Source organism: Glycine max, chromosome 14, assembly GCF_000004515.6.
Source record: "Glycine max cultivar Williams 82 chromosome 14, Glycine_max_v4.0, whole genome shotgun sequence".
In the NCBI taxonomy this organism is placed as follows: Eukaryota; Viridiplantae; Streptophyta; class Magnoliopsida; order Fabales; family Fabaceae; genus Glycine; species Glycine max.
This window is the reverse complement of record NC_038250.2, coordinates 42655751-42727839: the sequence shown is the minus strand read 5'-3', so window position 1 is coordinate 42727839 and position 72089 is coordinate 42655751. Positions and strand designations below refer to the sequence as shown.

Below are 72089 nucleotides of genomic sequence, written 5' to 3'. Positions count from 1 at the left end.
GCATGACTACAATTGTTGGCTACAATTATGTCATTTGATGCTATATATTGTTCAGATTTCATTTGATGCTATTATTTAATTTGCATGGTCTGATATAATTTATAGGTACCAGAGATCAATGTAAAAAAAATGCATCAATAAAACGAAATAAATAAAAAAAAAAATTATACATACAAAGACGGTTCCCGAAAACGTCGTAAAATTACAACATAATGTAGAACTACAAAGTCGGTTCCAAAAACCGTCATAAATTGGCATAACATACAAAGACGTTTCCCCTAAAACGTCTTCGTACGCAGTCTTGACATACCATCTAAGACGGTCACAAAGACCGTCGTAAATGGGCATAACAACAAAGACGGTCATCAAAACCGTCTTAAAAATGTAGACGATGCGCACCTACTAAGACGGGCATCACAACCGTCTTTATAACCCAAAATTATCTGTGCACTTTAAGACAGTTATCGAAGAAACGTTGTAATATTTCGCGTATTCTAAGACGGTTATATATAACCGTCGTAGTATTGAAACCTTACAACGACGGTCCCATAACCGTCGTAAAATAGCTTACACGTTTTACGACGTTGGCATTAACGACGGTTGAAAACCGTCGTGACATGGGCATAAGAACCGACTTAAAATCCAATTTTTCTAGTAGTGATGAATTGTTCTGCCTTTAAAATGTATACTTTGGAAGGTTTCGTTCAGCCTTTAAAATTTTTGAATAACTAACTTCATATATATATATATATATATATATATATATATTTGAGTAACAAAATATTTTATATAAATACCAAAATTTAAATATACACTCCAAATAAATTAAAATATATGCAAACACAATTTTAATTTTAAATAAATAACAAAATATATATATTTGAATAACAAAATATTTTATATAAATACTAAAATTTAAATATACACTCCAAATAAATTAAATATATACAAACACAAATTCAAATAAATAACAAAATATATATATATTTGAATAAAAAATTATTTTATATAAATACTAAAATTTAAATATACACTCCAAATTTATTAAAATATATGCAAACACAATTTTAGATAAATAACAAAATATATATATTTGAATAACAAAATATTTTATATAAATACTAAAATTTAAATATACACTCCAAATAAATTAAAATATTTGAAAACAAAAATTAAAATAAATAACAAAATATATATATTTGAATAACAAAATATATTATACAAATAACAACATTTAAATATTTTTTCCAAATAATTTAAAATACATACATAAATTTAAATTAATAACTTAAAATAACTAAACAAAGTAATATGAAATACCAACTAAAACTATAAGATAGCATATGTATAACACAAATAACCGCCAAAAACCTAAATCAAATACTAATAATATACCAACTAAAATTAACATAATATATATATATATATATATATATATATATATATATATATATATATATAACACAAATATTAACATACAAATCTAAAAAACCTAAACAAAATAATATTAACAATTCAACTTAAACTAAGTAGCATATATACTTAAAAAACATAAACTAAATAATCCTAACATACCAATTATAAGGTAACATATATATATAATCCAAATAATATTAATATTTGAAGTATGAAAGTTAAAAAATAACTGACCAGGAAAGGAGGAAAGCAAGAAGAAAGGAGTTAAAAAACCACCAAAAGGGAAGGACTAAGCAAGAAAGGCGACGGACGAAGCAAGGAAGGCAGAAGGGGAGCAAAGGTTTTCTCTGATCATGCATGTCCAAGGTTCTTTATAGAGCTGCAAACCAACTTGCCAGGAGGAGTGGCGATATGCCCTGTGAAAAGCAAATCGCCAGCATGACTTAAGGGTAATGTAATGCTCTAGTGCCAACTCTTGAATTGAATTATCTGTAACAAGTTCAGTACCCAATACAATGTTGAACAAGTAGTCATATAGTTTTCCTGTCAATAGGAGATTATTGGTCTCGAGTTAGATAAATTGCATGGTATAAACTATTCTTTGGTACTAGTAGATAGGAAAGAGCAAACAAACCTTGCCAATATGTAGTGCAGGGAATGAAACCCAAACAAATACAAGAAGGCCAAACTCCTTCCAATATACATTTTCAATAATAGTCACCTGCAAAATACACATTAGTTAGATATGAAAATCACCTCACATCCATAAGAACTCACTAACTTTTTATTTAGATAATCTACATATGACTGCACATGCTAAATTTATAGTTATCAAATTTTTAAATAAAAATTATATTTTATTTTTATGTATTATTGAAAAATCATCATAAATATAGTTTTTAAAATTGTTATCATATATAAAAATCAATAACCTTACTAACTAGACTGTATATAATAATCATTAAATGAGAGTAAAAAATGTTTACAAGTATATTTAAATTACAAGTATTGTCATAGAAAAGATGGGTGCTAATTAGAGCACTTTCACCTTATTGAATGATATCATTCAAAAATTAAATAATGACACTTCATAAGGAAATGTTTTTAAATGTGATTAATATAATTAAATGATGTCAATCAATTTTTTTAATTAGCACAAAAGTTATTTTGCTTATATGTGACGTTGAAGGGAGTGTGGTTTAAGTGATAATTTTAGGGGCGTTAGTTGAGGTAATAAAAAAGACCTATAGTTAAGAAAATAAAATGAGGGACTTCACAATAAGTATAAAAAATAAATCTAACAAGTTAAAATGACTTATTATAATAGATCATATTTAGTAATTAACTATGCAACATCTATGAGGTGGTTCATCCTATCCTAACCTACTTCTTAAAGAAAATGTTGAAAACACAATTTTTTAATTTCAATTTTAAGTTTGTCTCTCAAAATGTTTTTTAAAAAATGTTATCCAATAAAACTAAACATGCTTTCACTATTATTTTCTATTTTCATTGAAAATAAGAATAGTAAATGAAAATACCACTTACGCTTATTTTCTTATAATTTGCTATTGTCCAATCATATTTTATTAAAGTTGTACTTTATGTGTAAACACCACGTAAAAGGTTAGATAATCATTTTATATCAGTTTTTTTGTCTACTAATAGTTTTAATTTATCATCTTTAAAATTTAATATGGGATGCACATGAGATGCATTTAAAATTATAGAGTTGGGACAAGATCAAATTTGATCCGGGGTTATGCAACTTAAAAAAAATCATATTCTCCTGTAAGAATATTTGATACATCGAAATTACATGCTACAAGCAAATTTAAACTTAAACTTGTTGAAAAGTCTTCACAATTTAAGGGTAAAAATGGGTATATGGATTAAAGTCCATGGGTTGCCCATTTAATCCGTAGCATGTAGGAGCCTAAAGCAATTGTTTGATTCATTTATGTTTTTGGATTTTTAAACCCGGTCTATTTAACTAGTGGTTTAAACTGACTTACCCACCTACTAAAGGGCCTACACACTAACCTTTTAGTCACGTTTTTTTAAAAAGAAAAATAATTCACACCTTGAAGTAATTTAGGAATTTTTTAAACCATATTTCACTATTTTGGAGTTAAGGATGACCATTCACAATAGAAGTTGTGTCCAACATTCATAATTGATGGCACTACATATGCAAGTTTCTAGTAGTTTAAACTATACCAAAATCGAAGTTTAGCAGCAGTTTTTTTTAACTTATTGGCGGTTTTAATTGCCACTAAATGGACCTCCAGCGGTTACAAAACCGACGTTGAAACTTCCGCCCCAAATCCATACAAGAGATACATATAAACCGACGTTGAAACTTCTGCCCCAAATCCATACAAGAGATACATATAGCATAGATAATCCATTCATATTAAAACATATGAAGAACATCAACTCACCCTTCTTCACCCACACATACTTGCTTGAGTGTGACTCATGCACATGCCTCATAGCTATCCTAGCTAACCTCAGGAGGCAAAATACACAATTTAACATCAAATGTATAATGCACACAAATAACAATCACAAAGGTAATTTTCCAACCTCGTAGCTTAGCAGAGATTCTACTCTATACCTTTTAACCGACATCAGACCCTTCCATTCTGCAAACTGATTAACATGATCCAACTCGAATAACACCATAAATTAACAATGTTTATGAGATCCTAAACAAAGATAGTCATCTCATTCACCAAATGCTTCACCATCCTGTGAATAAAGCAAAATGCAACATTAGAATTTGAAGAAAACTAAAACTAAAACGACGATCAAATATAAATTTCAAAATTAAACATGTTGTAGTATAAGATAAAACACAAAATCCCATTTTTTTAAATTACTATTGAAATAGCTAAGTGAAGAAGCAGAAGGTGAAAATGAACTTGAGTCCTGAGCAATTCGAGAATTGAGGGGAATCTCATGAGAAATATTAATCAAAACTTGAGTCCTGAACACAAAAGAACAATGTTTGGACGGCGAACCGCGACGAGGGTTAGTCTGAAACCTTTTGATGAGCAGTCCTCATCAGAAGTAGGTCTTTGGATTAAAAATGACTAAATTGTTTTATACATTGGGTACATCATAATTTCATGATTAAGAATATGAATCAATTCAAGTCATGGCGGTTGTATATCATCTAATCGACATAGTCTTTTCCATGTACTACAAATTAGTCTTCTCCTTAATAAGACCATTAGTTAGGAGTACATAATTGGTTCAACATAATGTCTTCATTCAAGACAAAACCTGTTAACATTACTCTAACACAAATATGCATGCAAACATAAAGAACATGTAATTAGAAACATATCATAATTGAGCTTAGAGTGTCACTAAAATGCATAAGATAAATTACACTTAATGATCATCAATAACAATAATGCACATACTTTCAACATGTTCTATAATGTCTTAGGCGGTAATCCCTTGTTCAAAAGGCCAACTATCATAAGGTTTGTGCTAATATGTTCTATTGACACTCTTTGTTTTTGAACTTCTTCCTTCACAACAAAGTACTTCAATTCCACATGCTTAGCACCCTTAAAGTACTTGTCGTTCTTACAAAATACTACTGCAGAGTTATCACAATACATTTTCAGTGGCCTAGCAATACTGTCGACAATTCCAAGCCCTGAAATAAAGTTTTGCAACCAATTAGACTGAATTGTAACCTCAAAACATACTACAAATTCAGCTTTCAGATGCAACAACAACTGATGCATACAAAATTGCTTCCATTTGTTTTCATTCCATATCATTTCTAGGACATTGTGCGGGGCTAAATTTGTCTCCTTTCTAAATTAGAACAGCTGATGTTAAACACCTCTCCATTTTGAATTTCTCTAGTACTTTATTGATATATGATTTTTAAGGTAAGCCTAACAATCCTTGTGATCTATTACGAAATATTTCTATCCCTACCACATAGCTTACCTCACCCATATCTTTCACTTTAAAGTTTCTAGAGAGAAATTTCTTAGTCTTATGAAGAAGACCAAGATCGTTAGTTGCAAGCAAGATATCATCAACATACATAATTGGAAACATAACCTTACTCCCACTGACCTTCAGATACATACACTGATTAATAGTATTTTCCTTAAATCTAAAGGAAACAATGGTATCACTAAACCTCAAATACCATTGGTGGGAAGCTTGCTTTAAGACTGTATATTGATTTCTTTAGTTTTCACACCATGTGTTCCTTTCCTTCAACTGAAAACCCCATTGGTTGGTCCATATAAACATTCTCTTCTAAATCTTTATTAAGAAAGACAGTTTTCACATCCATCTGATGTAGCCCTAAGTCATAATGGGCCACTAATGTCATGATAATCCTGAAAGAATCCTTTCGTTTATAATCAATGTCATCTTTCTGAGTAAATCCCTTAGCAACAAGTCTAGCCTTGTAACATTCAAGGTTGCCATGAGAGTCATGTTTAGTCTTGAAGACCCACTTACAACCAACTCTCTTACAACCCTTTGGTAATTGTACAAGGTCCCCAACATCATTATGTTCCATGGAATTTATCTCTTCTTTCATGTCATTTAACCACTTCTCAGAATTATCACAACTTATAGCTTGTGAAAATGAAATTGGATAATTATTATTAATGCTTAAGTTTGTTTTTGTTTCATGTAGGTATGCCACATAGTCAATCGAAATAGCTAGTCTCCTTTCTCTTTGAGGCCTCATTAATGCTACTTCATACGGTTCTTCCACAATAGGTTCATTATGTATTATGGGCTCATTATTGTGTTGTGCTTCTTCATTATTGTTTGTAACAATAACTAAAGGAGCAATCACGTTACTGCTAGAGGCATAAGCTAAAAGGACTTGTACTCTAACTTCTTTAATTTCCACTTCTCGTGGAACTGTACTCCCACTTATTTCATCATTTTCAATGAACCTTACATTTCCAGTTTCGACAATTCTCATACTATGATTAGGACAATAAAACATATACCCCTTTGACTTTTCTGGATAACCAATGAAATATTCACTGATTGTTCTTGCATCCAATTTTCTTTCTTGCGGATTATAAATCCTTATTTCCGCTTGGCAATCCCAAACATGTTAGTGCCTTATACTAGGTGTCCTATTCATCCACAATTCAAAAGGTGTCTTTGGAATTGCCTTACTAGGAACCCTGTTCAACAAATACATGGTAGTTTTTCAAGGCATACATCCACAAAGATACATGTAAAGTTGAATTGATTGACATACTCCTATTCATATCCATTAAAGTTCTATTACGCCTTTTTGATACACCATTTTGTTGTGGTGTACCAAGCATTGTGTATTGCGCACAAATGTCACGTTTCTGAAGAAGCTTAGCAAATGGACCTGTGTGTTGCCCAGTTTCATCATATGTTTCGTAATACTCACCATCTCTATCAGATCTAATAATTTTCACCTTTCTGTCTAATTATCTTTCTACTTCATTCAAGTAAATTTCTAAGGCATTCACTGCCTGAGATTTCTCATGCAGTAAGTAGACATAATCGTAACGTTAATAATCATCAATAAAGATGATAAAGTATCTTTCCCTTCCAAAAGAACTAACATCAAAAGGTTCACAAATATCAGTATGCACAGCTTCAAGAAGCTGAGTGCTTCTTGTAGCTCATTTCTTTGTATGTTTTGTTTGTTTTCTCTTAATACAATTCATACAAATATTTAGATCCATAAAATCTAGATTAGGAAGAATTTCATTCTTTATTAATCTTTTCATCCTTTCTCTAGAAATATGACCTAAATGTTTATGCCATAAGAAAACAGATCGTTCATTCACTAAATTACGTTTAGTGTCAACATTATGATGTAGAGTTAAAATAGTTTCAGCATACAAGCCATCTAATTTCAATTTATATAAACCATCACAAAGAACACCAGTACCAATGAGATGATTATGCTTAAATAAACTGAAACATTCATTACCAAAATTAAAAGAGTATCTAGTAACATCAAGTTTAGATAATGAAACTAAATTCCTAGATAAACTAGGTACACAAAGAGTTTCCATTAAATCTAAACGATGTCCAGTGTCGAGTTTTAAACAATAGGTTTCGATTGCTTCCACCGGAGCTTTCACTCTATTCCCCATGAAGATGAACTTCTCATTTGGGCTTATGGTTTGGATTGTAAAGAATCCATGCATCGTATTAGAAACATGAGTCATAAATCCAGAATTAATCCATCATGTATTATGAGGAACTTCAGTTAAGTTTGATTCAAAACATACATGAGCATTAAGCTCATCTTTCTTTTCGAACCAAGACTTACACTTTAGGCAATCCTTCTGAAAATGTCCTGATTTCCTACAAAATTGACAAATTTTGCCCTTTGATACCTTCTTCACTACTAAAAAAATATAGTTTAGCGACTGAAATTTGCGACCGAAACTACTCAGTCGCTGTCAGTGACCGAAATAGCGACTCGAGTAATTTCATTGCTAATTGCGACAGAATTTGCGGTCGAAATTATAGTTAGTAGCTAAGTTGCGCTAGCGACCGTATTGGCGACCGAATAGAAACGTCACTGAGTACCTCGGTCACTGCTTCGGTCGTTATGTAGACATAAATTCAAAGGCGCTTTAGCGACGAAATTAGCAACCGATTAGGACTTGCGGTTAGCCCCTGAATATGTTTCGGTCACTATGTTATGCTGATAGCGACCGAGTATTTGTCGGTCACTATTATACAAAATTATTTTGAAGTTAGCCACCGAATTTGCGACCGAGTTTATTTATTTTTCTAGAAAAATTAAGATGTCAAATTTTTAATTTATCATAAATCATAATAATATGTAATATTTTTAAATACTTTTATACTTGAAAATTATTGAAATTAATATATTAGTAATATTTTTAAATTAACAAATCAATATTTTCATTATTTTGTAAATCATAATAATTATATATTATTTTTAGTTATACTTTGATGATTAACAATAAAATTAAAAGAACAATATTTACATTATTTGATTAAGATAAATTAATCATGGTTATCATTAGTATTTTTATTTGTGTTTTATACAAAACAATTTTTTATTTTATAAAATTATTTAAAAATTATAATTAATATATACCCTTTATATTGTGAAAATATGTCATAATCAAATTTTGTGAAATTAAGAATTTTAAAATGCTAGAAAGTTGACCAACACGTTCTTAACAAATAAGAACTTTAAAAAGTTTGAAGAAGGACTAGAACTATAGTCTTTGAAGGACGAAACACACTTATTTACACTACACCCAACGACTCATTTGAATCTTTGATACAAAATATAGTATTAATATAAGTTTTTACACTACACCGAACTACTCATTTGAATATTTGGTATAAAATATAGTATTAATATAAGTTTTAGGAGAAAATAGTTCAAAATTCAAAGTTTATTTTTTAAAATTATTATATTTTTAGTCTTATATATTATCATTTAAAATATAATATATAATAAAGCTTATATAAGTATATACATTCTATTTTATGTGAAAAATAAAATTTTATCTTATATATTATATTTTAAAGATAATATATAAGATTATAATAATATAATAAATTAAAAAAATAAACTTTGAATTTTGAACTATTTTGACATAAAACTTATATTAATACTATATTTTGCATCAAATATTCAAATGGCCACATGGTTGTAATGATTAAAGAATGTGTCATTCACTCCAAGGACCATGGTTCTAGTCCTTTCAAGCATTTTTTAAACTTCTTATTCTTTAAGAAAATATTGGTCAAATTTCTAGTGTAATCAATGTTAAAAATTTAACATGTAAGTCAACAGTTTCCAAGGGTTTCACCTTTTAAATTCCATCAACATTTCATTGCACAGTGCATGCTATACCTTCCTCTCTTCTATTTTGGGGCTCTTACACAGTAAGTTATTTCATCTTTTTTTGCTTATTCTATTTTGGGGTTCTTGCACAAATCTAAGCTTTTATATATTATATTATAGTTTATTGTATTTTGGAGTTCGCTGCAAGTTGCAAAACCAGCACAATAGGTACTAGTTTCTGGTTTCCCAAAAATGCAGTAGAGCTAACGAAAGAGGTACTAGTTTCCCAAAAATGCAAGTTGCAAATCTAAGTTTTTTTTTTCAACAAGTTATTGCTACCCGTACTTATTATGATCAATTTTATTTTAAGAGTACATTTATCATCACAGTAACTAATAAAAATGTATATTATCTTTAACTACTGTCTAATAACATTTTATTTATATAAATACATTTTATTTTTATATAAATATATTTTACTATGAAGAAAAAAAAGGATATTTTATTTAGTTGGATTACCTTTCATAACTGATGAGAGTTACAAAAAACTTAATTGTATGTATTATATTGATGGCACATTTTACTATCTATAACGATGCTCTAACGTTGGATTTGGCTGCTGGCACAAATCATTCTGTATGAATTGTGTGTATCTCATTATGCCGTGGGATTTTGGGTTTTGAGTTCCCTGCTTTTTCCAACACTTTTGCTCCGATTTGGTTATAATTAGAACAAATTATGCTAACTAACTTGTATAGATGAGGAATTTGGAAGGAATATTGTTGCTTTATGTTCAAATATGTTTTTTTTTTCTGATGGAATTTCTTTGCTCTGAATTTTGCGTTGCCAAACCTAGGTTTGTTGAACTTCAATTTCTTTTTTGTTGGTTGTGTGTTTTGAGTTCTTTGTAGTAGGGATAAGTGATTGAAATTGCATAAAGTGTGTTTCTTTGGATTTGCTATTTCATTTTTTGATCTCAGTAGAATTGAAACGAGTCTTGGTTCAATATATGCACTGGCGTAGGAGTAAGAGTTAGTATTTATGAATATTCATTGTGAATTTTTAAATTTATATTCATATTTTTTTAAAATCCTTATAATATTTAAATGGATGTATATCAGATATAACCAAATCTATATCCAATTAAATAGATTAGATGTTAAATCTAAATTGTTTTTTTAAAAATAAATATAAATTTAAGATGCAATCCACGTATCTCTTAGGCTACATAAAAGAAAACATCATCATTCTTATAAATTCTATTCAATTGGAAATCTCACACTCCACCCATGACTTCACCTTCTTGTCACCCTTTCAACTTCATCTTATTCCAAATCCCAGAGTAAAAAATATCAAATCATGTAATCAATTCCCTTATAACGACTTTAGTCACAGTATAATGTAGAAAAAAAAAAACAAAAACCTGCTATTTGGTCCATTCCATATGAGATACACAAAATTCATTCGGTGACTGACTCTTATGTTATGCACATGATTCACTTTGTAAATTTTTTGAGTGACAAGTTTTGTAATCTGATTTTTGCTTAATTAGTTTATATAAAGATTTTTGTTTACAGAGGAAACAAGATACAATTTATTGTGCTTTTGATCTTTGGAATTTTACCGGAAGTTCACTGCAAATGTTAAAGGTTTGTTTTTTTAATTTAGTCATTACTAGTGAAAATTTAAAGGTTAGTAGCCGGGTCTTACATTTATTGGTATAATTTTTATTTAATGAAAACTAAACAACTAGTAATGTGTGTGTGTTATCAGCACATCATATTATTAATATTGATCTATAATATCTTTATTAATAATTTAGTTTTCATTATATAAAGAAGACTATAGCAACTAACAATAATAAAGTCGATAAGCTAGAGACACACACCACACACATCTCCATAAATATGGCAACCATAAATTTCTAAAGCTTTCATAACCCCACACCAAAATAGAAGTATGGTTGAGCATGTCGACAAGACAAGCATGGTGGGGATGTGTTTTATCCTTGCAGCCCCTTTATTGATTACCTTTCAGAAAGTTAATTGAGTTTGGGTCATGTTCAAATTGATTACACCAAAATGGGCCTCGTAGTAATAATAGCTGTAAGAAAAAAAAATAAAAGTTGTAAATAGAGAATATGCTTTTACTTTTATTTATTCCAGTGAGTGAATGAAAATAAGTAGAATAATTAATAATAATATCTGAGGCGTAGGATTTCTCAGTATATATTTGGGGCTCTTACATAGTAGTGGTAATTAATTAGGTGTTGTTTTTTTGAACTTTGAACAATTTTAGTGTAGGATGGTTTGATGTGTACAAGGGATTGCAAACAGTCGAGGAAATAGCACAATAGAGGAACTAGCTATAGTGGCCGACACATCTCATTGGACCCCTCTCTTGGTTTGTCTTTTTTGTTCATGTTTAAATTGTTGCAGTGTATGTTATAATATTGATACAATAAATTACTTAATTAAATATATTTAAATTTAAGTTAAAAATAATTCATTAGATAATTTAAAATTAATCATTCTTTTCTATTTTATATTTTTTTATGCTCACAATTAAATGCAAGTAATTACTTTATTTGAACTAAGCTCTGAACAATAGTTTGATTTAATTCATAAAATTTGATTTAAAAATACTTTTCTTTGGGTACATAATAAAGAGAGTAAACCACAAACTGTAGAAGTGAGATTCATGATGATGAACCAAGCAATTTTGATGATGCCAAAAGCCCAAGTAATTGATTCAAGACTTCAAGATCAAGCATCAAGAATCCAATCCAAGATTCAAGATTCAAGAGAAGAAATCAAGAAGTAACAAGTCAATACTTCATATAGGATAAGTATTAAAAGATTTTTTTCAAAAACCAAATAGCACAGTTTTGTTTTACAAAAGAATTTTCTCAAATTTTCCAAGTTACTAGAGTGATTACTCTCTGGTAATCGATTACCAGTTGGTAGTAACCGATTACTAGTGACCAGTTTGGTTTTCAAAATGTTTTCAAATGGTTTACAACGTTCCAAAATGATTTTCAAATAGTGTAATCGATTACACTATATTAATAATCGATTACAAGTGAATCTGAACGTTGGAGTTCAAATCCAATTGTGAAGAGTCACAACTTTTCATAAAATGAATTGTGTAATCGATTACACCTTTGTGGTAATCGATTACCAGTGAATAGTTTTGAAGAAAAAGTTAAGAGTTATAACTCTTAACATGATTTTCTCTAAAGTCACAACTCTTCCAATGGTTTCTTTGACCAGACATGAAGAGTCTATAAAAGCATGACTTTGGCACACATTCAAAATATATATGATATTCTTCCAAACAATTCTTTTTCACAATCTTTCTCTAACCATTGCCCATTGCTTTTTCTTTGCCAAAAAGCTTTCTAAACTTTGTTTCAAAACTTTATTTTTCTGCTAGTGGAAATTCTGCAGAAAACAAAAGTGTGCTATCTTTTCATCCCTTCTCCCTTTTGCCAAAAGATTCAAAGGACTAACTGCCTGAGAATTCTTTTGATTCTTCCCTTTCCCTTAAACAAAAGATTTCAAAGGACAAACCTTCTGAGATATCTTTTGTTTCCCCTTACAAAGATTCAAGGGACTAACTGCCTAAGAATTCTTTGTCTTAACACATTGGAGCGTACATCTACTTGGGTTGTGATACTGAGAACAAGAAAGGGTACATCTCTTATGGATCAGTTCAAGTGGAGCGTACATCCACTTGGTTGTTCAAAGAGAACAAGAGAGGGTACATCCCTTGTGGATCTTTGATTGTAAAGGATTTTACAAGGTTATTGGAAATCTCAAGAACCGGTGGTTGCTTGGGGACTGGATGTAGGCATGAGTTGTGGCTAAACCATTATAAATCTTGTGTTTGTCTTCTTCTTCCCTACACTCTTTACTTTTCTGTTGTGTTCTTTTATTTCCGCTTTACTTTTGTCTAAGTTATTGTTTTTGTTCTTTACTTCCTCATAACTTAGTAGTAAAGCCTAATTGAATCTAGTAATATTAAGAAGGATAATTTTTTAATTAGTCAAGACACATTAATAATTAATTCAACCCCCCCTTCTTAATTATTCCGAGGCCACTTGATCCAACACGAACAATTTGCAATTTGACACAATTGTAACATGAAATTATATATATAACTCAGTAATTATATATTTAATTTATTTTTGTAACAACATATTTCATCTTACATGTTGACTTCTTTTTATCTTTTTACATAAAAGTTCATTGAATATTCACATCCTCAATCTCCACAGTCATGTGCAAATAGGACGTCCTATTAGATCATTTGAACGCTTTAAAAGCCCCCTATACAGAAAATATGTCAACATAAAAAAGTGGGAGGAAGAAGAAAAAAAAAACTCCTTGTTTATCATTATTCAAAAGGAAGACTATTCTTTTATTTTTCTCCACTATTATAGTACTACTATAATTCATTAATTCCACATAATAGACACAATTTTATTTTTTTAAAATAAAAAAGACTTATCCAAGCTAGCCCTTAGATCACGGGACATAGATTGATTAAGAAACATGAATGATATTAGAAAAAAGAGCATTGCATGTGTAAGTTTGCACTATTTTTCCCTATTAATTATTAAAAATAAATATAATGTATTTTATTAATTTTGTGCAGGAGTTTTTTCTTCATTGTGTTAATTATAGTGTTTCATAGAAATCATAACATTAATTTGAATAATTTTTTGCATTTGCTCGGTTCCATGCCACAATTATGCCTTACACACAATCTTAAACTTTTGTAAATGTACATTCAACAGGCCTTTCTAAAGGCTTGCAAAGCCACATGCTAGAGCAACTCACATATTTCGCCTAATCATACCAATAAAACAAACATTCTTGCTAAAGCCAACTACCTTTAGTGATCCATGCAAGTCTAATTATACCTACATTGAGGTACTTGTAATACACAATATCCATGTTCCATCATCAACCTTACTTTATCTAAAGTTTCAAATCAATCATAGTAAATAAACATTAACTTGATTGTTTCAACTTCCATGCAAACACTATAATAGTATGTCTCTTGTGTGTTTGCATGAACACACTCCATTGAATACTATCGAATCATTTCATTTGATGATTATATTTTCTTACTTCTTGACGTTTCTTAATGGAGATTTGTTGTTGGTAGTTTGTATCAATGGAGATTCCTGAGAATCAAAGGTGGATGTATCAGAGGTTGGATGGTAATAAACATTGGACAAATGAGTTTAGAGAAGGAGTGTTTGAATTTGTACAATTTGTTACTAGTTAGGACATGTTTCAAATGCAAGGAGAACAAACAAGGTGTCCCTACAAGAAATGCAAATGTAAAGTTTTCAAGTTTGTGGATGATGTGATGAGGGATCTTTATGAGGAAGGGTTCATGCCAAATTATTATTGGTGGACAAATCAGGGTGAAGAGTTACCACAATTTTCTCCCATAGTGTTGCAAGGTTCATACTATGAAAGTGGTAGGCAAAGGAAAGAATTGAATCCTTACGAGCAAATGATCATGGATCATGCTAGACCATCAATTGGCCAATACATAGAACAACAGGGTGTAATTAAGACAGAATGCATGGAGGAAAATCCTAATCCTGAAGCTCAAAAATTCTTTGATATGCTTGCAATTGCTCAAGCACCATTGTGAGAAGGATGCAAGCATCATTCAGAATTGTCAGCTTCTTTGGCCTGTCTTAGCTTGAAATCTGATTATAATATGTCAGAAGGGTGTTTTAATCGTATGGTTCAACTTATGGGCGACACCATGCCAAAAAACAATACTATGGTTAGTAATTTTTATCAAGCTAAGAGGTCAATGCAGAAATTGGATCTCGGTTGTTTGAAAATTGATTGTTGCCCGAACAGATGCATGTTGTATTACAAAGAAAATTCAGATAAGAGTATAACTAATTTCTTTTTTTGTAAAAGTGATCGGTACATGACGGTTAATAGGAGAGGGATTGAAAAGAAGTTTCCTGTTAAAAAATGTGGTACTTTCCACTCATTCTAAGACTAAAAAGATTGTACTCTTTAATGGTCACTACATCTCACATGAGATGGCATAGTGAAAATCAGAGGGACCTGAATGTCATGTGTCATCCATCTGATGGTGAAGCGTGGAAGCATTTTGATAGAATGCATCCATAATTTAGTCAAGACCCTAGGAATGGCAGATTGGGATTATGTTCAGATGGATTTAGTCCTTTTGGTCAATTTGGGAAGACTTACTCTTGTTGGTCGATTATCTTAATTCCATATAATCTTCCTCCTGGCATGTGCATGAAGAGAGAATTTATGTTTTTAATTGTCTTAATTCCAGGTCCATCAGATCCAAGGCACAAGATTGATGTGTACTTGCAACCACTCATAGATGACTTATGCACCTTATGGAATGATGGCATACCAACTTTTGATGTGTCACTGAAGCATAATTTTTTGATGAAGGCTGCTTTTATGTGGACAATCAATGACTTCCCGGCTTATGGGATGTTGTCAGGTTGGACAATTGCTGGCATACTTGGTTGTCCCATATGTATGGAACGATCAAAGGCATTCACAACTTTAAATTTTCACAAGGTCTATTATTTTGATTTTCATTGCCAATTTCTTCCGCTTAATCATGCATATAGGAGGAATAAAAAGTCATTCAAGAAGGGTCGCGTTGAGACCTCACCCCCTCCTCCACGTTTGTCTAGTCTTGATGTTTGGAATAGAGTTGCACATTTACTGCTCTGCCTTGAGTCTCAAGAAGAAAAAGATTTTCCTGGTTATAGTGTTGAACATAATTGGAAGAAACAAAGTATATTTTGGTTGTTACCATATTGGAAAACCCAGCTTCTGCATCATAACATTGATGTCATGCACACAAAGAGAAATGTGTTTATGAATGTATTTAACATTGTGATGGACATCAATGGCACAAGTAAGGATACACACAATGCTCGAATGGATTTAGCATAAATACGTAATTGGAAGGAGCTTGAGTTGGTAGATGTTGGTCGTGGCAAGTTCTTTAAAGCAAAGGCAGCTTATGCAATGACCAAATCCGAGAGACTCGCCGTTCTTAAATGGGTCAAAGAACTAAAGTTACCAGATGGCTATGCCTCCAATTTAGGTCGGTGTGTGGATCTTAACAAGGGAAAAATTCATGGAATGAAAAGTCATGATTGTCATGTTTTCATGCAACGGTTGCTTCCAATTGCATTTGACTCATTACCAAAACCTATTTGGAAGCCACTTGTTGAACTTAGCCAATTTTTCAGAGAACTAACTTTGACAACTTTAAATGTTGAAAAACTAAGAATTATGGAAAATAACATACCTGTGTTGTTGTGTAAGATAGAACAAATATTCCCACCAAGCTTCTTTGATTCAATGGAGCATCTTCCAGTTCATTTACCTTATGAGGCAAGACTTGGTGGTCCAGTTCAATATCGTTGGATGTATCCTTTCGAGAGGTATAAAATGAGTAATCATTTATACACCATTGTATTATATACATATAGTCATTTTTAAAAAATACTTATTCATATTAATTTTAGGTTTTTACACTCCCTAAAAAATAAAGTCAAGAATAAAGCTAGAGTTGAGGGATCGATTTGTGAAGCGTACTTAGTGGAGGAGACATCTACCTTTGTCTTGTTTTACTATCCTGATCAAATTGCAACAAGAAGGACTAGGATGCCTCGAAATGTTGATACAAATAAAGGTTCTTCATCTTCTCCTTCGATATCAATTTTCAATTACCTAGGAAGAACAAGTGGTAAATCCAAAACATATTTTTTGGACCAAGTTGATGTTCATGTTGCTCATTTGTACGTTCTTCAAAATTGTCTAGAGGTTGATCCATATTTTGCGTAAGATGATTTTAATACTTTTATAACTCTAATTAATATTTTAATGATGTTATGTTTTTTACGTTGAGTAATTTGTTTTCTCTTTTCCAGTATTTATGAGAATTTTTTGAGAGAGTTGAATCCCACTACTTCGGATGCTCAACTTAACCAAGACATTTCATCCAACTTTCCTACATGGTTCAAGCAATATGTAGGTTAACACCTTATATATTATTGAAATAACATTTCTTCCATAATGATATGGTGTTATATATGGTGTTAATTGTTAAATTTTTTAGGTTCTAAATCCAGAAAATAATATTCAAGATTCAATATTGGTTAATTTGGCATGGGGACCTAAGAGAAAAGTTGAATCATGGCCTATCTACATTATAAATGGATACAAATTTCAAACAGTTAGTTGGAATGAAGGCATGAATTCTTCTAATTATGGTGTTCTCATACGGGGAACTGATGGCCAACTAGAATCTGATTTTTATGGAATGTTGTCTGATATTATTCAATTGGAGTATACTGGCATCCCATTGATGAAGTTAGTTCTATTCAAGTGTGATTGGTTTGATAATACTCCTTATATAGCGACACAAGTAGATAAAAAGTATGACATTGTTGAAGTAAGACAATAAAAAAGATATACTAAAGCATATGGCCCATTCATATTTGCACAACAAGCAGAACAAGTTTATTACACAACATATCCCGAGGGACATCGAGGATGGTTAGCCATAATGAAGACAAAAACTCGCAGCAGAATCACTAACAATATAGTAAGTGAAATTGAGCAAGAGGCTCCATACCAAGATGATGAGCTTGTAGGGCTTCAAGAAGTGTTGGAACTTAACCCTAATGTCATTAATGAATCTCTTGCGGATGTTGATGGAGGTGGAGAAAATTTGATGAACCACTCCAAGTTAGTTGAAGGTGTTAGTTGACCTTCGCGATAGGTTGTTTGGAGAGTTTAAGGTAACTTGAATTATGGTGCAATTTAAAATTTATTGTTTCTTGTATGATTTCTTATTTAGTTCTTGTTTCATATTTTATGCAAAAAGAATATAGGTGGCACCTACAAGAAGAGCGAGCCATTAGAGCTGTTTTTTAGACAAAAGGTTCACGTATTTTAAAAAGTGCAATGAACAATATCAGAAATGGTCAAGATAAAGGAAAATGGATAACAACTAATGTTCGAGCAACCTTGGACAAACATTGGGGTTCTACAGATTTCCTAAACAAGAGCTCCACTGCCAAGGCGAATTGATCTGTTGATAGAGGAGCCTCAACATACTGTGGTGGTTCCATATCTACTGCAACTCACTTTGAAAAGCTGGTAATTTCACTTTATATATATATGTATGTATGTATGTATAACTCATTGATTTTCAATTCAATGTAATTAATTAAATGTTTTACAATTTTAACTTCTTAAATTTATGTAGTCAAAGGAGTTTCAAAGACCACCAACTGCTTGGGAGGTGATGGAGAAAACTAAGAAATTGAAGTCGGGAGAATGGGTCAATGACAAGTCCCATGAATTAGTTGTAAGTTGTTTCTTCTAATCCTATTACTTTATTTGATATATAGTGGCTGATATTATAAATGAACTCTTACCTTTGATGAATATCTCTTGAACCTATTTACACATCTTGATTTGCTTTTCTTTAGTTAGTGTTAAATGTTTGTGATTGGCTAGTATAAACTTTGAAGCCTACTATAGTAGATTAAAGTAAATTTTTTTCCTGTATTAGTGATGATTTTCTTCAATATTAATCCTTATATGTCTACACTTTTAACAATTTATCTTCATACCTCACTTTATATTGAAGGAGAAATATCAACATCGTCGAGATGAAATCTTACAATGTTCGACAAAGAAAGACACATCTACACAGGATTCCCCTAACACTACTACTTCTATTAATGATAATGAAATATATTTGAATGTTGTTGGAGGTCCAAATTACAAGGGGAACGTGTACGACCTAGGTACTTTGAGCAAAAGGTTTAATTGCTCAAAATCATCTCTATCTACTTCTATTGCTCCTGTGGAAGACCAAATAGAGGAAATGCGTGAGACAATTAATAAATTGAATGTTGAGCTTTTGGCAAAGGCAAATAAGGAGAAGACACTTGAGGAAAAGATGTTGCAGATGATAGAGAATCATGACCACCAAAGTCAGGAGATGCGACAACAGATGCAACAACAAAATGAGCAAATTCGTCAACAAAATGAGCAAATGCAGCGTATACTACAACACTTGCATATTCAATCTATCATACCAGCTCCAAGTCTATCACATACCATAGCAGATGAAATAGAGCACCATGTTAATGATGCTCAGGTTGATCGTCCTCATGACATTGGGAATGATCATTGACTCTTGGTTATTGTTTACTTTACTTTGATTAGGCTATATATGTTAGTTATGAATTTGAACTTTATTAACTTTTACGTTGCATTTGATTAAACTTTGAAAACTTTGAATTTGGACTTTTATTTATAATGTCCACTTTTATTTATAATTTTGATTATACAATTCAATTAAAATTTATGTTTACAGTTGATAATTATTAACCAGGTCAAAATGTAACTAGAAAAACAAAACATACAACATAATTTTGCATTAAAAAAATTAACATTAAATAGCGACCGAATTAGCAACTGAAATATATTAAATTTTGAAATAAATTATATACTAGCTACCAAATTCGCAACCGAAGGTATTTTTTAAATTATATATTAAAATTGATTATTCAATAGTGACCGAAATAGCTACCGAACATCTTCTGAATTTATTTTATATTTAAGTTTAATTATATGATAGCGACTGAAATAACGACCAAATATTTTTCAATTTTATTTTAAATTTAAAATTTAATTACATAGTAGTGACCAAATTTGTGACGGACAAGTTCGATTGCAGAACTTGTCCCAAGCAAAATAGAAACCAAATACGCACCGACCGAAATTATTATTTTAGTGCGACTATTTTAGTTGCTATATAGCAGCCGAAAATAAATTCGATTACAATGGACTTAGTGACTTGGGTTTTTGCAACATGAGTACTTCGGTCGCTATTTCGGTTACTAGCACTAATAGCGACCAAATTTAATGATTTAGCGACAAAATTATTCGGTCGCTAAATCACGATTTTTTAGTAGTGCTTATTGATTTGCAAAGAGTTGTCATTGATCTTTAATGACCCTTTGCCTTTATCATGCTTCTTCATAAATTTCTTTCCAGCTTCTTGATTCCCTTGGTGGCTTACATAATGGACTGAGTGACTTCCTTGATTCTTAAGCCTCATTTCTTCCTAAACTAACAAACTATGCAATTCGTGCACATTTCATTTATCTTTCATGGTATTATAGCTCATTTGGAATGGGTCATACTTAGACGATAATGAGTTCAAAATAAACTGAAACAAGAAAGTTCTCATTCACAGTTATTCACAAGGTCTTTAATCTTGTTGCAATGTTTGTCATCTCAATGACATGTTCATACATAGTACGTGAACCATCAAACTTCATGGTGGCCAATGTACTGATTAATGTCCCAGCAATAGACTTATCAACTGTTTGAGAGCGCTCTTCCACTAATCCCATAAACTCTTTAGCATTATCGATATTAGGGAGAGTTGTTTTAATATTGTTTGCAACAGTCATTCTCATGAACATTAGGCTGAGTCTGTTAGATCTTTCCCAAGCTTTATAATGGGTTTTCTCTTCATTTCTTCTAGCATCAATAATAGTAACAAACTTCTCTTCCAACATAGCAAGATCAAGATCCAAAACACCAAGGTGAAATTTGACTTGCTCATTTTAGTCAGAGAAGTTAATTCCATTAAAATTGGCACAGATGATACATAAGAATTCAGTGAATTGAGAACATGTATTACATAATAAAATTCACATAACTATTTTGAGACATAAAATACATGTCATACATATGATTCATTCAGATAACGGTCAATGTATATTGATGTTATCCTTTGGGTGATACACCAACACACAACATACAAACATGATGATGTTAATAAAATTCTTAACATTATTTGACAATTAAATATGCATCAATTAGTAGTATCTATTTCCTTTGGGTATATAAATAAAACTAATGATACACACAAATCGCCTACAATTTTATTCATTAATTATAAGGACAACTAATCAACCTTTGGGCGATCCATAAATGTCTTATAACAATGAATTTCAATTACCTATAAACCAATAATCATATAATTTAGCATCCATTATTCTATGAGTAATTGAAATAGTCATTAACTAGGAATTAAATAACCTTATAAATTTGGTCATTTTAGTGACTAACAAATTCAACATACATTTAATTCCAACCAAATATATATGGTCTGCACATACTTATTGTTATTAATAATTCATAGTCATTCTATTAATTTCATTCCAGGCCATAAAATAATATTCACATTTATTTGTGTTTTGCATTCAAACACGTTCAAAGAAATAATATATATATATATATATATATATATATATATATATATATATATATACTGCTACCAATAATTTCAAAGCATTCACATTAATTTAATTCTAAGACATAAACTTTCAATCCTTTAATGACATTCAATAATAATTTTTGGGAAAAAAAACAACTGGGAATGAAAATAGCAAAATTGGGTTGCAAATAGCAATTTCAAAATTCAATGAGTGGCTTTCTTTCTCCATTCAATATATCATGATAGTACAAAATAATAAATATGAAATCTTTTCCCAAATTTAATATATACAATTCAAAGTACTCACTACGTACAAACATCATAAGTTTTTCTTCGTTGAACGCAATCAAAATAATATAATTTTACGCATTCATACCCTTTTCAATATAAGATTTCATACTTGCAAGGGAAAAAATATCTAAATTTCATAATTAGGATTTATGCATAATTGGGAGAAATTAAATCATGAAAAATCATAAATTTGATAACAGATGTTCTGATACCTCATATAAAAACTTTAAGGGGTTTCCTAGATTATCAATTACAGGAAACAAACAACAGGATCTTAAAACATATGATTCTCACAAATAATAAATAAACATATAATGCGTACCTTTCTCCGACTTTTCTCATGTGTACTTTGATTTCCTTGGAAGATGAGAGAAATAAGATTTCACTTCCTTAGACATTTCTTTCTGTCTCTCTCTACGTTCCTGATGGTTATGGGTGAGATAAAACATTTTTCTGTCAGGAAGGGGGACCTTATTTCACATTAGTGGGTATTAATCCCCTTTTATAACCACTACTCCCATCAAGTAGTAACTACCTTCAGAAACTTATCATATTTAACCTAATTACAATTTAACTCTTAATTATTAATTATTTATTTATTAGTCCATAGATAAATCACATGCCTTCGACATGAGACATTAATTCTAACACACACTTCTTAATGGATAATAGGACAATACCAGATTATGAATAAGGGAGCATAAGAACACCACTAATGGAAAAAAATTATCAATTGCTAAAAGAATTCTATAATAGCCTATAGATTTACAGCCGCTTTAAGAAAAATGGGATTATAAAATAATTGGACCGATACAATTTGTCGAGCTTTAGGATGTGTAAACACTAAACAACATTACAAATTCATAAATGGATTTTAGGCACTTGAAAATAATCAATAGTTTTACATTTGCTAACAATGTTTCTCATTTATTTTTTTGAAAAGAAATTAAAAACAAAATATTTATCCACACACGTGCACAGGTACACACACATACACACAATCAATTTACTTTTTTTAATCTTTTCCTTTTTAATAATTTCTTATTGTACAATGCTCAAGGCTCTAGATTTAGTAGCAAGAGAAAATTTTAATATATTGTGAGCCAGAACAATAGATTCAATAAGTTTTTAGCAATAAACTAAAAGCCCGCATAAATTGTGCACCCAAGAAAAAAAAGACCAAATGCATATAATGAAGAACCATAAAACTGAATTACTTGGCATGTGACCATAAAAATCACGGAGCCACCCAACTAATGAAAGAGATTTCATAATACTTATAGGAGAAGCTTAAATTGTTTTATCTTTATATTTTATTTTCTTGTACATACTTACCGAGAAGTTATCTACACTTAACTTTAGTCATTAACAATTATATATCTTATCAATAAATAATTGAAACAATATAAGTCAAAATTTACAGGTCTAAAGATGGTGTACTTTTATAAACCAAACCCATTAAAAATGGGATAATAAGGTAATCCATGGAAGTAACAGTACTGAAATGAGTTAAACACCACAAAGACTATGCAGTTTTATGTCTCTACCGAACAGAAATCAGTAAAATAGGTCTCAAATGCACACTTAAAGTTAACTAAAAATCAGCATAGAAATAGTTCTTTTATAGAGAATTTGATTGAACTACAATAAAGACTCCAAACAGAGTAGACATGAGAATCCCACACACTTTTCATTTGAACATGTAGTACCCTTTTTCCGCTTGACCTGCATTAAGAACAACATGATTCTTTTAAAACAAACTTGAAGATTTTTGTCTCAAAATGAATGTAATGCTTGCAAGTACGTAATGTTGTAAATTTTCTTCAATATCTTACAATAAAAAGTGAATGAACTACTACGAATTTGTGCATGTTATATTAACAACAAAAAAAGCGATAACTGTGATACTCAGGGTAGTTCAAAAAAGAAATTGATTGTAATTACCGTTCTGTGCTTCAAACAATCTAATGTGAGGGTCAACAGCTAATCCAAGAGTCTCAAATATTGGATCATAGAGAGAATTGCTGAAACACACAAAAACATGACATAACAGTTAAAATCACAAAATATTATAACAAAGAGAATCTATGAATGACGAGGATTTGGGAGAACAAACCCCCTAATTTCCACTTGATTTCCAGGGTTGTTGTTCTGATTCTGCGGCCCTTGAATTTCAGGTGCATTGTTTGGTAGCTGAAGTGCAAGGCCTGTGTTAGGACCTTGCCATGCAGGTGCATTGTTTGGTAGCTGGAGTGCAAGACCTGTGTTTGGTCCTTGCCTTGGCAATGAATTTGTCTGCAAAATAGAAAAACCAAACCGTGTAAAGAACCTTCAAATCCCATCCTCATTAATACTTCACACCACAACTGTTAACAGACACGGTTAAGCCCGAAAAGAGAATAGAAAATTAGACGAAAAAAATCAACCAAATGTGATTAGTTAAAATGAGCCCAAAGATACATGTTCTATCTATACAACTTTTTAGTAACTATTCAGCTATTTAACTTATTAATCAATCTACTGCCCTTAACTAAAACAACATCTAACAAACAATCTCAATAACAGGAAAAAGAAGCAATAAAAGTCAAAAGATGAAAGGATGAAATTTGAGAATACTAATGAATATAATCAAACTATAAGTTTAGTAAAATAATATCATCCAATTACATATATAATATTTTTTTTAGGGTAAGTTTGTTGACTTTTTTAATAAATATATAATCATACTTATCATATTTTTTAATTGATTGATAGTAGAAAATTTTATACCATCCTAACGTCGAAATTAAACTCTAACAATATTAAAGAAATGTATAAATATTTCAAGATAGGAATTATTAAATTTTTGTGAATAATCAACTACTTAATTTGGTTATCATATTTAAAACAAAAACTTTGTTATATTATGGTCACTCCTAGTCATAAGTACTACTTGTAAATACATGAATAATAAATTAAATTAGGTACCCTTCGACGCTTAGAGGATGAACCTTCTCCAATTTCAAGTCGTTGATTGCCCAATGGTCGTTCTGCTTGTCCCTGCAATGTCAGTTGCACGTATAATTGACATTTTATATTTTAACCAAAGTAATATTCAAAACAAAATGTCCTTAAGTCTTTGCAGATATATGAATGTGGGGTTTACCTCTCTGAGTCTAAAATTCCTTGCTACTTCATTTGGTTCTTCTCTCCTCAACTCCTTTTCATGTTCCATAATGCATGTTTCGTGTGTTAGAACCCCAGAGTTGAAATTTTAACATTGACTATACCTCATCATCAAAGGCTTACAAAATAAGATAAAAAGTTATTTTGAATTTACCCTTTCAATTTGTAAGTTTTGTCTCGGATTTGGCATGGCCATGGGAATGATAACATTAGATGTACCAATGGAAGAAACCATTGGTGTGACATTCTGGTTGCCAATGTTGAGAATTAAATTTGGTGGTGCCCTATACACGATTCAACCATATGAAATAAATAAGAACATGAAGTCTCAAAGCCTAGCATTCTATAATTTCAACCCTAGTTATGTTATTTTTTCGTAGTTATAAGGGAATAATTAAAGAAATAGTAAAAGGGTAGAACACGGCATAAGGAATCAAAACTCATGTACTCACAATTTATCTCTTTGGAACTATTGCTTACCTTGCAGATGAAGATTTGGGAAGTATTGCTCTCTCAAGTTGTGTGGTGACCCTATTTGTATTATCTAGGGCTATTTGATGTGTCTGTATACTCATTGGTTGTTCCAACCTAGTTACACATATATATTATCCCACTATAACTGTATTAATCCTTACATTCAAAATGATCTTTTTTTACCCCCATAAAGTAAAAATTCCACTCAAAATATATAAAAACTAACATATCTCACAAATATATTAAAACATTGTGAGGCTAAAATATCCTATTGGAAAGTTGTTTTAATTGCAGTCACCTCTAACTGGCTTTAGTTGCAGCCTCTTCCAAAGTTGCTTTAATTGTAGCCTCAAAGGGGCGGGTGTTTAGTCCTTCATCAACAAGATGTGGTCTAAGTAATGCTTATAAGGCTTGAGAAGTCCCCGCCTTATAAGTTGGTTTGCAAAATTGAGTTCGGTCCTAAACTCAAATCCTAATATGGTTTAAGAATTTAATTCTAAAGGATATTTTTAATATGATCCAAGATATTCAAGAAGATAATTCTTACATCGTGTCATATCTAGAAGCATACAATGAGACTATAAATGATTTACTTGATCCACCTCGATAAAATTTGAGTTGAGGATGCATATAGAACTTATGTGGAGAGTATAAAGGACGGAGTCGTTTTCTCTCTTTAACATGCACTTTTTTTTAGTTACTGGTAGGGGAGGAGTCAGGAATTCAGCTCAAAAAGGGCTAAAAAAATATTAATTAATAAGATTTAAATTTCTAATGCATAAAATATATAAAAACCACAATATTATATATATATATATATATATATATATATATATATATATATATATATACATATATATATCTAATATTTTTATAAATAAAAATATAACGAGTATAAAAATAATACTATCTTTAATTATCAATATATAAAACAATAGATATGTTTTTCTAGTTCTAATTATATTGAAACATAGATTCACTTTCAAATATATTAATTGCATATTTTCTTTTATATATCTTTAATTTATTATAAAGTTTATTAACGAGACACTCAATTATTTCACACGTAAATACATTTATTGACTTATTATTATTTTAATTCACACTCACATTAGTGAAAAAATTTATTATATGAATTACGAATAATGTTATTAAATACAACTATTTCTTAAACTATTTAACTCTAAGGCATTATTAATTAAAACTAATTAACTGAATCATTTTCGTAGTCTTTAGTAAATTAGTTATTATTTCTTATATATACGAATAGAGGTAATATATGAGAAAAGAAATAAATTAGATAGATATAATAATTTTGGATAATTATGTGTAATGTCCCAACATCACAAACACTCCACTAAATCCTATAATTTTTCTTTTTCTCTCTTTTATTATATCATATTAATTATCATATCTATACATTTCTCTTTCCTTTTTCTCTCCCTATGATGTGTCAACTAACATTTTAAGTTCATATATTATTTTTTAATATTTTATTTATATATGTTAAGGGGTGTCTAAAATTAGAATGATATATATGCACACTTAAAAAAAAAAAAAAGGGGGGGGTGGGGGTAGGAGCATGGCTGAGACACCCCTCCCCTAGCCCCTTGTTGCTGGAGAAGTTGATCGTCATGTTGGATTAAACACTAATGATCGAAATTTATGCTCACGGTGATAATTATGATGGAGTCATCTCTTAAGTTTATTGTTTGTTAGATCCAAGAGATTAAATCTAAAACAATTTAATAAGAAAACAAGAATTTTACATTAACAAAAAAGTCTTTAGTGGGATTGACTATTGAGTTATAGGAAAATTAAATTAAGGGAAAGAGATCTCATATGCCATATTGAGATCCAAAGCTAATCAGCCCACCAAGTAAGTTTTGTGGGATTAACTATTGCGTTATATTCTGAGACCAAATTCTAAGATTTCCAAAAATTATATAAGTTTTCTATTCAAATGTCCTAGTAACGGTAAAGGTCCAAAACCTAGGGTTAGTATTTGCAAACTTATTTCCATGGACCAATTTTCAGGTCAATGCAAAGTGAACCCATACAATAATAGATTGTATTCATTCACTGATTTTGCATCACTTACAAGGGCCTACTTTTAAAAATAAATGAATTAATTACTAGCCTATTTTTAACATTTATGTTGAATAAAATTGATTCTAGGAATAAGATGCATAAAACATATTTGATTTTACACTTACAAAATGATTCTATTTCATCATCCAAACAAAATCTATTCTAATAAGCTCAGTTTTCAAATACCATTTGTAAAACTCATTTCATACTTACTGCAGATATGCAATTAGCAGCATAAAAAAGTTATAGCTTGCTTTATGCGAAATATGATAGTTACGACTGAAGATTACTTACCTATAGAGTTGAACAGGACCATCAACACGCTCACGATAATCATTAGGCATTGCGACTTGAGATTGGGATTGGGTATACCTACAATGAGAAAACCATTTAGCTTGATGGATCGTCCTATACTAAAAGAAAAATGATTAAGTTAAAATTGAATATTTGAAGCCAATGATTTGATACCTCGAAGACATTGAAGATTAGTTAAGAGGCAAAAAAAAATTTTCTTAACGCAAAAGGGATAAGTTATGGGGGATAATGCATTTCTATACAAGTAGAGGAATCATAATGTATGTGTATGTAATTGTGATTATATTGTGAATCATTAAAATTAACTGTGAAAATTTGATTTTTTTAGCTTGGCATACAAATTTAAAAAACATAGTCAAGGAAATGCCATTATCATCATAAAGAACAAAGAATTATAAAAGACATGCGTAAAGGTACTAAATTAGACACCACATATCACCTAGAGTTCCATGCCTCGTGAGAGTTATTAGTATGATCATCTTGAAGAGGTGGTAATGTAGATCTTTCGCTAGTCATGATTTGTGTATTTGCTTTTCCCATGTTAACTCTTGCTATTTCATCTACCTGCTTATGAATTACAATGAATATTAGAATATCAACTTGGCTAACAAAGAATAATACAATAATGGTGTTAATTCCAAAATAATTGAAACTCCAAAAAAATTATAGATAAGAAATCATTAAAATTTTAATTAATGAAATAACATAGTTGACTTCTCCTTGGTTAACATAAGAGGTTTTCTAGATTGAGAATTGTGTGTTTTAGAATTTCTTAATTCATAAATCTACCATCTAATTAAGTCTTGCAGTAACACTTTTTTAAACCCATTTTCATTGCTTTCGAGAAAGATTTTTAAAAGGAATAAAAACTCATCAATTAATCTTTATTCTTATGTTTTATATTAATCCCTTTTCAAATAATGTTACTATTTGTAGAGGAATATTTTAAATAATATACTAATTGGATATATTTGATTTGAAGACGATTGGTAGTCCATGTCACTCAAAGTATTATATTTTCGATGATATTTCAATCCAATACCTGACTCCTTGTATGATTTTCATTTGAAATAGCCAAGCCTTGAAACCTATGTACAACATAGAAATGTAGAACATAAATTATACTTATGTTCAACAATAATGAGAAAGAATAAGACATGTATATGTACAAAAACTAGTTCATAAAATAACACAAAAAAACTTACACTGGTGGATCGTTTAGAAGTTGATTAGTAAACGGATCATAGTTCCTGGCTAAATTTTGCTGTTGAATTTGTGAACTAGTTTCTCCTAATATTAATCCCACCTAACAAATTACCAAAGTAAAATATATAAATAAAAGAAAAAAATATTAAGATTTAATTTAAGTAAAATAATCTTGATTCCTCCAAGTATGTGTATAACCAACATTTACTCTAATCATGTATACACATTAAATACACAATGTGTGCACAAATATATATCATTTTGATATCCTAAGGGGATACAAATAAAATATGATACTAACCATCTATCTCAACCAACTAGCATTTGACCTCAACAAAAAGACAAAACTAACCACATATATAACAATAACCTCCAATGCTAAAAAAACATAGGACCTCTTATATGTTGTACAGGAAATGACAAGAGTTACAACGTTTATGTTGATAATCATATGTAGCGGCTGCCTAAGAAGGCCATTGGGTGTAAATCAGTGCATGTACAGGAATTCCTTCTTCCAAACCAAACTCCTTTGCATCCATGTGGCACCCAACATAACAATTCCAAGATCCAACCCTAACTATGTATGTAAACACACAATTTATATGTAGGAAAGAAACATAACTACATCCATGTGTATTGAATCATATCTAAACTGCTATGTTACAAATTGCATGAAAAGGCACACTGATCATGTTCTATTCACACATAGCTCATTGTGATCAGCATGGGATACCGTCCACCTAATGCTACTATAGAAGTGCTCAAGCTTGCTTAATGGACACCTCTAAATCTCCTCTTAAGCTTATAGAAAAAAACATGCAATCACACCTTACACCTATATTTACTTCTCCCGAACCTTACTTCATATTCTTCACTTACTATATTCCAAACATATTTTGGGGATTTAAAAACCAACATTAATGAGAATATAAATTCCAAATCTAGCATTAATCAATTGGTAAGATTGTACTTTAACCATTTCCACAATTTGATCGATGTCTTGCCTAGTTCTGCAAAATTTGAGCATTTTTAGGAAACCAAATAGACCAAGCACTCTCACAAGACCATAGAAAGAAAGGTCATTCAAAAGATAAATTTCTTTTACTTTCCTTCATAATATCACAACCCTTACATGTCACCTCATGAACCCCAACATCTAATGAAAATATATATTTCCTGTTGAGTATAAGTTTGATTTCAAAACCTTTTGTTGAACCTATTTAATTATACAAAGTAAGCAAATGTTAGACATATATGTGACTTAAAAATGGAAATACATCTACATGCATCCAAATTTATATTATGTTCGATAAACACACATTAATGAAGACATGTGATCAATATTTACCAGGACATGCAAATGACTAAGTAGCATTTCATTTAGTGTTTGAGGTGAATAGTTTCTTTTAGTGTCTGTACAACGACAATAATAATGTTGGAATAATCTAGAATCTCATAAACTACTTAATCCCTATTAATAAGCCAACTCTTGTGGATTAGAGGTGAAGAGTTTAGTTAGTATCATGGTCATCTAGATAAGGAGAATAGTTAATTAGAACTTGCTTGTTTGCAATGCTATAACTACTAATCCAAATGAATTTTTTGAACCTGCACATTATTATACATGGGAAAACATGTACGTAATATATTGCTTCACTTATATTCTAAAAAATGAACATTTCAATTAATCACATCAGTAATCTTACAACAAATGGTTATCATCACAATTCACAACTCACGTACTCTGAATATATTCATGTTAGTGAACAGGTCACCTGACTTTTATTCATTTACTAGTCAATCAATTGGAAAAATATTATGGCATCATAATTTTAAGTTATAGAAAACAAATAATTTGGTGCAAAATAATTTTTTGACAAATATTTTCTACTGAAAATTATTTCAATGTGATTATACCTACAAAAATGATTTCCAATAGAGCATTTTCTATATATTTTTTTTTACTAAAAATGGTTGACTATGAAACAATTTTCTGTCACATGAAGATTAGGTGAAACTATAAACACATAATGAATGGGCTTCCTTCACAGTTGATGGTTAATCTCATATGAGTAGGGCATTTAGTGTGCTATGTATCCATGCAGGGGCATCAATATCCATGCAAACAATTTAAAACTTTATACCGTGGAGTCGATTAATGCCCAAATAACATAAATATGCATAAAGAAGCTAACATTGCAGTTAATTGGTTTGTAGGCAATAGTCTCATAACCTACCACTAGGATTACATGAGTTTTTAAAACATCTAATCGAATAAGCACTCTTACTATGAAATGATTTTATTGATGTTTTCCTGCCACGTAGTTTTCTAATGTAGTAGCCTTTGAGCCTCCATTGAATAAAATAAAAATAAAAAAATAAATTTTTCATAATTGAATGAAAATAATTTGAAACGAGAAATTAAATAAAAAATTAGAAACATTAAAAAAAACTAAGTTTTGGTTCAAACATGATTTTATTTTTGTGAAAAGTAATAGCTATATTGTCTGAGCTGACGGAATACTTGTTTTTTTTTTTATTTTTGAAAAGCTTACTGAATACATGTAAGACATATTACATGGTAAACAAATATTTTATATTATGATCTCTCACAAACACAGGTAAAAAGATATTTAAAGGGTTGTTGGTAAACAAATATTGTATATTATGATCTCTCACAAACACAGGTAAAAAGATATTTAAAGGGTTGTATTACATGAATGGATAAAAACTTACCTGGTTCTGTGCAGAGAGAGGAGCAACTAACCCAGCTGCATCTTCCTCCGTGGACTGGGAATCAAGAGTTTCATTGGTGGATGGTTTGAACTAATTTGAATAAAATGCATACACTCATGTTTAGATTCAAAGGAAAGGGAATTTTAGGATAATAATTGTATGACATAGCTATAGCTATAAAGAAGTGTAAAAAAGTTTTGATTTCCTATGAACATAACTTCTCATACCATATCATGAATGATTTTAAATGACAATTCAGCTGTAACTATGATTGTAGTAGTAGACTCTTAAATTTTCCAGAGGTGGTGTATGTTAGTGGAAAAAGAAAGTCTTTGGGTTAGGGTATTGCAAGGGTTGTAAGGAGATTTTAGGGGGGATGCTGTTGGTGAAAGGATAGGATCTGTGTAGTGGAAGTTAGGCAAGTTGAAGGAGGGAATAAGAGAGATTGGTTTAACCAAGCTTTGGTCAAAAGGGTGGGGGATAGGAGGGACACGTTTTTCTGGAAGGATAAGTGGGCTGGGGACGATCTATTGCTGCAAACTTTTCCTAGATTATTTAGTCTTGCTGTTAATAAGGAGGCAAAGATTGGGGAAACGGGGGAGTGGGTGGATGAAAGATGGTGCTGGAAATGGGATTGGAGAAGGGAGTTTTTTGGGTGGGAAGAGGAGCTGTTTTTATTACTGCAGGTTGTTTTGGAGGATAATACACCAGTTGGAGACATACCAGTTGTGGAGCAGTGAGGCAAATGGGATATTCACGGTATCTTCAGCATATGTCTGCTTAAAGGAAAACACTATGACCGAGGGTGCTGGAATATATCAATTGGAAAGGCTTATGGAATTCTCTGATACCGCTGAAGGTGACACTGTTCGTGTGGAAGGTTCTACAAAATAGAATACCTTCCAAACAAAATCTGATGCATAGGGGAGTGCTGGAGACTGAACAGGAAGTATGCAGTTTATGCGCTTGGGAAGAGGAATCAGTGGGTTTGGTACTCTTAGTTTTAAATGGGTGGGAATATCTTCTGCAATTCACAAAAATTTTGAGACAAATATGGTACATTTTAATGGAATGGCGGGGACTGTTGGCGTTGAATCAGAAAGCTGGGAAACTATATATCATGGCTGCAATATCATGGGCAATTTGGCTAAACAGAAACAAGGTGGTGTTTTAATAGACAGATAAGGAAGCTGCTCAGATTAAGGATCACATACAAGTTTTATCTTGGAGATGGCTACGATTTTGGGAAAAAGGATTCACTTATCCGCTATCATCTTGGATAAATAATCCAATGCAATCTATTACTAACACAAGGAGAAGAAGAATATGAAACAAGGATCAGTTACTGATGTCGCGAGATACTTACGGGTTTCGGTATGGTATTCGGCTACTGCAATAAGAGGGATGGTTAGGTTTAGGACCTGCGTCGGGTTCCAATGGGTTTTTGTTTACATGGTAGCAAGTTGGTACATCTTGTACCTACTTTGCTTGTTTTAATAAAAATTGTTTTTTGCATGTATTAAAAAATAATTATAATTTTCCAAAGTAATAAAGTGATTGAGGTCTCAATAACTACAGCCACATTAAAACAAGATGCCCTTATCAATAACCACTGGGAGATGAGATGACCATCTTTATACTGAGACACAATTACTTCATCGTTAAAAAATTTATAAGTTAACTAGAACTAAAACTAAAAAGATTATGTCTTAGAACTTTCAAAAATCTTTAAAGGATTTATTTATCATTTTAGATAATTCAGAAAACAATATTAGGTTTTCGTTTTAGAAATATTTAATACTTGTTTTGCATAGATGAAAATGTACTAAATCCTTTGTTAAACACCTCTTGAGAAGTTATTAAATGAATTTAAATAATTTAAAGATAATGACACTAATAGGATATTTTAAAATATTAGGATCTAAGGCCATTTATAACTAGTTAACAATGTAAAAACAATTCTTATACTAATAGTATATCAAAATTAAGCCATTTTTTGTTTTATTTATCATATCTTTTATTACTATGTATATTGGTATATAATAGTATTATTACATGTTCCCATGAGATGACCGGGGGTGAATTATCCATGGTTGAGAAATTTTTGTGAACAAAATAAAAAGAAACAAATATATTTTTATAAAAATATGACATGACAACGTAAATCTATTTTAACTTTTCATAATGAAACAATACTAAATAATAATTTCATTGAAAAAGTTAACAGAATTCCTAAATCTATATCGCTCAAGAGATTTTCTTTGACTCATTTATTTTCTTCGCTAAAGAAAAAGGAATTAAAAATTGTTTAAGCTGAAATTTAAAAGAAATTCTAATATAAGAGGACAAAATAATAACTTCAGTATATTATTTATCTTTCCCCTCTACTTATTGAAATCTCTCTCTTATCCTTTCCTTCCCCACTCTTTTAAATCTAACATTAGCAAATTCGTTGTTAATAAAATTTAATTTTTACCAATTTAATGTAAATTCTTCCAAAATAATTATTTTGAAATGGACTTTACTATTGAAAATCCGGATCTTTAGTGACTACCCATTACACACAATTACACATACTTACCGTACTTGAAGAAAAGTTACAAGAACAACACTCTAATACATGTACAATTTTTATTTTTTTAACCATAAACCAATCATTTACAAATACATATATAATTTAAACATGCAGGCCATACTAAAAAGAGTGAACAAACTCTTACCCGATTATCCATAGAGAATACCTGAAGTACAAAAAATACAGATTGTCAACAGTAGAAGATTATGGAGTTGTTTCTCACACACACACATACAAACACACGAGAATTGAAGAAATTTCTAAATGATTTCAACTAATATAAACAAAAGTAAAAATTGATTGGATCTTACAAAAATAAATTAGTTTATACTTGGTGTTATGATCCAATTGTTTGATTAACAGTAAAACCATTGGATTTAACCAACTCTTAGTAAAAAAAATGAAATATTTTGTTAGAGTCTTGTTAATAATTTTTTGGGTAAATAGAGTCTTGAATTTAACCAACAGTTAAAAATTTCTTAAATAAATTATGATTGTTTGATTTAAAAAAAAATTATTGTTAACTTTGAAAAATTACAATAACTACATAACTTTATAAAAAATTTACAATTATATCATAAAATTACTATTTCTTTTAGTCCCTAAATTTTTTAGTTTGTAATTTTTTTTTTACTAGTTAACTATCTCAACTTTTTTCATTCTTACTTTTAGTGTTTAAATAGAGACTAAAAGTAAGGACCACAAAAAATTAAGAGACTAAAATTAGTAAAAAAATTTCAGGAAGTAAAAAAGGAATTACTAAAACGTTTAGTAACTACAGAAAATAGTATACCCTTATTTATTTAAAACATCTAAAAAAATAAACAATTTTAAAAGAGTAGAGACATGATATGCATTGTACAGTGATATCATACAGTTCAACATTAGTAATAACCTAAGTAGATTCTGTTGTAGATCTTTTTGTTGTGTTGCCTCTGCAATAAAGAGAGAGAGAAAATAAACAAGTTAGAGACAAAAAATGAGAGAAATAAAAAAAATAAAAAATAAAAAAAGAAAAGTAAAGAGGCATATCATGTCCAGAAAAGATGACGTTAATGAATGTGTCATCAAAGATGTTAACTTTATTGCATTTAATATTAAGTTTTATATTGACTTTCTTAACTTTTGGAAATTATTATCAAAACAAATGTTTTTAAAAGAATAAAAAGTATTTTCCAAAACAAATGTTTTAAAAACCAAAAAAATAGAAACAAGAAGAAATGAATTCTCATTTTTCTTTTATTTTATTTGGTGGGCCAAACTCAAAGGCGTAGGGATACGGTATGTCATGAGACATGAGACTGGTGAGTGTGCCTAATTTTTTTTGTTTTTTTAATTAAGAAAAATCATAAAATAGAAATAAAACACACCCATACTATAATTTTTTTATCAAGTCTCTCTCTTTTCTTTTTATTAAATTTTAAAAAAAAATACCAAGCAAACAACTTATTTTGTAAAAATATTTTTATAAAATATAACATTCCACAGTAATAAATTAAAAAAAAAAGTTATAGTCTTTTGTTTTTCACCTTTCACCTCAAAACTTTCATTTTTTGTATGAATTTTGAAACCTACATAGAGTAACTTTTGTATTTGACCTGAATTGATGCAACTGTAGGCATGATCCTCAATTTTATGTCATTTTTTTAAAAATTGTATTATCTAATGATTTCCTCTAATAAAAGTGATCTGAGAGCCAAATGGTTCATTCATACTTGATTTTGAAGCACATTTTTTCATTTCAAATAAATTCATCACTAGTAAATCTGAAAAAATTATACAATTTGATGGAAATTATATTAGGTTTTTTCTATTCCATTTTTATTTAAATTTTTTTTATCTGTAATCAATTAATTTCTTCTCTATTTTTTTTAAATTTTTCACAAATACACTTCTTAAAAATAATTTAATTTGAGAAACATAATCAAACACAATACTTAAACACCTTTTTCGACATACAGTCTTTGTTTGATAAAATTGTTATTTGTATATATTTGCGTATGTAATGGCTCCTCCCAAAATACATATTATAACATTTAATTATTAAGAAGATGTGAATTCTGACATAAAAATTGATGACAAGGAGAAAGAATTAGATTATGTACATGACATAGAGTATATATTTTAGTAAAGGATTTGGCAATGCACACAAATAGATCCCTTCACACAAAATCAATTAAGACTGAAATATTTGGCTGTGTAATAAAAATGGGTAAAGAGGAAGAGAAAATAATTGATATAGAATTTCAATCTATAAACACTATAATTTAATTGTAAAAGTACCTCATAAGAGAAACACCAGATTAATTCAGCTTGAAGTAGAGGATGAAGGAAAACCTTTCAAATGCAGATTATTTTATGAGACTCCAGAGTGAAAATAACAAGGTGATGACTTAATAAGTTATATATGGAGCCAACTTACAACAAAACCAAGTCTGGCTTCTATGCCCTTATGACATCCCTTGATTTCTACTACCTTTTCCTTTGTTAAATAAGAAGAAAAAATATAATATTTTGAAATACTGAATTAGACAAAGAGGATTGGTTACGTTACTAGAAGCTCTAGATTAAAAAGTGTACTTTCACAAAAAAGAAAAAGAAAAAGAAATTGTTTGCAATTTCTGTTAAAACTAATTAAAAAAATAAATGAAATGATTAGTTTTTGAAACTGAAGTTCAAAACTTTTTTATTTGGTGTGTTTATGCATCTGTTTGTAATTAATGATTTTTCTTATTTCTATATGGATCCATATATAGTATTATTATAGAAATGATTGGTGCTAATTAGTGTTCAAAAGTCATTTATAAAGAATTACACAATAAAAAATATTTTTAAATATTAAAACTTTATATTTTTATTTTATATATATATATATATATATATATATATATATATATATATATATTACAATACTCAGTTATTATAATTTGTAAACAGTCAATATGCAATGTACTAAAAAGCCAAAAGATGAATAAATACAATGTACTTTTTTATTTGTAGTAACTTATTGATATTTATTTTTGGTTTAAATTCAATATTTAAAAGAGTCACAAAGGGACAAAGTGGCACTACCATCCATAAGAAAGGATGACTTGACAAGAGACAACTTGTATAAAGCATAAGATAATACATGCATGAGTTTTGATTGGTGTATTAAGTGGGGTCCATTAGTGTTCAATGTTGAATTTAATAGAGAGTGTAAAGACAAAGATACAATAAACAAAAGATGAGCAACTTGTCAGTGCACAGCAAAGCATATTTTTAGGATTGTCACGCTCTTATATGACCGACTAGAAATTGTCATTATAAAGAAAGATGAGAGATGACACTATGAAAAGTTAATCCTCTTTAGTTATATATACATCTTTTGCTATGAATTTTTTATAACTAAATTAGAAAAAAAATTTACTATATCTCTTGTAATTTTAAATTTATTAAAACTATTTAGATGAAAAAAGTAAATAATAAATAAAATTATTAGTACAATATTATATTAAATATAATATTAATTATTTAATGTTTAAATAATAGAAATATTTAATGAAAATACAAATTAAGGTAGGTTTTAAGAAAAAAATACTAAAATAGTCAAGCAACCGTTTTCAATCCTCTCTCACTATTAATTTATATTTGGTATTATATACTCATCAAAGTGAAATTTTGAGTTTAAAGTTGAATATGTCTTTATTAGGGTTAATTTTTTAATAATAAATATATAGATGAAGTAAAAAAAAGAGGTAACATCATCAAATATAGATAGTTGATGAAATAAATTTTATTTTAAAAATAAATTAAAATATTAATAATAATAATAATATATTATATTTGAGTTCTTCAAAATAACTTCATATGATCCTTTTTATAGGAAGGAAATAACAAATTCATTAAAACTAATAAAAACAAGTGTTAATTTTAATTAATAATTTCTTAAATTTAAATTTTGTGTTAGTATTACTAATGGACTAAATACTCCCTTCAGACTCAACCATAAGCATCAAAATAAATGAATAAATTAGTATATTTAAATATAAGTAAATTTTAACCACTTTCATCTTATTTAATGATATTATTCAAAAATATCATTCAATTATTTGATATTATATTTTCACTGACTCTTTTATTCTTAATATCATGTTTCAACAAATGAAATTTTATAATAAAATTAGTATTTATAAATGATAGGCAAAATTGCAAAATTGATCCCTTATTTTTTCTCCAATTACAGATTTGGTCCTCCTATAATTTAATTCACAAATTTGGTCCCCCAGTTTTATAAATCCCTACAAAATTAGTCCTGGAAGCCCGATTTGGACGTTGACCGCTAACCTCAGACGTTGACTGCCACGTGTGATTGTCACGTGTCAATGCCACGTGTTAATGACATGTGTCAACATCTGAGTGGTTCCCTGTAAAGACTTCATTTTTTGTAGGTAAAATTGCACTTTTGGTCCCCCAGTTTTACTCCAATTTCGATTTTGGTCCCCCTATAGTTTAATTCACACATTTAGTTCCTCAGTTTTATAAATCCCTTTATAAATTGTTCCTGCAAAATTGATCTTTTGAATGATTTAGTCACTGGTGCTAGAGACATGATAGGTCTTGATAAATCTCACATTTCTTTTTCACCGCAAGTTTTTCACTCACTTGGAACCCAGAGAAAAATCACTTTTTGTGTCTCTCCCACTTCCGGGGTTGTTCAACTTGGGAAAGTGGCGCATGAATCCCAACCTGGGCCTGAAATTTTCAGATCTCTTACTTTAACAGATTCTGTAATAACCCCCTATTTTTTTTCTTTTTTTGCTCCCCCATGTGGTATTATGTGTATACGACTGCTTAAGTGACCTATGTATGACAATAGTATTTTTGTTTGAAATTTGAAATACAACTTCTCCATTAATGAAATTTGGCTGAATTTATAAAGGGATTTATAAAACTGGAGATCAAATGTGCGAATTAAATTATAAGGGGACCAAAATCGAAATTGGAGTAAAACTGGGGGACCAAAAGTATAATTTTACCTACAAAAAATGAAGCATTTACAAGAAACCACTCATACATTGACATGTGACATTGACATGTGGCAGTCACACGTGACATTGGCACGTGGTAGTCAACATCTGAGGTTAACGGTCAATGTTCAAATCGGGCTTCCAGGACCAATTTTTATAGGAATTTATAAAACCGAGGGACCAAATTTATGAATTAAATTATAGAGGGACCAAATCCGAAAATGAAAATAAACTAGGGGACCAAAAGTGCAATTTTACCTAAATGATACCAACCAACTAAAATGACTTATTATAATATATTATGTTTAGTGATGCAACACTTATGATGAGGTGGTTCATCCTATCTTATCATGAACCTTAAAGAGAACTTTGAAAACAACAATATTTTAATTTCAATTTTAACCTTTCACTACTATTTTCATTTTTCATTGAAAATAAAAATAGAGAATGAAAAACCAATGACTCTCATATTTTCATAATTTGCTATCGTCCAATCATTTCATTCAAGGCAAACTTTATATATAAATTCTACGTAAAAATTTAGATGATAATTTTATATCAATTTTTTGTCTACTAATAGTTTTATCATCTTTAAAATTCAATATGGGATGCATAGGAGACACATTTATAATTACAAAGTTGGGACAAGATCGAATTTAATCCAAGGTTACACAACTTTAAGAAAAAATCATAATTATGCAGGAATCGTTAAAACATTGAAATTAGATACTACAAGCAAGTTTAAATTGGTAAAATTGCACTTTTGGTCTCCAGTTTATCTCCAATTTTGCATTTGGTCCCCCTATAATTTAATTCACAAATTTGGTCCTCCAGTTTTATAAATTCCTGCAAAATTGGTCTTGGAAGCCCGATTTGGACGTTGATCGTTAACCTTAGACGTTGATTGTCACGTGTCAATGCCACGTGTGACTGCCACATGTCAATGTCACGTGTCAATGCCACATGTCAATGCCACGTGTCAATGTCTGAGTGGTTCCCTGTAAATGCTTCATTTTTTGTAGGTAAAATTGTACTTTTGGTCTTCCAGTTTTACTCCAATTTCGATTTTGGTCCCCTTATAATTTAATTCACACATTTGATCCCCAGTTTTATAAATCTCTTTATAAATTCAGCCAAATTTCATTATTGGAGAAGTTATATTTCAAATTTTAAACAAAAATATCATTGTCATACATAGGCCACTTAAGCAATCGTATACACATAATACCACATGGGGGAACAAAAAAAGAAAAAAAAATAGGGGGTTATTACAGAACCTGTTAAAGTAAGAGATCTGAAAATTTCAGGCCCAGGTTGGGATTCATGCGCCACTTTTCCAAGTTGAACAACCCTGGAAGTGGGAGAGAGATAAAAAGTGATTTTTCTCTGGGTTCCAAGTGAGTGAAAAACTTACGATGAAAAAGAAGTGCGAGATTTATCAAGACTTATCATGTCTCTAGCACCAGTGGCTAAACCATTCAAAAGACCAATTTTGCATGAACAATTTATAAAGGGATTTATAAAACTGTGGGACTAAATGCGTGAATTAAACTATAGGGGGACCAAAATCGAAATTAGAGTAAAACTGGGGGACCAAAAGTGCAATTTTACCTATAAAAAATGAAGTATTTACAGGGAACCACTCAGACATTGACACGTGTCATTGACACGTGGCAGTCACACGTGGCATTGACATGTGGCAGTCAACGTCTGAGGTTAGCGGTCAACATCCAAATCGGGCTTCCAGGACCAATTTTGCAAGGATTTATAAAACTGGGGGGCCAAATTTGTGAATTAAATTATAGGGGGACCAAATTCGTAACTGAAGATATGATGGACCAATTTTGCAATTTTGCTGTTTAAATTTAAAGTTGTTGAGAAGTTTTCATGGATTGAAGTCCATTGGGTGCCCATTTAATTCATAACCTACCAGAGCAAAAAAAAAAAAAAATTTGATCAATTTATGATTGTGGGTTTTAAAACCCAGTCTATTTAACCCGTGGTTTAAACTAGGTGCCTACCCACTAACTTTTTAATCACATTTTTTAAAAAGAAAATAATTCACACCTGAAGTAATCTAGGATTTTTTTTAAACCGTATTTTTCACGATTTTAGAATTAAGGATGACCATTCACAATAAAATTTTTGTGTCCATCATTCATAATTCATGGTCCTGTATATATAGTTATATTCCATTGCAAGCTTTTAGTAGTTTAAATAATGGAAATACAAAGCTATAAATTTAATTATAATTAAATTACTATTTTATAGGTTTTCTTTCCAAATTTTAAGAGCAGTTGGAACATTACGAGTTGTTGTCCATCTAGTGATGAATTTCTTCTCTAAGATTAAGCATATATATATATATATATATATATATATATATATATATATATATATATATAAAAGTGGGCAATTTAGGGGTTATAATGATAGCTTTTTGGTGAAGGGAGAAGGAAGGAAGGGGAGTGGGATCATAAGTTTAAACACACCCTCTAACAAAAATTAACCACTAATATTGACTGATAAAAAAAATTACAAACTTGTCATTGCATTACTCTTTAATTAAGCTAAAGAGGTTTTTGGCATATTCATTAGTAGTACCAGGGTACCTAGTTACATGCTATGTACCTTTTGGTGTGTATGAACTACTTATGATATAGTTCTTTCTATATGATGATTTTTTTCATTGATTTTGCAAGAGTAGAAACTATTAGAGATATAGTAAAGACATTCATGTGCCTTTACCTGATTATGATTGAATTTCGCTGCAGCCATAGGCACTACCATGTTGCATGCTACAAAAATCTAACCGTTTGCATATTTTTTCCATGAAATAAAGAACCAAACAGAGAAAAGTGTTGTTGCATCAAATTCGGTTGAACCATACTAAAACCTATCCACTTAAAAACTGCATTCCACGCTTGATTAACAAAATTCCATTGTACAAAAAGATTATTCAAGTTAAATTCCACTCAAATAGAGGATGAAGGCGAAGCTTTCAAAATGCAGAATTTCTTATGAGACTGCACAGTGAAATAAAAAAATGGTGAAAACTTAAGAAGTTACATATGAAACTAGCTTTAAAAAAAACAAGTCTAGCCTAGATGCTTTCATGGCTTCCCTTACTTCTAATTTCTAATACTTTTTCCTTTTTTAATTGGAAAAAATAATATTTCGAAATACTGTATTACGCAAAGAGAGGATTAATTGGTTTCTTGTTATTAAATGCTCTTGGTTAAAAAGTGTACTCTCCCAAAAAAAAATATTGCTTGTAACTTCGGTTAAAACTAAATAAAGAAATGAAATGATTTGTTTTTGAAACTAATTAAATTCCAAAACCTTTTATTTGGTGTTCATGCAGCCTATTAATTTTCTCATTTTTATGTGATCCATATATGGTATTGTTATAGAAAAGATTGGTGCTCATTATTGTTCAAAAGTCATTTGCTAAGGAATTACACAATAAAAAATATATTTTTAAACATTAAAACTAATTTTTATTTAATATATACTTTTCACAATACTAAGTAATTATAAACTGAAAACATTCAATATACAGTGTACTCAAAAATCAAAAGATAAAAAATATAATGTAGTTTTTATTTGTGATAAGTTACTGATATTTATTTTTGGTACAAATTTAGTATTTAAAAGAGCCACAAAAGGACGTAGTGGCACTATCATCCATAAGGAAGGGTAGTTGACAAGAGACCCACACAGAGTGCAAGGTAATGAATGCATGTGTCCACTAGAGTTCAATGTTGAATTAAATTGGAAGTGCAAAGATAAAGATGTAATAAACAAAAGGCGACTAACTTGCGGATGCATAACAAAACACCTCTTATTTTCTATTGCATTTTCCTTTTGGGATCGCCACATAACCCTTTTTTTTAATGACACATATCACCTCCTATATACATTTTTTTTTGTCATAAGTTGTATCTAATGGTGATTCAATACTATTGACTTTTTCCCACTATGACCCCCAAATTGACAAGAAATTTAACAACCCACTACAAATTGTTTGACTATGAATGGAATAGGAGGATTTTCATTGTTATTATTAATTTGGGTTTTGCTAACCATTATTCTTAGGGCTAGAGATGGAGGGATGGGGGACTAACAGGAGCCGTGGCCTCCCTAGCTATTTTTTTAAAAAAAGTATGGATATATTATTATAAAAATATTTTTCGACCCCCTTAAAATTTATAAAAAAAAAATTAAAACTTAATACATGAAATTAGAATGTTAGTTGACACATAAGAAGAGAAAGACAGAAATCAGAAAAATGTAAGTATGATAATTAAGTAACATGATGTGATAGAAAGAGAAATACAAGAAAATACTACTATAAATTTTAGTAAAGTATTTGTGATGTTGAGAAGTCCACATATAATTATTTAAAATTATTCTATCTATCTAATTTATTTATTTTCTCATATACCACCTTTATTCACACACACATGTACATACATACATACATACATACATATATATATATATATATATATATATATATATATATATATAATAAAAGAAACAAATAACTAATTTATCCAAAACCAACAAAATCAGATAATTTAAGTTGTAATTATATTTAATAACAATATTCATAATTCAAATGATAATTCTTTTTATTAATGTAACTGTGACTTAAAATGTTAAAAAGTCAATGATTCATCTTCTTTTGAAATACTTAGGTGTCTTGTCTATAAATTTCATAATAAAATAAGGTATAAAATAAAATATACAATTAATACATTTGAAAATGTATCTATTTTTCTATAGAGTTAGAAAATTGTATCTATTGTTTTTTATATAAAGAATCAAATATAGTATTATTTTTATACTCAATTAGTTAAATTTTTTATATATTTTATGCATGCAAAATTTTAATTTGTATTTATTAATTTTTTTTTCTTGCCCCCTTAGAATTGAGTTTCTAATTCTGCCCTACTTAGACATTAGTTAAGGAACTAAAAGAAAAAAATATATATTTATTATGAAAATCATATGAGAACATAAAAAAAACAAGTCATGTATAGTGCAATTTTACACATCTGAATAAAATATTTCTCTTTTTAATTTCTTAACCAATACCAACATTGATTCATTTGTCTATTAGTTTTTGTTTATAAATTTATCAAGTACACGCCAGAGTCATTGCTTATGTCAACTTTAATGATCATTTGTTTACAAAAAGTATGAATCAACATTGATCCTCAACGGTATTCAATCTTTTTAGAGATCAAATTGTCATCCTAAGATTTTTTTTCTACAAAAGAGAGATGACTTGTTTGTTATATATACATTCTTGTTATTAATTATTTTTATAACTAAATTAGAAAAATGTTTACTATCTCTTTTAATTTTGAAAAAGTTCAAAACACATTTTGAAAAAGATCAAATTGTCATCCTAAGAATGATGTGTTAATTGAGGAGTTGTATTAGTACATGTTAGAAAAGAAATGGTGGATTTCTCACTATTAGAAAATATGCTTTCTACATTCGTTATTTATGACTTTCAATATCGGTTTTTGAACCGATGTTGAAAGTACCGACGTTGATAGTATTATCGTTAACATCGATTTTTTAATAATCGATGTTAACGTAAAATTACCAACATCGGTTATACAAATAACTGATGTTGGTAATATGAATTACACCCAAAAAAATATATATTAATGTTGAAAGTTAACATCGATTTTCTGTTAAAAAAAAAAACCGATGTTAACGAATGTGTTAATGTTGACAATTAACATCGATTTTTTGAAAAAACGGATGTTAATTAACATAAGTTAACATCTGTTTTCTGTAAAAAAAATCGATGTTAATATTTTCGATTTTTCTAAAAAACCGATGTTAATGGTTAACATTAACACATTTGTTAACATTGGTTTTTTTGGAAAAACCGATGTTGTTTTCAGGAATTTTTTTTTAAAATAATGTCTCTGTTTTTACGAAAAATCCAAAATGTAACCTGTAAATTTAAAATCAGACCACACAGCACAAAACATATATCATTTGCATTCTGCTTTCAAATAGGTTTTAGCAGAAAATTAGCTATCAACAAAGGTTATTCAATGTTAAAATGAAACAACAATTGTAAAAAATGTAATGCAAAGTATGTAAACTAATTAAGTAACCTAAAGTTACATAGTTGTCTAACATCGTATGTTTGATTTCTAACTTTTAGATAATATTGTGCCCACTGGATGCGAAGCGCCTTGAATCTCTCTGCTTCTAATGGTCTAACTTCATTAAAACACTGCATGATCAAATAAAAAATAAATTAATAACAATTATAAGAAAACCAACTTTGTTTGAAATAAACAATTACTGTCTCTCAATTATTCCTGAAAGATTCTAAGATTATCGTGGACATCCAGTGCATCACGTAGTAGCCACATTCAATGATTCCTTTTTGTTTATTACACTAAATACATAATGAAATTTGGATATTAATGAAACGTTAACTACAATTAGTGTACACACACATAAAATATATATAAGTAGAAGTTTTATTTAAATAATTTGTTACTTATATATAAAGGACTAAAGGAAGTATTACATTAGTTAAAATAAACCTCTAAAATAAACCTCTAAAGGAAGTATTACATCAAGTTCAATTTTCGTTATTCATGGAGGAATTTTATGTTTTCTATTTCATTATGACATTACATTATATATACTAAAATCCATCAAGTTCAGGGCCTAGTAACAAGAGTTTGGATAAAAAAACAATAAATGATTAAAATTAATTTTTGACGGCCGTGGAAAATGAAATTAAAAAGTTATAGCAATGACAACTGATATTCTATGAATGATCCAGTTATAGCATCTATATTCAGGTAACATTATGCACAAAGTCAAGGTTCTTTCAAATTTATATATTAATGTTGGCGATCAACAGATAATTACCTTGTTTCTTAATGTCTTATCAGCACCTTTAAGCAGTAGAAGCCTAACTAAATTTGGTCTGAGTTTGAACAAGATTTATTGGTGTCCAGCCATCCTAGAACAGAGAAAACAAATTTATATCCTCAAAAGGCACTGCAAAAGATTACAAGGTACATATGTTAAATATGAGAACAATTAACCAATAACCATACATTGTCTTGAAGATTTATCTCTACAATATACAATAAGAGTAATTCAATTGTCTCAGTAGAAGCTGTTTGTACAGCATAGTGCATCAAGGTGGCCCCCTCCTATTTCCAGATGTAAACAACATAGTAGATGCATAAAAATATCAGCAACAAGCAATGAATGAAGCCTATGAAAGAGTTGTTGGGCTCTGCTGAACTGCACGCTCATCAATTTTGCACGCTCTGAGTACAGTCGCCATCTTCTTCTCTTCACCGGAGATGCAACACACACAAATCTAGATTGAGATGAACACTGAATGAATGCTGAGGAATGGTTTTGTTTATGGAACAACAATATAAGAAATTATTGAGCAGTGGATGCAGTTAGAGTTACATAGTTAATTTACAAGCAATAACATCAGACAACAAGTTCAATTAGAATATCAAGTGAAAGAATAAATAACCATTAAAATAAAAATAATTGAAAAAATAAGCAACAGAGCATATAAAATAAAGGGAAGAAAAATAGTAGAGAGCAAGAGATGGAGCCATCTTTCTCAGAATCTGATCTCTTTTTCTTGGATTTAGTGTGCTTGTGGACAATGGGAGTTGAAGGGTGGGGGGTTGGGGTGCTTCTCGAGTGGCTTATTCTGTCTTTGCTACTCAACTCGTCAAATTCACGCTCCTCTTGAATCTGCAGTATAAAATAACAATAATAATAATAATGTTAGAAATGATAGAAAGAAAGACATTATAATAAGATAATGGAAGAAGGGACTCACAGGGGTGAATTGAGGGGAAAGAGGTGGTCCATATGATAGTGAGGAAATTGAATGAGATGGTCTGAAACATTAAAAGCTGGTAATAAATCCAGCGAAGCCAATTAGGAAGGATTCAAACTATCCACATATATTCGGAGAGTAGTGGATCACGAAACCACCAACCAAGTCTCTGTCGAAGGGAGGGAGAGATAGGATTAGTGCATCATGTGACCATATTAAATGAGCCCCCCCATCCCTGCCTCCTCCCATTTCTATCAATCTCACTCCATCATCACCACTCTAATTTTAATCTTAATAGTAACAAAATTCAATCATTTATATACACTTTTTCATGTCTCAAATAGAAAAACTATCTTTTCCATAATATTAATCTTTCTTTTTCATCAATATTTTTAATAACTGTTATTTTAACTTTTAAATTTAATATTAATATTATTTTCTTTTCACCTAGTTAGTTTTGTAAAATTATATATATATTTTTAATTTATTTATTAATTTTTCTGCATCTAAATAAAAAAAATTAATACTACACTTCTTTTTAAGACAAATGAAATAATAAATTTAAATAAATCTTAACATAATTAAAATTTTAATTTTTTTCCTTTTCTATAATACTATTACTAACCTTATACTTTCGCTTATAATATTAATGAGACAATTGTTAATCAATGTCTATCTTAAGAGTATTGATTAAAGAAGTAAAACAAAAAATATATGGATGAAAAACACTATCAAACAATATGTAACCAAAAAATATTTCATTCCATTTTAGGAATACCAGAGGTAAAACATGAAGAGAATTCTCTCAATAAGAGTAAAGCACGTATGAACTAGATACCGTACTTAATATTGGATATATAGGACCAGAAATAAATAGTTGAACATACCTGTATATCTTTCTAAAATTCTTATTACAGTTACATAAAAACAAGAAAGTTTATTCCATTAAATTCTATCGATTCAATAATAATAAGTATTTGCACGTGACAGCAATATCTATAAAAATGGTGGGTGTACTTACAGCCACTAGCAGACCAACTTCCACTGACGCAAAGAGCACACCGAAGAAGGCTCCAACACAAGCAAGAAAATCAAGCTTATCAACTTTCCATATTTTGTAAGCTTCATTGATGTCAATGAGTCCCGGGAGAGCAGAAAGGATTATTGAAGCGAGAATAGTAGTTGGGGTAAAAGTACAATAGCTTTGTCAAACATTCTTGAAAGAGGAGGGAACCGCAATTGCAAGTCCAAGAAATTCTGCTACGCAATAGCACTGTAGCAGCTATTTAACAGCATTGCCTCCGGTTAAGCATATGTTTTTTTATTAATTATTATGATGAATAACTTGTTAGTCTCCAATTATTTATAACATAAAATACACAAGAGAGAATTTAAGACTACAAAAGAAAATAACTACCTATCTTCATAATATTATACAACATTAGAACTTACTTTTTCACAAATGATGAGTGAACCAAAAGAAACAAAATTGGTTAAGAAATTTTTTCTTACAAGAGGAGCATGGGGTGCAGTAAAATATAAGCAAAACCATAGTGTGGAGACTAGAGACAAGGAGTTGGCTCATTATGTTATATCTTAAAAAAAGTGTGAAAAAATTCCGAAGAATATTTTCTTTACACATGACGGCCAAAAAGAGCCTCTACTTCACTTAAAAGATCATGTCAAATGAAAGCCTTTAGAAATACTAGTTCCTTTGAATGACAACCTGTTGAGGTCCGAAACGGAGTTGCGAACCTGTTGAAGGAGTTGAAGGGGTTGAAGGAGCGGCACTTGACAACCTTGCCAAACCTGTTGAGGTCTGAAACGGAGTTGCGAACAGCCTCCGTGTTGTGTCCAATTTCGTCGAGGCCATGCGCCTCCAAGAGAGCGTAACCCGACGCCGACTTGTAGAGGAGGAACAACGCTATTGCAACCCTAAAACGGAGCAGGGACACAATGTGGAACTAAGGAAAGTGAATGAAAAAAGAGTAATGTTCAATACCGTAAGCCTAAACCCCTCTTTTGCTGGGTATTGGGTTCATGGGCTTCACTTGCCTGTGGAAAAAAGATTGAAAAAAAAAGTTGATAAAATATAATTAAGAAGGGATAATTTTTTTTTTTTTGAAAGAAGGAGATAAATGAGAATTACTTTTTACACTATTTTTTTCAATTTCAAAATTATATCTGTGTAATTTCATGAATGATTATAAATAGTCCCTACAAAATTAACTTTGAGATCATCGGTAAATTTTTAATAAAATTTTAGATCATCTATATTTTTTTTTAAAAAAGTATGCTTAATAAAAATTTTAGATTATCTATATATTTTCTCTCACTTGTATATTATAACTTGACTTTAATTTTAACTTTGAATTTTTTTCCAAAAACATTTTCATGAATCTATACCCTCAATGAATCTTGTAGTGAAGATAAAGCTGACCATAGATCATAGCTTGCAGTGGATATCCAGTTCAAAATCAGAATGTACGTACTTTATACATTGCGCCATTATGCACATCATATATATCTTGAATGTTATAGAGTTACTTTATTCTCCAAGCGTCACATCTTCCATTGATTCTTAATATTGGATTCACCATTTAATGTTACATCTTTTGTTGGCTGAACAAAAAAAAAAAAAAAACCATTTAATGTTACTTTATTCTCCGTTTCGGAAGCCTTTAGAAATACTATTTCAATTTTTAAAATATTTATTTACAGTATTTTTATCTATATTACAATAAATAACATAAATTTCTTAATATAATTATAAAATGTTGTCACTAAATTAGAAATATTATTTTAAAAGATAAATATAATATATAAAATAAAAAAATTTATATAAATATACACATGTGAATAATATTTTTTACATATATTAAGATTAAGATATTTTTATTATTTATTAGAATAGTAAAATTATTTATATTTAACTTTATTTCATCAAATGGTTAATTTTTCAAAGAATTAAATTATATAATAAATAAATGTAGTTAAATAAAATGAGAATATTTTTTATTTTTAAAATATTTATTTATGTAATTTATTGACAACATTTGTATCTATATTACAATAAATAACATGAATTTCTTAATATAAATAAAAAATATTGTAACTAAATCAGAAATATTATTTTAAAAGATAAATCTAATATAAAAATAAAAAAAAACTTATATAAATATGCATATTCTAATTTATGTGAATAATTTTTTTTACATATATTAAGATTAAGATATTTATTATTATTTATTAGAATAGTATTTTTTATTTATATTTAGCTTTATTTAATCAAGTGGTTAATTTTTTTTAAAGAATTAAAATAACCGATGTTGTTAAAATCGGTTATTTGAAAATTTTATATTAACATCGGTTATTTGAAAATCAATATTGTAAGTGTTTAACGACATCGATTTTCAAATCACCGATGTTAATAGAACGATATTAAAACTCATTTTTTTAGTAGCGTCTTTATCTCTTTTACAACTTGAAGACTTTTATGGGTGGAGTTTACATGACATGTTTGAACGATATTAAAACTCATTTTTTTAGTAGCGTCTTTATCTCTTTTACAACTTGAAGACTTTTATGGGTGGAGTTTACATGACATGTTTGTACTCATGAAAAATTTATATGTATTTTCATTAATGAAACTAATTCAAGAGATTTAAAGGGACTAAAAATGAATTTTTTTTTCGTGCTAAAGCCTTAGTATTTCGTGTAATGGCATTTAGGATCATTACAATTGCTAACTTACTCCTTAAAAACTAGTGAAAGTTAGTTAACAATCTGCATATTTTTTTTTTTTATTTTCAAAACTGATTATTTAATAAATTGTTTAAGCAAAGACAAATGAATATTATTAAAACAAAAAACTCAACTAAGGCCACAAGGCATGACCAAATTGGCAAAAAATGGTACACGTGAAAAGTTCTAAAAGCCTTCGTAACCTTACCCAACCAAAATATTAGCACCTACATACCTTTTATGTTACCCAACTACATATAGAAATAATTTCAGAATTTGAAAGCTTTATAATTCCTCAAAGAAATAACTACACAACCACTACGGCATTTCATATGTGCCTGATAGCTGCTTGGTTCTGGTCCCTTATTTCAAGTTACCATAACATCCATACTTTAATTTCACACCAAGAATATCTTAAAAAAAATTGTGAAGACACAGGTTAAATCTCTTACACATAACTAAAATATAATTTTTGTCCTTCTATTTTTCATAATCCGTAATTTTAATCTTCTTATTTTAAAATAAAGACATTTAGTTTCTTTATTTTATCAAATTAAGGATTTGGATTCTCACATTCAATTACTAATGTATGCTAAGTGAAGGACATTGACTTTGACTTGACCAAAATTTGATTATGTGACACGAGATTATTGATTTATTTTTTTAATTAATGTCTATGAGAACCTATTCTTCTTTGTCCTTCCATTTGTGGTAATCGGGGTCAACCCCACCTGTAAAGACCCGCATTCATTACATAACTATCATAGTTAAGGTTTAGATTTTATTTATTTCAAAAGTTCTTTCATTAATTTACTTATAAAAATATTGCGTGAACTTTTTTCTTTTTAATTCCCAAAACCAATAAATTAAACTCAACCCTCAACCCTTAACATACAACCCGTGCATTTACAACATAATACCTTAGGGAACTTCACCTACTAAAAGAATATAAACTTCACCTACTAAAAGAAAATAAAACTTTAATTACATACAACTCTTTCAAAATGTAGTTAATACAAACTTAAGTTGATCATATCTATACATGAAACTAAAACATCAAAAAAGAAAAAGAAGAATGTAGCTTCATGTTTCATGCTCGCTCTATCTACTATTCCTTCAAGAAGAACATTGAGTACAAAATCATCACAGACGCAAATCACACATGCAACATGCAAAGGTAAACTCACCAAAACAAACATATAAATAGCAATAATCCAAAACAAGTTATTGAAGAAAAGAAGAATCATGAGTTATAAACATCATAAATTACATAAAATCACAGTTGACATCAACTATCACAAATTCTCATCATACTCAATCATCACAATGGACAAACAGTAACAACCAACTAGATTATGGTCATCACTACCGACATACTCCAGTAGCCAACTAGCCTACCCCAAACTCAGACATCAATATTGAATCTATTCCATGGAGAATCAACATAATAAGTTGTCCCCCTTAAGTGAGCCTCATCTCTTAATATAGTACTCACACTCTCACCATTCAGGGGGGGGGGGGGGTTGGGTTGACCCTACGGAGGAAGTGTGGTTTTATCAAATATAAATAAGTGTTGCAAGACCATACATTTATAGGAATTCGTCCACTTATCTATTCTATAGATCCATTCCTGTTAGCCACCATGAAAGCTTCCAACACTAGGTTGAGAGCCCACATAGCATCCTCAACTTACATGCTTATTTATATGTTTGCACACCAATTGTGTGTCTGTCATCTACCTACGGCAACAATATATTTATGTGCACCCACCAAGTACTAGAGACAATAACAGTACATTTCTGTGCACCAACTAAGTGCCCACAGTGTACCTAACGACAACAACCGTACATTTTTGTGCACACACCGTGTACCAACGATAACAACAACCCATTTCAATTCTCAAAATATCATACTCTTATTAATATTTCATTCAACAATTAACCATATGTCATCATGCCAACCATGACATTTATTCACCTCCTCAAAGTATCAATATCTCAATAACAATATAATATAATGTTCTCAATAGTTAAAGAAATAGTCATAGACTAATAATCAATATATTTCACCATCAATTCCCAAACACATTCTACTTATCATCACCTCATCAATAATTTCATAACCTTCACTAAATTTATATAAATATATATGTATATTTCATCAATAAAGGCATTTCCCACCTAAAAATCTTGTCATTGTCTCACCAAAATCGCTTATTAATATGAATCACTTCATCTCATCTTCTAATAAACTTTAACACAATAATAAAAACTCAGAATCATATTATATGCACTTGGAATTGGTTTAGAGACTCTCTAGAAAGTTTTAAAGATAAATAAAACATTCTGTCTAAATCTAGTTAAAGCCACAAAATTTAGCTTACCCAAAATTTTTAGCTTGAGCTAAATTCATGCAAACCTCATTCTATCGAATTTTAGCTTAGTTAAAAATCTTAGCTCAAATAAATTCTTGCAAACCCAATTCTATCAAAATTTAACTTCAGCTACAAATTTTAACTCGGCTAAACCTTAAAATTTTGTAACAAAAGTTATTTAAAAATTTGAGTTTTTAACCCCATTAATGGCTACCCAAGCATCCAAACTCACAATAAATGTATCAATAATTAACCCTTGGGCTTCTAATCAATAAACCCCGACAAAAGAATGCAAGATTTAAACCATACAGTCCACAATTGTCATAAAACAAGGAAAAAAGGGCGAGCTTCCCTTACCTATAAACATCTCCAATCTAGATTTGAGAGGAAGAAGATAAGGAAGATCTTGAGCTCAACCAAGGGATTTCCTTCAATCTTCAACACCACCAGATCATACTCATAAAACACAACAAAAACAATACCCATGAAGGTTTCCTCATCAAAACCCATTATGGGTCACTCCAAGGATAGGAAAAAAGAAAAGAAATGGAGCAAGGAGGTCAAAGGAGGAAAGCTTACCCAGTCCATGGCATATAAAGAAGCTCTAAGGAAGAAGAAAAAGGTCACCAAAGATGTAGGAACTCACACCTCACACTCAAGAGAAAAGATGAACTTGAAGAGGAAGAAGTGTGAAATGAGAGAATAAGAGAGAACAAGAAGCTTCCTACGTTTGAAATTGGGAGTGCCTGGGGTTTTACTATTTATCCCTATACTTTATCAACCACACCCCCTTTGCATAACTAAAACACACTTGTAAAGTTCAAATACCATCGAAACCTAACCATTAAACAACTTGTAAACCACTCACTCCTCATAATTTAATTTTTCTTACATTTTAATTAAATCACTTATCATACATTGTGGAAACCGTACTGTTACACCAACGCCACCAACAACCAGATCGAGGAGGATGACGAGGAGCTTGAAGTGGTGGCTCACTTTGCTAGCTCCAACGACGATGATAAATCACTAGATGAAGCCGTGGAAGATAACGACAAGGACAAACATTCTCGTATTTTTATTTGCGCAAGGTTTCTCCGATTTTGCATCAAGTACCGCATTTATGTGTAATCGTTTGCACTAGTTTCGTGCGTTAGGTTTTGAATATTGATGCTTTTGTTAGCTACTCGTTTGGATTTCACCGATTATTTGGAGCTTGCCCGCAGAGCAGGACAGATGCAACACAGGTTGCCACATACATTCACAACCCACCTGGGCATAACCCCCATTTTTCAGTGATTGGTGTAGAGTTCGAAAACTGCCTCCACAATTCACATTCTAGCAACAACATAAATCTACATGTGTTTATCAACCGTCCTTGTTCATCAGGCTTAATGTTACAACTTAATTAAAACCTAGTCAAATCCAGAGTTCAAAAGGGTTAATGAATTTAGGCCAAAAAGAAAGCAAAGATTATTGAATTTCTCAACAATCCGTTGCATAATCAAGGCACTCTGTCTCTTTAGTCGTGATCTGGATTAAGTATTGAACTCTAACACAAAATTTCAGAAATCATTCCAATTTAAGGCTAGGAAAATGGTGGAAAACTGAAGCACGACTCTCAAATTCAACATCAAATTGAAGAAATTAAATGAGGAAATAACAAAGCAAAATAATCAAATATAACTAATCTATTCTTCTTCTAATTATAATGGCAATGTGTAATCTTACTACTGGCATTTTTGCTGTTTTCAATTGGATATTAATCTTATTGTAAAATAATGTTTTTCGTTCCACCAATAATTTTGTATCATGTGATCAAAGTTTGGCCAAGTCAAAGTCAATGTCCATGCACATAACAGTCAACACTAGTTTGATGATCAAAATCCTTAATTCGTTAAAATAGAAAGAGATTAAATACTTTTATTTTAAAATATGAGAATCAAAATTATATTTTAGTATTTACTCATGATAAAGATATGAAAATCCACCTCTAGTAATTAGCCATCTCCCTGACAAAACCTTCAACAAATCTCTCATATAACCATCATCTCAGTCAATTCTTGCTTCTTTGTTTGGAATACACAAGAGTTCCTGTTTTTTCATATGTTGTGCTTAATCGTCTATGACGTGAAAATTATACTGCAAAGAATCTCTTTATTAATGAGAAAAGAAAACAACTACAAAGAAGAATTCTCTTGAATTCTTTATCTCTCAAAACTCTCTGATGTTTCTTGATGGAATGAAAATTTATAAACCTTAATGACCCTTTTATAATAGGATCCAAAGAATATAAACCTCTAACTTACACGTGGTCCATATTAATTTACTTAAATTAATATATATGGTTTATATTAATTTACCTTAAATAATATTTACTATTTTTAATTTAAGGCATATAATTAACAAATCTCCACCTTGCCTTAAATTTCTTATGACCTTAAGCTTTTCACTGTGTGCTAGTGTTGCTCCATCTACTTCCTGTGTCAATTTTTAATCCCCACTGAGTCCAGACACTGTTTGAACTTTATTGTTGGAAGAGCTTTTGTCATCATATCAGCAGGATTATCTGAAGTAGAAATCTTTTCTATTAACACATCACCTTGTGTTACCACATCACGAATAAAATGCATCCTTATATCTATGTGCTTTATCCTTTCGTGGTACATTTGGTTTTTGGTTAAGTGAATTGTGCTTTGACTATCACAATGCACAACAACTTCCTTTTTACTTACACCAAGATCACCAACAAGACCTTTAAGCCATAAAGCTTCTTTCACCGCTTCAGTAGCTGCCATATATTCTGCTTCTGTAGTCGACAAGGCAACAGTGGACTGTAGAGTCGCACGCCAACTTATAGCACTACTTCCAAGCGTAAAAATATAACCACTCAAGGACCTTCTACGATCAAGATCACCAGCATAATCCGAGTCACAATATCCAATGACATGACCATTGCATTCATTTGTTGCTTTGCCAAACACTAGACCCAGATTAGTTGAACCCCTTAGATATCTGAGAATCCATTTTACTGCTTGCCAGTGAGACTTTCCTGGATTAGCCATATAACGATTAACGACACTCACTGCATGTGCTATATCTGGTCTGGTACAAACCATAGCATACATCAGACTCCCAACTGCATTTGAGTAAGGAACTCGAGACATGAACTCTTCCTCCTCTTTTGTTTGTGGTGACATATTTGCGGATAACTTAAAATGGGCCGCAAAAGGTGTACTAACTGCTTTTGCATTGTGCATTCCAAATCTCTCTAGAACTTTCTCAACATAGCTCTTTTGAGATAAACACAACCTTCCAATTTTTCGATCTCGTATAATCTCCATACCAATGATTCTTTTAGCTGGACCCAAATCTTTCATCTCAAATTCACCACTTAATTGTGTTTTCACCTTATTGATCTCATTTGGGTGCTTACATGCAATTAGCATGTCATCAACATAAAGAAGCAAGTAAATATATGTGTTGTCAAATAGTTTCTTATGATAAACACAACTATCATATTCACTTCTTATGTACCCAATATCAATCATAAATGAGTCAAAACGTTTGTACCATTGTCTAGGTGATTGCTTCAATCCATACAATGACTTCTTAAGAAGACACACATGGTCTTCTTTTCCTGGAACAATGAACCCATCTGGTTGTTGCATATAAATTGTTTCTTCCAAATCACCATGGAGAAAAGCCGTCTTTACATCTAATTGCTCCAACTCCAAGTCAAGCAAAGACACTAAAGCAAGAAGCACTCTAATGGAACTATGCTTTACCACAGGGGAAAAAACTTCATTAAAGTCAATACCTTTCCTTTGTGTAAAGCCTTTTTCTACAAGCCTTGCTTTGAACCTTATCCCATCTTTCTTCTTGTATATCCACTTGCAACCCACAATCTTTTGATCGACTGGTTTCTCAACAAGCTTCCAAGTATGATTTTTGTGGAGGGATTCAAGCTCTTCTTTCATGGCACCAATCCACTGGGATGCTTCATCACAAGTAACTGCTTCATGGAATGAACTTGGTTCTTGTTCATCATCGATGCTTTCGGCCATGTTGAGGGCGAAAGCAACAAAGTCATCATACCTCTGAGGTGGCCTAGTTTGCCTCCTTGGCCTATCACTAGCCAATGTATGTTCAAACTCTGTAGGTGTCACTTCAGATTCATCATAGATCTCCTCTGGTTTCCGTGCTTCAACTTCAAACTCCACCTTCTTGATATCACCATGAACTTCAACTTTATTATCATGGTCTTTATGTGGTCTTGGGTTAAGCATAGCTGTCTCATCAAAGGTCACGTCTCTACTAATTAAGAGCTTAGATTCCTTTGGGTCCCATAGCCTGTATCCTTTTACACCATCTTGATAACCCAATAATATACATTTCTTGGCTCTTGGCTCCAACTTTCCTTCATTAATATGAGCATAAGCTGGACACTCAAATACACGCAGAATTGAATAATTTGCTGTAGAGCCTGACCACATCTCTTCTGGAGTCTTACAATCAATAGCTGTAGAAGGAGATCTGTTTACCAAATAACATGCAGTATTAACTGCCTCTGCCCAAAACTGTTTTGGCAAACCTGCATTTGAGAGCATGCATCGAGCTCTCTCAAGTAATGTCCTGTTCATCCGTTCTGCCACGCCATTTTGCTGTGGTGTATGTCTCACAGTTCTATGACGTGCTATTCATTCATTTGCGCAAAACTCATTGAACTCGTTATTGCAAAATTCCAATCCATTGTCTGTCCTAAGTCATTTGACCTTTTTCTCCGTCTGTTTTTCCACTAGTGACTTCCATTGTTTGAACTTAAGGAATACATCGCTCTTTTGCTTCAAAACATAAATCCAAACTTCCCGTGAATAATCATCAATGAAAGTTAACATGTATTTTGCTCCACCATGAGAAGGAACAGTTGACGGGCCCCATAGGTCTGAATGGATATAGTCAAGAGTCCCTCGCGTTCTGTGAACACTAGTGCTGAACTTTACTCTACTTTGTTTACCATAAACATAATGTTCGCAAAAGTCAAGTTTTTCAATACGACGTCCACCAAGCAAGCCTCTCTTGCTAAGCTCATCCATTCCACGCTCACTCATATGACCCAACCTCATATGCCACAAACGGGATTGGTCAGTATTAGAAATAGAAGAAACTGCAGTTGTACCTTCCACCGTGCTGCCTTGCAGAATATATAGTCCATTCTTTAATTTTCCTTTCATAACTATCAAGGAACCTCTAGAAACTCTTAAGTCTCCACCTCCAGCTCGATATGTACAACCAAGAGAGTCTAAAGTGCTCAAAGATATTAAGTTCTTCTTGAGTTCGGGAGCATACCTCACATCAGTTAATGTTCTTACAATACCATCATTCATCTTGATCTGCACCGTACCTTTGCCAGCTATACTACAAGCACCATCATTCCCCATCAAAACTTTGCCACCATCAACATTTTGGAATGTGGCAAACCAGTCTCTGTTAGGCGTCATGTGGAAAGTACATGCTGAATCAAGAATCCAGTCATCTTCATTAACATTAGATGAGACAAAGAGAACATTTCCACCATCTGATTCTTCGGAGACAACAGCTGCTCCACCAAACTCTGAAGTACTCACTTTATCTTTCTTGAGCTCCGGGCAGTTCCTTTTCCAATGCCTTCCTTCTGACAGTTATGACATTTGTTGTTGTTCTTATTCTTGCTGCGCGATTTAGATCGTCTTCGTTGGAAACTTTTTCTTTCATCCATTCTTCCTCTTACCATTAGACCTTCACCAGAGCTAGTACCTCCATATGAATTTGTGATTCACCTTTTCAATTCCCAAGATTGTAAGGCTGTTTTCACCTCTTCCATAGATAGTGAGCTTCTACCGAAAATTATTGTGTCTACAAAATTATCATAGGCTCTTGGCAAAGAACTAAGAAGAAGAACAACTTGGTCCTCGTCATCAACCGCAACATCAATATTTTTTAAACTAAGAACAACCTGGTTGAAATTATCAATATGTTTGTGAATAGACTCACCTTCATGCATCTGCATAGTATATAACTGTTTCTTCAAACAGAGACGATTATGAAGAGACTTTGTCATGTATCTACTTTCAAACTTTGCCCAAAGCTTGTCAGCAGTCTTTTCTCCAGAGACTTCTCCCAAAACTTCATCACCTAGTGATAATAATATTGCACTATATGCCTATTTCATTATCATCCTTTTCTGTGCAGCTGTCAGTTCGGCTGACAACATTTCTTCTCCTTCCAACGCCAACTCACATTCTTGTTGCGTGAGGAGAGCGAGCATCTTTACCCGCCATAGGTTGAAGTTATTTTTGCCAGTAAATTTCTCAACGTCAAACTTCGTAGACGACATAGCTCTGATACCAGTTTGTTGTGCTTAATTGTCTATGACGAAAATTATACTGCAAAGAATCTCTTTATTAATGAGAAAAGAAAACAACTACAAAGAAGAATTCTCTTAAATTCTTTATCTCTCAAAACTCTCTGATGTTTCTTGATGGAATGAAAATTTATAAACCTTAATGACCCTTTTATAATAGGATCCAAAGAATATAAACCTCTAACTTACATGTGATCCATATTAATTTACTTAAATTAATATATATGATTTATATTAATTTACCTTAAATAATATTTACTATTTTTAATTTAAGGCATATAATTAACATCATATAACCCAAATAATCACAAACCCAACAACCTCCCATATATCTTTTCTTGAACTGCTGATAAGTCCCCTAAAATGCTGATAAGTCTCGTTCGTATATTTTAGTTATAATAAGTTATATATGTAACCAGTTTTGAATATATAACTGGTTATATAATCAGTTTTTAAAAAATAAAAATTGATTTTATAAAATCATGATCGGTTATAAAAAAAATGTTATGGTTATGATTATTTATGTGGTTATTATATTGTTATGATTAAATTATTTAAATAACTAATCGTGAGCACCCCTTATTGTCGTAGTAAAATTTGGTGCAGTGAATATAAAAAAGAACAAAAGTATTGCTTGTTGTTTCTTGATAGCTATTCTATTTTTTTTTTCTTTGGTAATACAAGGACCATCCGAATTACAGTTTCTATGCACATGATCATCATGTACGTAATCTTACACATACCGTTAATAGGGCATCTGGCATGCTTCACTTTTATAACTAAAAAAATGAGTAAGAATGAGACTAGGCATCTCAATAGTGATAGCATGGGCCATTATGGTATGTGTCATTGAGCATTAAGTCAATGATGATGAGGTTGTTTGGACTGGTCATATTCTACAGGTTCATTATTCTTAGGTGGTTCCAAGGCAGTGATTGGGAGGTTCACTTGCGCATGTGGCATCATATCTGGCATGTCGGGTCCCACCATGTCATGCTGAATATGATGAGGATACAATGTGTACCCTTGAGGCCATGCTTGAAGGTTCCCATCACTTGGATTTGACACGTGGCACTCCCCCATGCCTCGTGGATCAGCATTTGAACTTCGCCCTTGGGAAAATGAACCATACATGGTGGAAGACAAGTCCCTGGATATGTATCATGGTCATTTTATTACTATATTAATAATATTATTCAAATGATATTTGTTTTTTTTGGTTAAGAGAAATGCTTGCAATTTTATTAAAAGAAATCATCATTATTCAGAAAGTATAAAAACATGAAATTGAAACCTCAAAGGATCTAAAGGAGCAGATGCATCAAAAATCTGGGCTTGGTTCTGACTCCCATCCTGCAACCACCCTACATTCTCGAAAGAGGTCGGTATCCCCTGCCATAATTATATCATCCTAATTAATTAAAATAGTAGAATATTAAGAATTTAGCAATAACAATATTTTTATATTGTAAATCAAACAGAAATCATTTTCTTTATTATTAAAATAATTATTAGAAAATCTAACAATCTTATTATATATTAGATAATTGTGTAAAAAAAATATATTGTCAACATATTTAAATTAAATCTTTTATATAATAAAAATATACATTATCAGTTAAAAATTGTACATTGTTAACGTAGATATCAAACATCATCCTTAGAATGACTTGAAATAGCAATTATAAAATTCGATTAACTTAATGACTGTATATTATGATAAAATGAATGTGTAAAAAAAATTATATCGTCAATACATTTTAATTATTAAATTTATATAAAAGAATTAATTTAATTTGAGAATGAATAAAGAATAGAATAACAGTATATAGAATAAATTATTAGAATTAAATATTTTTCTTATAACTACATGTTCACACAACGTTGTTTAAAAAATATCATATAAAATTTGTATTCTAAACTTACTTATTGTAAAATTAAATGGTTAATATTCCTTAATAATTTTGGCTTTTCCAAAAAAAAAAAGTATTCCTTAATAATTGAATTCATCGATTACCTGAATACCAGATGGATCATACGAAGATAGATGGTTGCTCAACAAGTATTCCTGCAACCACGGTAAACAAGTTTTCCAAATAATATAGATTTGTACAAAGTACTGAATTACTGCCTAAAGAATGATATAGATTATTATAAACCTTTCTTTGTATGACACGTGTCAAGACATCTACAAGGTGTTTTTCACTGTTTTCAAGATCCGCCATAGATGACATCTTTAATGGGTCGGGTTCATATAACCTGTGTTTATCCTTCCAGCATTAAAATAATTATTGAGAAAAATAAAAGAATAAACAAATACTATGTGGGACAGTAATAATATTTTTAAAATGAAAATTAATTGTGGACTAATTTTATTGTCAAGGAACCTTATTTGCTCCTCGGCCATTTGAAGTTGCTGTTGTAACCTATTAACTTCTTGTTGGAGTTCCTGGTTAAGAAAAAAATTTCAATAATTTTGTAAAAATGAGAATAAAATAATATCTATCTATATATATATATATATATATATATATATATATATATATATATATATATATAAAGTCTTATTTCACAAGAATGAGTTGTATAAATCAATATACATCGCTATAAACATAACCCGATTAAGAAGTTAGTGTTTAACATAAAATATAATATGGTTTGTTTACCTCAATCTCAGAGTTAATGTCTCCCGGACTTGTTTGGAGCAGTAGGAAAGAATAAACAAAAATTAATACTATTAGATCATCCAAAATGCTTTAGAAAATGATAATTAAAAGAAATTTTAAAGATTTATACGAACTTAGCCAATTGAAGAGCTATGTCATTTTCACTCCTCAGTTGCTGAAGGGTCCTAAGTAGATACTGTAAAATGTCCACAAACATTTATGGAGTAGTCACGTTAGCAATAAAAAACAACTAGGTGTTTTAATTTGAAGATCTGTAAAATGTATCACATCCTACTCTAACTCATCATACAATAATTTCATTTTATAACTTAAAACAGGTGGTTGGCTAAACTTTTGAAAGTGACTCATTATTTTTATACAAACTCCTACAGATGATTTCTATTACAAAAAATATTATTAAAATAAATTATGAATTTACATTTAATGTATTTTCAGTATAGACATTGTGAATCAATTAAAAATCATTCTAAGTGTGACTTTTAAAATAATTATTATAAAAATCAATAAATTTAACATATATAATAATTTATAATTGATTAATTGTGAAAAAATTAAATTGATAGTGTATTGTAATTAATTTATAAATTATTAATATTCAAATTATAAGCTATGAATTTTTAATTAAATTATTTAGTCAAACGTCAAATATACCTGCTTGAGATATTGTTTTTTTTGGAGAGGATGCTTGAAATATTGTTGTGAAATAAATTCTATTTTTTCGGGAAAAGGGTTTAATTTTTATATAAATGTAGTAGGTGAAAATACCTCCTTATTCTGAATACTCCTGCAACAAATAAATATGTCATATCAGAAACAAATTAGTGCTTGGAACAAATTAAGTATTAAGTAGGAAATAAAGGAACAAGAGAATTCTTGAAATTATACCTGCGATAGGGTAGCTCAGGAAAACTTACAGCGCTGCAAGAAACAAATTACAATAAATAATCAAATTAAAACCCGGAATGTGATATATATATATATATATATATATATATATATATATATATATATATATATATATATATATATATATAACCACAATATCACGTGAGAAACCAAGTTGCATGTTCAAAGCTTACTTATCTCTTTCTTGATCAGGAAGATTAATGTAACGAGTGAAAACATCCTCAATCCTGATTACCAGAACAATAACAATATGATTATAGCTCATTATATGATCAAAGGATGAATCTCACATTCATTAATATGACCAAAAGCTGGCAAGATGTAAATCTCTTAGAATGTTTAAGATCGTATCCGAAAGGCTAGTTGAATATAAATAAAACAAAGCTGCGTTTAGGTTGATGCCAAACTATATTTCCATCTGTCAAACATAAATATAAATATATCTCTACAAGGTTAATCAAGAGTTAAAAAAAAAAAAACCTATTGGATAGTTTAGCCTTAAACTTTGCATATCCGGTTCCTTCTTTTAAAAGAATAATTACTTAACATTTTTTTTATTTATTTTGGGAAAAAATATTAGTTGCTGTTTTTCCACAAATTGAGAAGGTCACGATGATAAGGGAAAGATTCAACAAAATATATCTTGGTCAAGATCCTAATCCTCAGGGCAGAGATATCCTCATTCAGCTAAAAATGTAGAACACAACTTAACAATCTAACTGCCAAGAAGAAAACAAGCTAACTATTCTTAAAAAAAAAAAAAATCTAATTGTTCAACATAACAGGGACAAATATAACTATTTTTGTTATCTAGCCACGCGCCATCGCATCTAAAACATAAACAAGACATTGTTGAGGAAGAGAATTAAGAGAAATCCTAATTCCCTAATGGGCAATATAGAAGTTAGAGGGAAGCTTAGGAAAAGTTGTTGTGTTCAAATTAAAGACGAATTTCATCCTGCAAGTTAAAATAAATCAGCAAATACCATGACAAGTTATTAATTGCACTCATGAGTTAAACCTTCGAATGTGAGAAATATAAGAAAATGGAGAAAGAATAACTCTTAACTTTCTTTAAAAAAATGGATTGGAAGCAACCAACCCTTTCAGAAGCATTAGTTAATTTCCTTGTTATATTAATTCAGGAGATTTCAACCTATTTCGTTCAAAGGTCGACACATCATACATATCATTATACATAATTAACAAACAAAATGTAGGAGAAAGAAATCAAATCAAACCCAATCCAATGTTTGCACATTAGAAAAAAAGAGATTAACGTATGATCAAGGAGGAGCATACCTCCTCCTACCGGAAAAGTGGTTCAGACGTCCTGATGGAGAAAACATTATAACAGCAATATCAATGTCACATAGGATTGATAGCTCATATGCTTTCTTGATGAGGCCATTTCTACGTTTTGAGAATGTAACTTGTCGATTTGTGGGGTTCTCTATTCTCTTTATCTCGAGTTTAACACGACCCATATTCTTGATCGATGATTTATTATTATCTATAAACTGTAAAGTGTGTTGTATATATGCAAGCATGCAAAAAAGGAAATGAAGAATCTGAAGGAGGAAATCCAAATTGCCCTCTCTTTTTTTGAATCGGAAAACATGAAAATTTTAATATATGGAAACATGCATGACGAACCTTAAAAGAAGGACCCGTTGGATAGGAGAGAGAAAGAAGGGAATGGCTATAAACGGGAGAGAGGAGAAAAGGAAGGGAGGCGGAGAGATTGGTGAGTTTATAAGGAAAGGGTCGTAGTGCTTTGGGTCATTTCATATTGTTTATCAAATATAGAGTAAAATTATGCAAAGCAAATCATTAGTTTGCAACATACTTTGGTTCATTAAATACGAAAACTTATCGCATGATTCGACATTATAATATATTTGTATGATTCGACGTTACAACACATTTATCACGTAAATATGTTTTGGTATCTTATATATACTTGACTTTTGTGTTTGATTTCTAATAAAAAAAAATCTTTAAATTAAGTCTTTGATATTTTAAAAGTTTTATTTGAGGTTTTTATCATTTAATCGGGATCCATTAACTGTTTACGTAACCGTTAAATGAACACGTGAACACGCTACATATGATGTCATGTGTAATCTTTGCCTGAGTGGAATTACACAGAAATTTTTTTTAAAAAAAAGTGAAAATAGCATCATTTGGATTTAGGTTAAAAAAACTTTTTAAAAAAGGTCATAACCATGGCACCGAGGCCGACGACTTCCTATTTGGGTACCAATTCAAGGCCCCCACTCCTAACATCCAGCATCTACTAAAAAAGGGCACCAAGGCCGAGACTAGGCTCATCCCTATCTTTCTCACCCCTCACCTTCCCCAACCACTACTCCATCGTCAACGGGCTCTACCCTCCCCACCATGCATCGTCAACAACGTCTTCTTCGACCCCCTCACCGGCGAGAAGTTCACCATGAAATCCCACTCGTGAGATTCTTCCTATGATCCTTACAATACATCAACCTCAAAGTCTCAATGTAAACCTCAACATCGTTGCAATCGATGATTTCACCTTAGTATGGCACCGAGGAGCATTGTTGCTGCTAGTTGGTCCAGCTATCGGAGAGCTTGACCAAGAAGAACCTATTGTGAGCAATCACTATTAGAAAACAGCCTTTTCACGTCATGGTATCTACATCGGTTATAAAAAAAACCGATGTAGTACATAATACGGTGGCATTTTTGTAATTAAAATCAATTATATATGGTTTTTATAAAACCGCCTTTGATGTTAACGTTATCAAGGCGGTTTTATAAAAACCGTCTTTGATCCCAAAGGTCTTTTTTAATTACTTTATTTACTTTCTCTTTCATTTCACAAGTGAACCTAAAGCTAAAAAGCTTTGAGAAATGGAATGCTCCTGAGGAGAATTATAGAGAAGGACATCGAGGAAGATTGAAGTTCTTTTCGGAGAAAGAAAACCAAGAAACACAACAACCACACCCTAGAGAAGGGAACGCTCCAGAGAAGAACCCTCACTGTGTCGCTGTGGTGTTGCCAGGGAAGGACGCAAGGTGTCGTCAATTTCTTTTGCTGTTGTGGTGTTGTCAGAGCAGAAGCCCGTTGAGGCCGCGCGACACAGAGTGGAGAAGACCATGAAGCGGTAACCTCTCTCTCTATTTCCCCCCTTTACACTTTTACTTAGGGTTAGATTTCTCTCTCTCTCTCTCTCTCTCTCTTCAATTCTTTAGGTTTTTCTTTATGTTTCTTCCTTTTCATTCAATTTTTAGGTTTTTCTTTGTGTAACTGTTTCTTCTCCGCTCCAAAACCTAAAGTCCCCCCCTCCTTTTCAATTTCCCCAATCTTTTGAAATCTTTCTTCGAACCCTAAAAACATCTTTCCCCGATTTTTGTTTCCCCTTTGGAAATTCACCGTTTAAATTTAATTATTTTGCTTAATTTTCAGGTTCTTCTGAAAAGATGTCTCGTGTGTATGTTGGTAACTTGGATTCAGGAGTCACCGAGAGAGATCTCGAAGACGAATTCCGTGTTTTCGGAGTTATTCAGAGGTAAATTAACACGCTTTAATATCTTACCCTCTCAATTTCGTTTTGGATACTTCTATTTCTCTGTTTTGGTCTATGATTTTTGTTTTGTTTTGCTGATTAGGTTTATTTTGAAAAGAATATTGATTTTGTGTTAAATGGATATTATGTTGTAGACACATTAAATTTTCCCCCTCAAATTTGTTTGGGACACTTCAATTTCTCAGTTCTTTGTTGAAGGGATTTTTCTTCTTCTTTTGCTTTGTATTTTTTTTAAAAAGTTGATTTTGTGTTCAATAGATACTATGTGCCTGGATCATTAGTGAAAGTGCAAATTCATTTTTAGTTATTATAAGATTGCATTCTTCTGTGCTTGCATTCTTGTGTGCACTAATGAGGGTTTGAATAGCCTGTCCACAAAATTTTGAAAGTGCAAATTCATTTTTAGTTTTTATAAGATTGCTTGCTGGTGGTACAATAATCTGCTAATTGCTTTAAAAGCTTCGGAAATGCTTATTGCTTCCTATATGATAGATATAAAACCACTAATGAGTTTTAGTTTATGAGCCTTATTATTTGAGTTGGTCATTGATGTGGTCTTAGAGTCTCCTAGACCAAGCAATCTACAGTTTAATTTAATCCTTGATTGAAATTGCAGTCTTGTCTGCCATTTGTTTTTGTAAATGGACTGAATTGCTAAGAATCTGTAAATCATGAAGATATTTGTTGGGTCATTTCTTTGTTCTGTTTTTTTGTTTATAATTTGTAATGACGAAAGGACATAAGTGCTTTGGGAGATTAATTTTCTTGGCTGGTTTAATTCTGAATAAGGAACTCATTGCTGCATGTTCTGAATAAGGAACTCATTTGTTTTTTGATTCTTCATACTTTTGTGAACATAAGATGTGCAAATAAAGTATAAGTGACAACTGACAAGTGCCCACGAATGGCATTGTTGCTCCTCTTACATAGAGTTTGAACCCACTCTATTATCCGGTTTTAGAGAAAATTGGTTGTGTTAAGTAGTATTTCAATTGACTAAAGTATGAGTTTTGCCATTGTCTTCATTTTACATCTTCATGTGTAGGAACTTGTTGCCTTTTGGCTTTGGCTCACTGTTGTATATTCACATGTTTTGGTTGCACAGATGCTTCTTTTAATTCTGTTATGAGTGGTGCCTGATGGAAGTCCATTTGGATTGATTGCTAAGTGTTTCTTATCTAGGCTACCTGACAGATGGCCAAATGGGGATCTCATCTTTCCAATAAGATTTATATGTTGAAAGTGTTAACTGTTAAGCTTTTCCAAAATTTAGTCCTTTTCTTTTTGTGATGCTTTTGCGGTGATTTTAAATTGGAATCGAGTCAATTGTTACTAAGCAGCCAATTAAGCGCCTAATTAAAGCGGTTAGTCTAGTGGATCTTAGGATGGCCTGATCAGTGGCTATGGCCTATAATTTCCCCTTTCAAATGCACATTTAATTTAGCGCTGGTTAATTGCCAATTTAGTAATTGTTCTTCCCATGCACTTGCCATTTTGTAATTTCCATTTTAATTTTAATGTTTATGTATGTAATTTTACTGAGCAATGAAAAGTCCTTGAGCCTTACTGAGTTTGAATGCAAACTCACTTCAAATTACTGCAAATTGTATGAAAAATAAAGAAAGAAAACCCGCCTGTAGATATGTTTTGTGCATTATATATATATATATATATATATATATATATATATATATATATATATATATATATATATATATATATATATATATATATATATATATATATATATATATATATATATATATATCATATGCTCTAGAAATTACATGAGTCTGTCATAGCTGATAATCTAACACATCTATTTTCATATTTTTAAATTGTTTGTAACCAAAGCTCACTGAAATATAAATTCCCATGGTTTCCTTTAAAAGTTAATAAATTGAAGATTTATTAAAGTTGACCCGGTAAAATCAAAGGGAAAATAATTTTGTGAGTGGGCCAGGGGTGGAGGGATTAAAATTAGTCAAATAGACCTGAGGTTCAGTACTTCATAAGTTAAATTTTTTAAAGAGATTTTATCCAATGCAAAGCAATTCACTGTTAAAGCTTACATATTAGTAATTTAAGACTGATACATCTAACTCAATTGATTAATCTATGTAAATTATTATAATAAATATTTTGATTTTGATTTTTTTAAATTTATAGATAAAAAAATAAAAATAATAAATTTATAAATCAGGTATCTTTGTTCTTTCTATAAGAATGCTCGAATTTTTACAACCAAAATAATTATTGCACCTACAATTGCTTGTCAGGTTTTTATTTATTTATTTAAACTTTTAATTTAATTCTAATACTTTAAAAATTAATCTTTTTATACTTGTCTTGAATTTCTACTAATAACAAAAGTCAAGAAAAAATAAAATAAAAAATAATACTTGTCTTTTTATTTATTTATTTAACATTTCAAGTTGTAACAGGAAAAATAAAATAAAATGACTTGAAATTAGGACTATTGATTAAGATGTGGAGTATTCGTATTTGTATATCAATTGATTTGCATATATAGCTGATGATTTATGATTTATTTAAAGACAAAAAAATTAAATCTGATTAGAGCCAACATTAGTTAAAAATACTTAATTACAAAATTATTTCAATGTTTTATCTAGTTTTAATTGAATTTCTCCTTTTATTATTGATCATGATTTTTTAAATTTTTTAATTAGAATTCTTGTTAGTCCTTTTTTATGCTCTCTTTTTTATTTTTTAGAGTATTTGTGCTTTATTTGCTTTATAGGCTTTATTTGCTTTCACTTTTATACTTTCCAATGAAGGACTTGGGGAGGCCTATGATGGAGATATTGCATTTGCAAGTGCCTTGGAAACTTTTGGTGGTGGGCATAATGACCCAATCGGTGTGGCTTTGGGAGGTATGCTCCCTTTTTACATCAATATTATGATGGTTGATGAAAGGTTCTCTGTCCCTCCTGGTAGTTGATTATGTTTCCATTTTTAGCACCCCAGATGAGCTGTCAATCATAAAATCAATGATTTTTAATGATATTTTTAATTTTTTATGTGATTGGTTGTGATTCTTTTAAGTACTATCCAGACTTGCCAATAGCGACCTATAGCTGCATAGTAGTTTGTAACTTCCCTTGGCCGCAATATGCACTGCCATGGTGTTGCACTTCACTCTAGTGGTATTCTGCGGCACTATAGCATCCTTAATAATTATAATAGCTAGATCTTTAAAGTTAAATTTGATTGAAGAATAGCAGTAAGAATACTACTTATTTGCAAATAAGTTTTAAGTCTCTACAATCATTCATAATAATTCATCGAATCTTAATGTAATTTCCATCGTGTGATACTATGAATCAAGCAATGTAATTAGTCACGTGCAGATAAATACATTTCTAGATATATAAAATTACATTTTAAAAATATTATACTTGAGCTTTTTTATAGTAATTAATGAACAAAAATTAGATATAGTTATTAGATAATTTTTTATACTGTTTTTTAATTAAAATTAAAACTTTACTTTGATAATTTATGGAATTTATCCTTATTAAATAACTTAATTCTTATACTTACCCCAGTAGCAATGATGTATTAAATTAGAGTATATTTGAAAAAATATATATTAAATTAGAGTATCATAATTTGTTACAATATAGAAAGAGTGACTTGTCAAATCCCAAGACGCAAGAACACAGTGTTTCCAATTTAAAAGTAACTTTAAATTAATTTAAAAATTTTGATCTAACCATTCATACAAATTCAAACTTCCTTTACATAGATAGATATATTAGATAGATTCAAATGAGTTAATTATTTTTCACAACTAATGATAATAATTTTATATCACTAGTTAACAACTCTAATTAATTCGTGTCATACACAAGTAAATAGTATTCATGAATATTTTAAATATATAAATATTTTTTAAATTTATAGTAGGAATTATTTATAATTAATTTTTTTAATTATTGATCGTAAAGTATAATATTTTTAATTATTAATTATTGTTGTCAATTATAGATATATAATTTATTAAAGTATATGGTAAAATATAGTTTTTAAAATACAATAAATGGGAGAAATAAAAAACATTTTAGTTATGTAAGGTAATAATATTTAAATAATTGTTGAAAAATAATATTTCAATCAATCTAAGATAAGAGTTCTTAGTTACAATATAAATAAAACAAATCATGAAATAGTGACATTTTATAGGGAGTTAACTTTGAGTCAAAAATTGCCAACTAAAGTTTGCTTTACTTATGGGAGTTAACTTTGGGTTCTAGTTCTGGTCATTGACACGTAAGTTGGGTAGTTGCTCCTATTATGCCATTAAATAATGACATTGGAAAAAGAAGTGATTGGTTGAACTAACAGATGGCAATTAAATTTAATTGAGACTTATGTAGCCAAATCATATATGTAGCTTATCATTTTTGGAGAGCATCATTACCTGCCAAAATCAAACATGTTAACGAATTTGACTCAATTAAATAATTCTTATTTGACTCAATTAAATAACATGCTAACGAACATATATGTAGCTTTCAATTTGACAACAGGAATATTAATTAATTTATTTTATTCTTGGTTAGGGACTAAGCTAATTATTAATTATCATATATTTACTTGATGAGCTAATTCAAACAAGAATATAGGATTAATTAAAGGATGAATATGGTTAACTGATCGTAGTTGACTAATTATCAAGCTTAAATTAACTATCCGGTCAAAAACTGTATACGATGTATAAGATCAACACTGACAGACGTGGGAGCATGGAAGAATTAGTAGGAGTGTGTTTTATTGTTGGATGGGTTAGAAATAAATTGCATTGCTCTTTTGTAGGAGGTGTTTTTATGTATCAACTGAACACATAAGCATGTATTTTGGGGTTCTCTTTTTCCTCCTTGAGTCTTTTTCCCATAGGGTTTTGGCTCTTGGAGGTTTTAATGAGGCCCCCCATTTTCTCCCGAGTACACCTTGTACTTTGGATGAATAAATCTTCGCTTATCTAAAAAAAAAAAGGTGTGAGAATAATATAATTAGTTGTTTCATGTGTCTCAT

General features: G+C 30.4%; 2 protein-coding genes and 1 long non-coding RNA gene across 4 annotated transcripts; all 3 read right to left on the bottom strand.

Moving 5' to 3' along the window:
- Positions 1-23436: 23436 nt before the first annotated feature.
- Positions 23437-36873, bottom strand: LOC102665554 (uncharacterized). The gene is made up of 14 exons (XM_006596263.4): positions 36747-36873; positions 35359-35398; positions 34609-34629; positions 31889-31978; positions 29152-29252; positions 28989-29034; positions 28386-28510; positions 27926-28003; positions 25221-25350; positions 25047-25100; positions 24869-24940; positions 24018-24196; positions 23846-23925; positions 23437-23626 (listed from the first exon to the last, which is right to left on the bottom strand). The coding sequence occupies exons 3-14, from the start codon at positions 34618-34620 to the stop codon at positions 23592-23594; spliced, it is 1002 nt and encodes a 333-aa protein (XP_006596326.1). The 5' UTR covers positions 34621-34629; positions 35359-35398; positions 36747-36873; the 3' UTR covers positions 23437-23591.
- Positions 36874-45495: 8622 nt separating this feature from the next.
- On the bottom strand, positions 45496-49557 carry LOC102665415 (uncharacterized). 2 transcript variants are annotated; one of them, XR_005888269.1, is made up of 4 exons: positions 48367-49557; positions 47346-47514; positions 46397-47257; positions 45496-45743 (listed from the first exon to the last, which is right to left on the bottom strand). It is a non-coding gene; the product is annotated as an uncharacterized lncRNA (long non-coding RNA). The 2 variants fall into 2 exon arrangements; XR_005888268.1 differs by having other exon boundaries at positions 46397-46490; positions 46588-47257; positions 47346-49538.
- Positions 49558-60505: 10948 nt separating this feature from the next.
- LOC100305913 (agamous-like MADS-box protein AGL104) lies at positions 60506-65183 on the bottom strand. Its single transcript, XM_003544134.3, has 11 exons — positions 64762-65183; positions 63633-63686; positions 63439-63471; positions 63319-63337; positions 62667-62728; positions 62533-62560; positions 62254-62315; positions 62026-62125; positions 61884-61934; positions 61161-61258; positions 60506-61016 (listed from the first exon to the last, which is right to left on the bottom strand). Exons 1-11 carry the CDS (start codon positions 65007-65009, stop codon positions 60728-60730), a joined length of 1044 nt encoding a protein of 347 aa, XP_003544182.1. The 5' UTR covers positions 65010-65183; the 3' UTR covers positions 60506-60727.
- Positions 65184-72089: the final 6906 nt, after the last annotated feature.

What these genes read in the sequence shown, in the direction of transcription:
- LOC100305913 (XM_003544134.3), bottom strand. Translation starts at nt 65,009, where the DNA reads ATGCTTGCATATATACAACACACTTTACAGTTTATAGATAATAATAAA. An exon ending in ATAGCTCTTCAATTGGCTAA is followed by an intron (nt 62,561 to 62,666) that starts GTTCGTATAAAT and finishes GCTCCAAACAAG; the next exon opens with TCCGGGAGACATTAACTCTG. An exon ending in GCTCCTTTAGATCCTTTGAG is followed by an intron (nt 61,017 to 61,160) that starts GTTTCAATTTCA and finishes ATACATATCCAG; the next exon opens with GGACTTGTCTTCCACCATGT.
- LOC102665554 (XM_006596263.4), bottom strand. An exon ending in AAAATCATACAAGGAGTCAG is followed by an intron (nt 28,511 to 28,988) that starts GTATTGGATTGA and finishes ATTCATAAGCAG; the next exon opens with GTAGATGAAATAGCAAGAGT. An exon ending in ATTGTTTGAAGCACAGAACG is followed by an intron (nt 23,627 to 23,845) that starts GTAATTACAATC and finishes TTCTTAATGCAG; the next exon opens with GTCAAGCGGAAAAAGGGTAC.